Raw genomic sequence first — 72,089 nt, 5'->3', positions numbered from 1 at the left:
AGGCTTAGCTCCTAACTTTCACACAGATGGTAAAATCAGCAACAGCTCTGTCCCAGGCCCAGAGGGAAGGCATAGACAGGGCCTCCTTGAGCAGCTTCATCACAAAGCTCACATAAGTGAGCATGTAAAAAATGCATACAGGAAGGCTCACAAGAAAGTGAATACAGGCCATCCTCAAGCAGCTTTCCCCCAGGACTATTAGGTTAACATAAATGTATAGGGCCTCCTCATGTAGCTACATCCCATAGCTCATAATTATCCATATACAGACCCAGCTCCAGCTCCACCCTTTGTCTCTTAGATAAGCATATATAACCCTTCTTACAGACCTCCATCCCAGGGCTGAGGTGTGCACATATAGGGCCTTCTTAAGCAGATTGATCCCAGAGATCACTGGAGGACATATACAGGGTGTCCTCAAGCAGTTCCAATCCAGGACTCAAAGGTTACCATACACAGGGTTTTCTTGACCACATCCATCACCAGTTCTGGCCATGGGGGTATAATTGTGCATAATTATAAAGGGCCTCCTAAAGGAGCTCTGTCCCTGCGCTCAGAAGTCAGTGAATACAGTGGTTTCTTGAGCACCATCCCAGCAGGGACTATATATGGCCTCCTCTTGCCACCATTGGGCTCTTCTTCTTGTGCCTCTAAGAGTAAATACAGGGACTTCTCAGGTAGAGTAATCACAGAGATCACCAGAGGACATAAACAGGGTGTTCTCAATCAGCTCCAATCCAATACTCAGATGGTTTGAGCTCCATCTAGGACTCAAGTTTTATCCCTGGGGTTATAGGTGACCATAATTATAAAGAGCTCCTCAACAAAGCTCCATACTAGGGCTCATAGGTGAACATATACAGGGCCTCTTTATGCAGCTCCATCCCAAATCTCATAGATGGTAATATATCCAAGCTTTCTAGCACCTCTAGGAGGCATGTAAATACAAGGCCTTCTTGAGCACATTGAACCCAGAGATGACCAGAGGTCATATACAGGGTGTCTTCAAGCAGCTCCAGTCTAGGACTCAAAGGACAGTATATACAAAGGGAGTAATTATAAAGGGCCTCCTCAAGCAGCTTCAACCCAGGGTCATAGAATGGCATATATAGGACCTCCTTATGCTGCTCCATCCTAGGGTTCAATGGCATATATAAGGTCTTATCATGCAGCTCCACCCCAGGGCTAATAGGAGGGTCTATACAGGGCCTCCTCAAGCAATTCAGTCTCAGGGATCATGGGTGAGCATATACAGGGACCCTTACATTGCTCAGTTCTTAACGGCTTACCTTAAGTATCTTGGAGAAATATGGTAGATCTTCCAAAAATCCCTGAACTGGCTCACAGAGGTCTGACTTTAGCAAAATAAACAAATGCAGCATCCTATAATTAGAGTATTGGTTTATCCAATGTCTTTTTAAGCATTTGGATTTTATGACTTTGGGATAACCTCATCATGTATCTAATATTCCTTTAAAACTTCACACAGCTTTACTATATTAGTGTTAAGAGCTTGTGTGTGTGTGTGTGTGTGTGTGTGTGTGTGTGTGTGCTATATCATGAACACAAATGAAGCATTATTCTGCTGGAACTCTAAGGATCTTAAACGCTTTCACTTCCTATATCAAGTCAGCAAGATTTAATTTAATTTTACTCACAAACACACACACACACAATCTGTGCATAGGGCTGTGTGTATTTCCTGGACTCCTGTGGTGAGTACATGTGTGCGTGTTTGTTTCTGAGTTTGAAGGTCAGGATGTCCATTAGCAGTTTAATGGCCTCAGAAGCCTTTATAGCCACTTTAACTCACTCTGCCCGCAAGGCTTTCACATTATACTGACGGAGAGAAAGAGAGACAGGGAGTGTGTGTAAGAGAAAGAGTGAGTTTTAGAATGAAAAAGAATCGGGGAAGATTATGGCTCTGTCCCAAATGTTAGAATTCACATCTGGTCACTATTCTCATTAGAAAGTCAGTCCTTTTAAGAACAAGATTTTAACCAGATTTCTCGATAGATTGTATTTCACTTTATACCACAGAACTGTTGAATTCTCATTGGTCACAAGGTGTTGATTAATTATCTATAACAGCACATCTTACAGTAGGTCTCCTTACAAGGCAAATCACAGGTTTATATTAACATGCTTGTTCTAATACATTATTGTTCCTATAGTAACAACTCATTCACAAGGACTTGTACGGTAGACTTGTCAAATAAGCTAAGACTAATAATAAACAAACATTGTTATGGAGGAGATGTTTATTTAACATTTATGGAAGGAGTCTCCAGTGTCATTGCTTTGTAACAGCCAGTATGTTTTCGGACTCAGTAACAAGCTACATTACTTGTCTTATTAACATCAAGAGAAAGTGAGAGAATAAGTCTTTATAGCTACTATAACATAAGCGATAACAAGAACGATCTTGTGTTTGCTTTACGTAGAAAAGTATATAGTAAGTTAAATGTTACACTGTTAGTGTATTTTGTGTTAGAAGTCATGTATAAGAGGTCATGTTTTTTTAAGAGCCATGAGTCCTGAATAAAAATGCTTGGTCTATGTCAAAGTAACATTAAACCTTTATTGTTTAATCTTTTTTTTTTAACTGTTTTTATAGCTAAAAAAAAAAGCTGAATCATCTCATTTTCTTCCAAAATCCTTTAGTGTTAGACATCTGCACAGAAAAAAAAGGAAATGGAAAAAACTAAAGAAAATAAAAGAAAGATGTTTTTCAGAGAAAAATCCACATAAACTGCCTACTCTTGTGCTATTAATTTTCTGACAGCTCCAAGTTCATGGGTCATGCTGCAAAGTGTAACTTTGGTATAATTTTAGTTTAACAAACCTAGTCTTTGACTTCTTAGTCACTTACTAGCACATCTGAGAGAGATGTGTTGAGTTCTCATTTGTTTTGGCTCATTTTCAATGTCACAGTTGCTCTGTTCTAGCTAGCCATTGGAAAAGTCTAACAGTCTAATCGAAAGCATTTAATGTTCATGCATATAAGGTTTATAAAAATGGAGAGTCCACACACCAGTTGCCAAAATTATCTCCAAAATGAAGTTTTAATGGAATTTGTACATAATGTGCTTCAGGCTGAGGTAATGACAGAAAGAAATTACAGTACTGTGCTCTATGTGCACACACACACACATGAATCAAATGGATTTACAGCAAGGATCACTGGAATAACTGAGCTGCTTCTCACTGGGGTATTATTGTACAGATCAGGTTTTTGGAGGAGAGCCATGAAGCACATTAGCCAGCATTTACTTTAGATATTAGTCATAGAGACAAAAGAGTTATTAAAAACCAGCCGCTGAACATGATAACTCCATTCATGTTCTAAATAATCAGTCCTTAAAAACCTTTCTGAAGACAATTTCTTTAAAGAGTTGTAATGAATAAAGGCTGGAGACAGTAATGCTATTCTTATATAAAGTATTACAACACATAGGCCCCAAATAGGGCATTGTAAACAGTCCTAAATAATCAGTACATGAGACTTAGTGTGACTTGAACACTTTAAAGTCATGTATAATAGTTGCACAAACCATCAGCTAAAGTGGGCGTGGTCTATACCAGAACATAACACTCGTTTATTATAATGACAACCAACTGAGCACAATAAAACCATTCAGTCAGGAATGAAACACTTGTGGGTGTTCTGTTATAGGAAAATAATCAATGTTGGGGTGATGTGATGCAGCCTGATGCGAAGCAGAGTTACTTTTACCACCCCAAAGTTGATTATTTTCCAATAACTTGAAAGAGTTTCATTCCTGTTACATCACAGCAATTTGCCAACAGCAATTTTCAGAATATAACTTTATTCAATTCCTGAAACAGCAACAAAAAAACAAACAAACAAAAAATAAATACTCCGCCTACTGTCCATATCTGTATTCGTATTTGTTTAAAATGCATTATCTGTTCAATACAAATAGAGTATTCGTATTTGGTTACACACACACACACACACACACACACAGACACACACACCCTAAACTAAATGAACCACAACAGATACTGTTGTGCTCGGCTAAGTGTGGAAGAAATGCCTGCAGGAATTCATGTTTTTCTTCATATACAGCAGGAACACACACACACACACACACACACACACACACACATACACCAAGGAGTAACAGGCCCCTCACTGAGGAAACTCATCACCCACTGAGCTCATTTACGACAGATGCTAACAGGCTAAAGCTTCCTTTCACACAGAGAGAGAAGGAAAATGGGGTGAGCGGAAGAGAGAGAAAATGATGGGGGGATGGAAAGATGGAAAGGGGAGGTGGAAATGGAGAAAAGCCAGAGAAGGAGGGGAGAGGGGGATTGTGATTGTTGTGTTGCTTCATTAGAAAAGACTTTAATATGGACACTTTATCCAATATTGTCCTAAGTGTTATCATTTAAATAAATTGAACGCTTGAGGGGGACACCAGAGAGGGAGAAAAAAGAAAGATGGAGAGAGAGCCAGAGAGAGAGATGGAGAGAAACATCCAACACCTTTTCACTCCAACTGAGGGTTATGAAAAATGTATGGTATTGTGTGTGTGTGTGTGTGTGTGTGTGTGTGTGTGTGCGCACGTGTGCGCGTGTGTGCGTGTATGTGTGTGTGTGTGTGCATCAGCATGAGGCCATGTCCCAAATTGATGTGAGTGCTTTCCTGTAGTGAGAAGGTGATTAGGCTGCACCTGTTCACCTTTTACACTCCACTGACTTGCACACACACACACACACACACACACACACACACATAGATGAGACTTAACGACACTGACACAAATAATTAACTGGTGAAAATAACATTTTTTAAGAAAATGTTATGAAAATGATGTTTTTTTTTTATAATTTTTATTTAATAAATGCATTTATTATTAAGCTTCAAAGACATTCCAGAAAAATATCAAAGTTCTGACTTGTATACATTTATTCTGACTTTTATTTATTTTCATATATGTTTTATTGGTATGGTTATCTAAATATAGTATATTCAACCTGTAAATAATATAAGCTAAAATAAACTATACATCATAATAATAATAATAATAATAATAATAATAATAAATATTATTATTATTATTATTATTATTATTATTTCAGAACCATGATTCCTAAGACACCAATTTATTAATGTGATTCAATGTTTCTATATAAATTTGCTTTAATTTTTTTGGGCTGTGTTTGTTACTGCAGAACTTATTTTACTTGATTTAGGTAAACACATTTGTTTAAATAATTTAGATGAATTTGTAGCTTACGATAATGTGCCTGATATCAGCATCATTAATTAACACATTTAAAAATATAAAAGGCTGAGAAGCGACAGAGGTTTGAGAGTAATCTCACTCAGAAAAAAAGAATAATCTTTTTTATTAGGGTGTGTGTGTGTGAGAGAGAGAGAGAGAGAGAGAGAGTGACCATGTGTGGCCGTATTCAGATGAAAATATGAGGCTGTAAGTCAGTTTGATGCACTACAAGATGCCATATTAGTGTAGAAAATTGTCACACCACAAATTTGTAAGATCGTTACACCATTAGCCTTTGCTTAAACAATAAGACAGCTACAACACACACGGCTTAGCGGCATGGATGCATAGCAAAGAGTAATTTTATGCTGAATTAGACAAAAACCAGACACACGCACACACAAAAAAGAGTAATCTTCTGAAATGTCTCTTAGGCTTAAAAGCATTATTAATGTACGGTGCTGGAACAGTTAGAATAATTAGGTAATACTACATTAACCTGTGGGAATTATGGTAATTATGAGGTGACATCTCACCTCTGACTCGGAAATTAATCATCTCTGTAGCAGCACTACAGCTATGAAAGCTAGCAATTAGCTGAACCTTATTTTAAAACTGCTGTCTGGTTTCAGAAGGCTAAATGCTACCAGTGAAAAATCTGCACCACGCTATACTGTTTATTATAAGGTCATGACTTTAGAATAATAACGAACGTGCATTATGTAAAATCAGTTAAATATCCAGTTAAGTCCTGACATTCTACTGTTTTTTTTTTCTCTCTTGAAGTTAATAAGACAAAATGCTTCTTACAATTTGCCCGAACCAACAACGTGTCAGAAAGCGACAGCTATCTCTGACTTGTAGGAACTTTACTGCCAAAACGGTTTAAGCAAATGTGTTAATATGTGTGTTTGTTGGAGGAGAGTGTCTTTTCTTTCATGACAGAATTTATCATTGTATGGGGATCAGATGTCCCTTGATTATATGACTGTTTTAACCAGATGGAGACATTTATCCAGCCCCAAAGTATAAAAAAAAGAGGGAAAAGATCCCCATTTATTTACTGAGGTTAGGTTTGGTGTAGGCAAAGCTTTATTTAGCTACACTGATAAACAAGTCAATGAAAGTATCTCACAAAGCTTTGTATATGTGTGTGCGTGTGTTAGTGGGGGCTTGTGTAACTAAAGTTTGTACCTTAAAGGACAAAAGACAGAAGGATGAATAGAAGAGAGACATTTGATCAGCCATTTCCGCACTGTGACATTCAGAAAAGCCTTGTAATTATACACTTACACACACACTTTCTTCCGGATGCGTCTTTTCTTGTCTCACCTGTGCTTGGCATGCTTCCTGTCGGTATTGGGTCTCTCAAACAGAACCTCACACTGAATGAGCTTTAAAGGATCATTCTATGACATAATCTTAAGATCAGATATGAATGCAGGTGTGTTTGTGTGTGTATTAGGGGTATTTTTCTGAGTTGATAGAATTCCTGCTTTAGTGGAATTGTGAGAGGGTAAGTACAGCAGCCACGCCTCCATTAGTGTGACTGACAGGTCAGAGGCCGAGTGCAGAGGTCACACCTCATTTAGCATGATTTACAGGTCACACCTGCGTTAGTAGAACTAAGACGTTCCACATTTACATTTATATTTACGGCATGTAGCAGACACCCTTACCCACAGCAACTTAAAGAAGTGCTTTGTAATCTGCATCAAAAACACATCCTCATGCTAGTTCATTAGGTCAGGGACTAAGATTGTCGGTCTAAAACCTTGTTGGGGAGGCATAGAGTATGACGAGAAAACACAATTCAAGGATTTATTTATTTATTTGTTTTAGATAAATGAATTATTAGATTAACAAAGTGCTGATAGGCCACACCCCCTCTCCAGCCTTAGGCCATGCCTCCTTTCATGAGACTAACAGGACAAGTGCAGAGGCCAAGTCCTGAGGAGGTCAAGCCATAAGCCATAAATCCTTTCATAAGACTGACAGGACAAGCACAAAAATCACACCTCCTGTACTGGGACTGATGGGGGACTGATGAGGCCATGCCTCCTTTAGTGGGACTAACAGGACACGCATAAAAGGCATGCCTCTTTTAGTGGGACTGACATGAGTACAGAGGCCACACCTCCTTTTAATGAGGCTTGTAGGACAAACGGTTGCCATGCCTTATTAGTATGACTGACAGGACATGCACAGAGGTTATGCCTGCTTTAGTGGCACTGAAAAGACAGGCCACACCTTCTTTTGTGAGACACACAGGCACCATGCATGCCATGTCACTACAGGAGTATAGTGGAGTAAGTGGTCAGAAAGCTGAGAGAACATTGTTGCTAGGCAACTGTGTATGTTTAGCATAAGCTAGCTAAGCTATCTTTTATGTATGCTCGTGCCTGGGGCATGGCGATCAAAAAAATATATAAAAATGTTCAACACAAACAAGTTTGGCAGCTTTCCAGCTCACTCATCACTTTCAGCTCTGCTCCTCTCATGGCCACATTAACACACATTCAGCTCTTTCCTGGGCCAGGAGAAAGTTCTCCCAGTGACCTAGTGTGTGGAGTTTCACTTGCAGGTCCAGGATATACTAAACTTCATTTTTACTGGGTGCTTTAATTACTTTCCCCAAACCCTATGGGCTCAAAAGGGGAAAAACCTGTGGAGGTCTGAGGTACCTCTGGGACCACAAATAATAGGTCTTCCAACCAGTTATCCCAATTTCAGCTATCTTTGTGTACAAACTTAGGAATCATCATCAGATATTTAAACACCTTATTTAAGCACTCCACTTACCCGTCAGTGTGGGGGAAGGTAAACACTGGTTAGGATCACTTTAATTCCAAGCAATTCAGAAATTTTGTGTAGTATGAAGGACATGAATGTTGTGACTTGATCAGTTGGGATTTCTTTCAGGATCTCAAATCTGGAGATTACCCGAAACAGTGCCTCGACCATGCTCTTCCCTGGGATCATCCACAGTGCCGCTACTTTGGGATGTCACATTGCGTAATTCACAAGGACTAACATGAAATCGACACCAATTCTTTCGAAAGGGATCTCAGGAAGGGAGAGAGGGTGCAGTGGTACATTTGGGGAGGCTGGTGAATTCACCAGCTGATATTCGTGGCAAGATTCACATCATTCACGTACATAACATGAATGTTGCAACCAACAATTGGGTCACAGTTTCCCTTGGTAGAATGTCCAGACTCACTTTGTACAGCTTAATATTAATAATTGTATTATTAATAAAAAGTGGGGGAAGGCTAGTGCAGCCCTGTCTCCAACATTTTGACCGTCCATCACTGTGACCAGGTCGAAAGCATTTTCCAGAATTACTGGGTAGGAAAGGTGGGGACTGACCACTACCTTTACTCTATGCGTTTGGCTATTGTATGCAATTCTGAGCTGCAACAGAGGATAGGTGTGCACATCCCTGTGTATACACCTAACCTTCTCCAACCAACATCTTTCCAGAGTCATATCTGCAATCAGGCTTCAGTGGATCAGGGTCTATGTGCAGCCCAAATTCAAAGTCTAATATATCCCCCCTTGAGTACTAACCAGTACTACGTATTCCACCTCCAAGTTTGGGGAGTGAAAGTTTTGGGGGTTTCCATATGAATCAATTAGCCTGGAAGTGGGTTCTCTGCAGATCAAACAGACCAGCTTGGGCCCCAGTTTGTGCCCAACTCTCATAGTCGCCTCCCCTACTGGCACTTGTTGAGCAATGGCCTGCCCCAACATCAAGGTTGCCAGTCCAGGGTATACCATGCACTGCAGCAGTATTTTGAGATGTGACTAGGAGGTAGGCAGAATTCTAGGGGTGGTGAAAATGGCACAGGGTGTTTCAGAAAACTTACATCATTACAAAACAAAAAACTTGAGAAAAGCCTGGACACAGAGCCACAACTTACTCTTTGGCCAGCTACATATGCTGAGGTGGTACCATTAAACATATCCAGGTATGGCTTGGTATCATCAGCTCATTGGTGGTGTACCAAGAGAGGAGGAAGGGGTTATGAGCCTTTTTAGAACTGCTTGATCCACTGCATGCTCATAAGGTATTCTAGCTGACCCTTGCCTGCATTATAGGTTAAGACCACACATTAACTTATAAGCTTGGCAGCCTTCCAGCTTGCTAATCAATGTTCCGGGAAAAAGAGAGAAAGAAAACACCGCATTAATACCCTGGGAAAACAGGGCTCTAGTGTGCCATGCCAGTCATTACACCGGCAGCTCATCCCAAAAACACCACCCTCCTACTGCAAACTCATACTAAACCATGTCCTCACACTGATTGAGTCAATATCAGGTGTTGGTTGTTAGCACTGAGTGAAATAGTCTTGTATGGTGTCAGCACTTTATGTGACACATTCGTCCTTTGGCAAGTGTTTCTCGGCATCATAGTTCTTTGCAGACATGTTCAGACACATACCCGCCAATGGCACATCACACAGCTTTGAACCTATACACAATAAGCACAAAACCACAAGGACACAGTGTGTTTGTGTTACAATTGTGTGGGGGAGTTGATCTGCAATGTAGCACATTGGAGTCTGTCTTTAGTCATTGTTTCTTTCCTTTAATCATGACTTGATAGATGATAATTATAGACACACACCCTGGGAAAATATAAAAGAACAGTTATGGGGAAAATCAAATGTACTACACCCTGTATTAGCCAAGATATGTTTGGTGTCCAGTATTTATGTCTAGTTTTATGCTGGAGCTATGAGGCTAATGTAGCTAACAAGTAATAGAAGACTAGAACACTCACCCAAAATGCTTTCTGTCAGTGGATGAAAAAGCTCCTTTTTTTTTTTTTTTCTTTTTTTTTTTTTTCTTTTTTTTTAAAAGATGTGCACCAAACAACTGTAAAAAACAGTGAAGCAAAAGACCGGTTTGACTGCTACATAATAATAATAAGCGCCACTATTTTTTTTTTTTTTTTACCACCTAAAGAAATCACAGTCCTGCCTTCTTGTTTTTCATTGGCTCAAAGGACCAAGGTTCATGAATTTCACAGATCAGTGTTTATCTACAGAAAGTCAGCACAAAGTGAATGTAAACACTAGCAGAAGCAAATACACCTATTCCACAACCATTATCCATAGCAAGGGGGTGAATTGTTATGCTATTGAGATCATAAACGCTATGGCTAAAATCGTTGTATTGACACCTCTGGTAAAGGCACCAACTTTTTTTTTTCAGATTAAAGCTGTCAGGTTTTACTGACATTACTGAAGTACTGGATGTGGTCAGAGCTCCAGTACAAAACGAACGAAGCAAGCATTGAATAACAAGTCTCGGCAGAGCGACTCCTTTTGTCTAAAGGGGAAACTGCAAATTTTATTTTTCGCTGAACTGTTCCTTTAAATAAACACAACCAACAAATAGCACACGCACGTATTCCCTCTGGCCGTTGCCAGAAATGACCCTATTTTGTCAAAAGACACACAACCCCCCATCCCCCAAAAACACACCTCTTAGATGTTTTGTCCAGTTTGTGTGACAGTGACAACTGTCTGTGTTGCGCTATCTCTATCTCTATTCCTAAAAGTTCCTTGATAACACTGTCTTTCTCTCTTTCACTCTTTCACTCTCTCTCTTATACACACACACAAACACACACATACCAAATACAATGATCGCACACAAATACTAACTAGTGCTCTATCTATGCATTATTTCTCAAATAAACTCTTTTCTTGTAGGAAAAAAATGTTATATTACTGTTTATTACCTGTCTGTCTGTCTGTTTTACTCTGTTTACTCTTTTTTTAAGTTCTGTCTCTTTTTCATGATTTATATGGAGTGTGTGATTCTGTGTGCTTTAGTACAGGAGTGTGAAGCATTGACCTATTGTACTGCATGTTAATGGGGGAAGACCTGCTGTGTTAGACTGTGTTTGTGTGTGTGTGGGTGTGTGTGTGTGTGTGTGTGCGTATGTGCATGCATGCTCTGATTGAGCTGAATAGGTTGTCAACATGAGGGTCACAGGGGTTAGAGGTCACTCACACACATGGTTCAGGGGGTGATTTGGACCAAAATTAATGTGCACGTGTGCACACACACACACACACACACACACACAAAGTGAGAGTGAGAGCATTTAGTATTGATGGATAGAATGATGGATAGATAATCACAGGAATTGTGAATGAGGGATAGATGGAATCTGAACATGGCAATTCTCAGCTCCACCCTTTCTTTCACTTGTGACATCACTCTTGGGTTGACACAGTAACTGGAAGAACAGAGGCTTGTCCTTAGCTGAACTACATAACACACACACACACACACACACACACACACACACACACACACACACTCACACTTGCACAAACAGGGTGATGCCAAAGCATTCCTAAAAGTCCCTTGATAACACTGTCTTTCTCTTTTACTCTTTCTCTCTCTCTCTCTCTCTCTCACACACACACACGCACACACACGCACACTCACGCACACAAAAACACACACAGACACACACAACTGTGCAGCGGTCTATGAAGAACATACACAGTTTCCATGGACACAAACAGGGAAACAGAGAAAGGGATGAATATGATCAAAACCAGCTGCTGGCTGTTTGATACAAAACGTGTGTGTTAGTGTGTGTGTGTGTGTGTGTGTGTGTGTGTGTGTGTGTGTGTGTGTGTGTGTGTGTGTGTGTGTGTGTGTGTGTGTGTGTGTGTGTGTGTGAGAGAGAGCAAGAGTGTGGAGCCAAGTGCTGAAAGCTGCTTACTGTGCTCTTGGCTAAGCTTCCTCTGCAAACATATTAGTGTTTAAAAAGTAGAGCACAAACTTCACTCATGTTAAAGTATTAATATTTACACACACACACACACACACACATACACACACACACACACATATATACACACTCACACTGAATTATATGATTGTGTGTTGAGTGGCACAGTTAAACGGAGCAGGTGATTTTGAATATGCAGACAAGTGTGTATGTGTATGTATGTGTGTGTGTGTGTGTGTGTGTGTGTGTGTGTGTGTGTGTGTGTGTGTGTGTGTGTGAGATAAAGGTTTTTTTGCCATGAGGAAGTTATGTGCCAAGAAATAGGAAAGGAGGAGTACGTGTTACAAGGATGTAAATATTGTCAACGGATTGGAACACACACACACACACGTGCACTCAAAGATAATTTACAGTGATCATGTACTGTATATGTAAAGCCACGCCCACATTAGGAGCCACTCTATAGTCATCTGTCTACAGTATTACACAGATTTAAACTCATATAACTCCATCTCTCTGTGTCTCTCTCCCTCTGTCTCTCTCTCTCTGCCACGTGCACTTCAGTGCAGAGGAATATAATTATGGCTGCTGCCACAAAATGAGAGAGAGAGAGAGAGAGAGAGAGACATAGAGAGAAATACAAAGAAAGGGAAGGAGAGCTGTATTTGATTCAGAAATATAGTTAATAGTGTTGATTGGTTATTTCATTAATTAATCTGTTTTTTTATGTCCTCAAAAATCCAACTTTAACATGTCTTCTTCTTCTTCTTCTTCTTCTTCTTCTTGGCTATTTCTTTACTATTACCACACAAACTACATACAAACAAATGTATTTGTAAAATTGTTTGTAGGAGCATTTACACAAGTAATGTGGTATTCATGAAAGTCCAGTTAGTTCAGAAAAAAAAAAAAAGTTTGTATCCCACGAGTACTCCTGATTTTGTGGCAATCCAGAAAAAAAATCCATAAACGAAGACAAATAAAACTAGCTATTCAAAAGTAGGACAAAAGTAACAGCACCCTGTAACAGGAGGAATGAGTTAGTGTGTGTCTATGGTAGCTGATGCGCTGCAGTGGCTGAGCTGCATTACAGGAAGATTTAGCACACGTCGCTCTTAGGAGGCGCTCTTTCACCATTTAGCTGTTTTATTGTTTTCAGCTCGATGTGAGCTTGACCTTGTATGGAGTTTTGTGATCATCAATAAAAGTAACTCAGCTGTGCTTGATGGTACTTGGCTAAATTATGGGAGATTGGAATTCATCAGCATACTCACATGAATTGGAATTCATCAACATACTCACTTGCTGAACTTGGGGTTCAGGAGACCACCCCGGGTTTATGAGTAGAAACTGCTTTTTATTATTAATGTCCATATTTAGACTTTTGATGCTGAAAAACTTATCCATGCATTAGTCTTCAGATTAGATTAGATTGTAAAACTGTTTACTGATCTCCCTCACAAAAAAAAAAAAAGAAAATCAATAAAAAGCTTTTGCTTTAAAAAGTATTTACTCAAATAAGAAAAAAAGAACACCCTCATAACTGCTATCCATAAATCACTTCATTGGCTCCTTATCATCTACGGAATTGATTTTAAAGTACCTTTACTTGTTTACAAAGCTCTTAATGCAGCTGCTTCCAATACAGTTCAGACTTGCTGGATGTGTAAAGAGTGAACAGAGCTCTCAGTGAACATTACATGAAAGCAATTTGAGTTATTATGGTCCAACTGGATGAAAAATTCACCCTGACAATGTCTTCATTTAAAATAAAACTTATTTCGTTTGTGCGACTTTAGCCATCTATCTAACCATATGAATTGTTTTTATTTCACTTATCTCCTGTATAGTTGATATTCTGTAAACCTTCTTACCTGTATGTGTTGTATATGAGCTCTCTCTTGTAACATTATGCTTTGTGTTAAACATTTTAGCTGAATTTTATGTAATACATTTTATATAAATAAGATTAGTATTAGTTCCGTTATTATTATAATGCCATCCTTTGTCTGCAGGCATCTTATTGAGCTTGTTTGTTTGCACACACACACACACACACACACACACACACACACACACACACACACACACTCACACACACTCAATCACACTCAATCACACATGCACAGTGTAAATCCACTTGGCTTCCCACTATAAACAACATGCAATTCATCATACAGATAAATCCTAGGTGAATCAATGGTTGCTAGGTGCACAGGTATGTGTGGGTTTATGTGTGTGTGTGTGTGTGTGTGTGTGTGTGTGTGTGTGTGTGTGTGTGTGTGTGTGTGTGTGTGTGTTTGTGTGTGTTTGTGTGTGTGTGTGTGTTTGTGTGTGTGTGTGTGTGTGTGTGTGTGTGTGGTTAGGTTAAAAAATGGCAGAGATTTATCAAGAGGAGATATGGTCCAGTTCAGAGAGACAGGCAGAAAGAAGGAGAAACAAAAGAACCAGAATTAGGGTAGAGAGACAGAGACAGATAGATGGAATGGAAAGGACATAGTGAGGAAAAAAGAGAAAGAAAAAGACACAGGAAGAAACACAGAAAATGGAAGGGGGGGAGAGAAACAAAGAGAGATAGATATAGAAAGAGAGGCTGAAAAACGAGAACAGAGTGAGTCAGACAGAAGGAGCGGAGAGAGAAAATTCCCCATGTGCAGTTACTGAAGATATCTGCAGATCCTTTTCAGTGCAAGTATGTGTGTGAGTGTGTGAGTGAGTGTGTGTGCGCAGGGGATTGAAGTTGAGAAGGTGAATATGCTGTCACTGTGCAGTGTGTTATCGCATCAGCATCACACTCTTGTTACACACTCTCCTGTTTGTTTTTAACACACACACACACACTTTTTTTTTAATCAAACACACATCTCTGACATTTTCACCTTGTCCTAACAAGTCACACAAGCGTTTGACTCCTTTTATTATACCCTACACACACACACACACACACACACACACACAAAAAACATTTTATGAATGGTACCTTCATAAGCCCCAGATAACCCATTCACCCACTCAAAAGCATCGTATTTTGCATACCTTTTTACAAAGCAATGCTGGAGAATGTATTAAAAGGCTTAAGTCAAAACTTGTAAGGTGACACTTAGAGGCTTTATGTGACTTTGTCTCTACATGACACAGAGGGAAAAAAAAAAAAAACATCCCTGACTGATCATTATGGGGCGACAAATCAAGTACTGGATATATAAAAAAACTACATATGCTGTTAAAAATACCATTAAACAGAATTATGGCTATAAAAAGTTACACGTCTGAACCAGTGAAATTTACTAAAGGGAAGGCAAAAGAGCCCAGGTTTAGAACTAATTCTTGTGGTTGTCAAGTTTCAAAACCAACCATTAAAAGCCACTTGCATAACAACGAGCTGAAAGAACAAGAAAGAACCCCTTCCATCTCACCAAATACAGACCAGTATAAGATGTTAAAAAAAATATTTGTAAAATATAGCAGTGGATCAGTGATGGTTTGGGGCTGTTTTTTGGCTGGTAGTTCAGGGGGCCTTGTGAAGACACATGGAATCATGAATTCAGCCCAAAACCTGGCTGCATCTTCCAGGAGGTTAAGACTTGACCATAGATAGAGCTTTCGACAAGATGCAGAGCCAAACATACACTCTATGGCCAAAAGTGTTTGGACTCGTGACCATCACACCTGTATGTTCTTGTTGAATATCCCATTCCAAATTTAGTCCCTCTTTGCAGTTATAATAACCTACATTCTTCCAGGAAGGCTTTCCACTAGATTTTGGAGCATGGTTGTGGGGCTTTGGGGGGATTTCATTGGCGAGGTCAGGCAGTGATTTTGGGGAGGAGAGGCCTGGGGTTCCGTCGGTATTCCAGTTCATCTGAAAAGTGCTCAGTGGGGTTGAGGTCAGGGCTCTTTGCAGGTCACTCAAATTCTTTGGCAAATCATGTCTTCACAGCCCACGCTTTGTGCATAGGGGCATTGTCATGCTGGAACATATTTGCGCCCCTTAGTTCCAGTGAAGGGAAATTGTAATGCTACAGCATAAAAAGACATCCTATACAATTTTGTTCTTTGGGGCAACAGTTTGGGGAAGAACTGCAAATGGATTTGGTGGTCAGTTGTCCACATACTTTTGGCCACACAGTATATTGTACTTCCTAATCAACAGTCATATTTTGTAAAACAGTAATAAAATGCACAAACATAAGAAAATAAATGAGCTTAAAAGGTTCTGTATTGAGTAGTGGACCAAGGTTCCTCTACAAGTGTTACCAACCTTGTTAAACATTATGAGAAGAGAGTCAGGGCTGTCTCTAAATATTAATGTAAGAGTTTTGTAGAAAAAAACTACTTTTTTTTTTTTTTAATTTGAAAAAAACATATTTAAGTAAAATTATACAACATTCCTCTAGGGTGGGACAGTAGGTAGTGTTGCCGCTTCACATCTCCAGGCTCTCTGGTTTGATCCTGAACTTGGGTTACTGCCTGTAAGGAGTCTGATATGTTCTACCCCTATCCGCATGGGTTTCCTCTGGGTTCCCTGGTTTCCTCCCACCTCCAAAAGCATTGATGAGTGGATTGGCTATGCTGAAATGTCCCAATGTGTCTCTGTATGGTGCCCTATCACCACCTTTGGACCAGCGTTCCTGGGATTAGGCTCGGAGCCTATCTTGATCTTGATCCAACATGATCCTGATCAGAACGCTGCTATTGAAGATGTAAGAATGAATCTCCCTGATATGTATAACCTCATAAGATCACTTATAGCATGTATTACTTTTTATATATTAATTTTTTTCAAAGATTCCAATAATTCTGTGCGTATACACTGCTGTCGTCAAAGACTGAATCAAGGAGACTGAATCAAGGAGAACAAACAGCTTCAGCAGTAAAGCAAATATGTTTATTAAGCACTTTAATATACGTCAGAAAAAAATCGCCTTAATATAATACAAGAAAAAAAAGTGAAGTTTAAATGTACATGGTCAAGCTATTTACAATCTCCAATCTCACACTTCTTTCATCGAACCCCGAGGTTGAGCTATTACACAGAACAGACAGACAGACATGCACGGTGGAAGAACAGAAAAAGAAAATGAAGCAACACTGCAGGTCAACAGATGGCTTAACATTTCTGAATACTGTCCAGAATTCCTTTTCAAAGACTCTTTCTCTCTCTCTACCTTCGAATGAAAGGCTCTTGTTCAGACATCCCGAGCTTTCAACTGTCTTTGTTAGTCTTTTATTATGATTATTACTTTTTTTTTTTGCTATCACCTTTCTTTTATTCTTCAGCTCTCACTGCCAGCAGCGTAAAACGAAGCGCTACACACACTCGACTCGTATAGATTCACTCACTCACCCATTACTGTTTCAACTTTGGCATGACGAGAACACGTTTCAGATGATGCCCTGAAACCAAAATATGAATTACTCAATATTTTAACAGAGGAGACACATTTCCAGCCGCTTTGCCATGTTGTTTTTCTTCAGTTTGATGTTTCGACAAAGAGAAAATCTTTCTATTTTGTCAGCATTAGCATAATGGTACATAATTGTCAGGACAGACGAAGCCTAGTCATAGACTGAAAAATTGTTTTTAAATTGGAATTCCCACTGAAAATATAATTAAGGACAGGATTAGGCTTACTGTATTTTCCTTACTATAAGACATGTTTATTTGAGAAAATAAAATCTATAAGTTGCTGCCTTTCAGAAATCACATTTAAGGAACAATAAAAACCCGAAATTATCTTAAAGATATTCAATCAGCGTATAGTGTACAATCTTTATTTCTTTAGGTTTGCATTGTAACTATGAGGCTAATGTAGCTAAATATGCAATGTCGCTCTATCTCACCCAAATATTTTTTCATAAATATCGTCCCTAAACCTCATCCAGTTCTTCACACGGACTTTAGCGATGTGGTTTAGGTCATAGTACGACAATGAACAAAACGTAGTTATCAACAGTAACATTCTTGTTAAAGTCTCGACTCATGAGCATGTCTTTGCTCTTTCAAGTACATTTACGGGAAAAGTAAAACTGAGTAAATTTTAATGTAACAGGCATTTAAATTTTACATAATCAGGGGTGGACAAATCAGTAGCCTGGCCACTGTACCTATGGACAAGTAGGTTCAACAACCAGAGAAAGAAAAAACCTACACATTGGAGGTTTTCCTTGCCTGATGGGCTAGATAAAAATTTCCTGATCTGTCCACCCATGATGAACCAGGTGGCTCAGTCAAATAAAGTTGAATATTGGCTTCAAAACCAAACATTGGTAATTTGTGCTTGCCATGATGACTGTAAATTCACTTCATTTATTGGTTGGATTTTGTATAACACATGTTAAATGGTTGTATAGGTCACAGTACATTCTAGAGGAAAAAAAATGTCTTATAGTCTGGAAAATAGTCGGGGGACAAATTGAACAATCAGTCAATTTTTGATTACAGAAAACCATTTCGTATATAGCACCAAATTCTATTCATGTTTAAATATGACTGTAAATAATTCAACATAATAATAAATGGTTAAAAAAAAAAAAAAAAGGTCCCACAGGGACTAAATAAAAATGCGAGGCAGGGTCAAATTAACTCCGCCCCTCAGGGCACTGGTAATACTACAAAAAACATGATATAAAGTTAAAATAAGACAATGGAGGCGACAAAGTTGAAAAATAATTGTAATAGCAAATAAAAACTGCACACAGCACCATGAAATAGTATGACAACTAAAAGTGGCTTTTTTTTTTTTTTCAAAATAAATATGATTGACTACACTGAAGGGGAGTAATTTGTATCTGCCATTACTATTAAATGCATACTGACTGACTGACTGACTGACTGACAAAATTTGTAATTATAACAACAGGAATAGGAAAGAGATATGATGTGTCTTTGATATTTTCTTTCCAGAGGCGATTATTGATATTCTTGATCTTTTCCCTAGTCAGCTGATACACTGCTGTCCATTTTTTCTTGTATTATACAGGTAGAAAAGAGATGTGATAAACAAGCAAAAACACTGAACCAATTTTGTTGATTAAAAATGAAAAAATAAAAATAAAAATAATAATAATAATAATAATAATAATAAAACCAAAAAAACAAGCACCATAAAAATGAAGAAAAATAGAAAACTGAGCATAAGTGATTAGATTTTTTTTCTCATTGCAGAAAAAATAAAAAGTGCATACATGGCTAATTAAATAGCAATACATTAAATTAAAATGATGATGTGCATGAATATGAGTAGGCTGTAACATCGGTAGGCACATAGATATTCAGTTCATATTATTTGCCAAATGCTGCAATCAGGATACTTCCCTTGGGTTTCCACATTTGTTTTTTTTTTTTTGTTTGTTTTTTTTCCTCCTTCTTTTTATTCTAGCTGAGGTGTTTCATTGAGGGCTGAGTAGCAATGGTTTCTGGGAGCATATGTATACATTTCAGGAGTTAAGTGCCAATCTAGGATCAGGTCCTTTCTGATAATTTCATGTTGTGTTCAACAATATTAGGACATATAAAATCTGATTCTAGATCAAGCACTTTTCGATCTGAGAATTTTCATACATACAACCCGTGATATTTTTTTTCCCGATGAAAACAGCTGCTTTGGCACATTCTCCATAACATCTGGATGAGGGTTTCAGTTTAAGATGCCTGAAACAAAATCATTTCAGTCAGTATTCGGTTGGAAAATGTTTTCCTGGCACAACATGTACATTTTTACAAAAAAACTACATGCATAATTCTATTACAGTTATTTAAATGGCTGCATACTTGACTAAAGACCAATTACCCTGTAAATTGACAATGGCTCAGAGCCATACAGTATCCAAACACCAAATCGAAGTATTTTCTTTTAATGATGTATTTCAAATTTGCACTACATTATGCAGTGTGGACAGCACTACCATCTTAAATAAAATGGAGTACAGGTCAAGTACTTCCACTTACCAGTTATAATGGCGTCTCTTTCTTGTAGTTGAACCCAGGGTCTGATCCTTCAATCTGTAGTTTCAGAGCTTGTTTAAGGCTTAATTCAGACTCCCCTAATGGGTAGTTGTCAAGAACATCCTGCTGTCCCCTGTTGTGCACAGTTCTGGGTACTGAGACTCTCCCTAAATAGACTTGATTTCCCTGTAGGTGATAGTTAGGGTTGGTCATAATCCCATTTCTCTTCTTCTCAGCACAACTCTGCTGCTGGATATAATATGACTCCTGTGATTGGCCAGAGTCCAGAGTGTTGGAGCCTCCCAGCACAATCTTGCAATGAGGATCCTTTACTGCAAAGTTGGACACTGGCTTGTTGAGAGTAACTCTTTTATCAAATTGGGTCATCTCATATTCCAAAACCTGACCATGTGGAAGGGCATTACTGTTTTTAGATTTCTTCTTGTCTCCAGATCCTTCCTTTCTTGTGCAATAGTTTGTCCCATTCCCACTCTTTCCTCCTTTAGAGGATTTCAGACCTGGTTTCACTTGACTCCAATCAAATTCACTGGTAGGTGATCCGGGCTGTGGGCCGATGGACTTTGTGGTCGAAGAAGGGGAAACTATAGACTGCCTGCTGCGACTTCGAGGCAGAGAGTGCTGCTGGATTTGCTCTGTGAAGCTAAGTCCATGGAAACTATCTATGGGCACTGTCTGGGCTGTTGAGGTGGACGAAGTAGTCCTCAGCGATGAGTTCTTTGAGCTTTTCAGGGAATTATTGGAGAGGGAGGACTTCTGCCTGTCCACTGTGGAGTCTGGAGATTCAGAAGGGGAGCTGAAAGCATGAACAGGTCCATTAGATAAACCTCGACCTGATGGTTGAACATCTCCAGCTCCTGTGCTACCAGAACTACTGGATTTGATAGTAAGTGATTGCATCTTTCCTGTAACTGAGAGTGGGGTTTTCTGCTCCATAGTATGTATAGGTGAGGGATTGCAGCCATTCAGACTAGTGGCACCATATTTCTCTAAAAGTTTAATGATCATTGAGTGGCCTCCTTTGGCTGCCACCCTCATGGCTGTACGACCAAACTGGTCTGCATGGTTTGGATCTGCACCATGCTCAAGAAGAATGCGTACTACATCAATGTGACCTTCTTGAGCAGCAATGCCAAGTGCGGTGGCTCCCTGATTGCAAGTATGATCAACATGAGTGCCACTGTCAATCAAAAATTGGACGACTTTTGTGTGACCTTGCCACGCAGCAGATTGAAGAGCAGATCGCTTTTCATTGTCGCAAGAATTCACATCTGCATGGTAGCTGATCAGCAATCTTACCATTTCCACATGGCCTTGCCAACAGGAAACATGAAGGGCTGTCCTGCCCTCAGTATCACTCGCCTCTACATTCGCTCCGTTCTCTAAAAAATACTCAGCCATGCCTAGCTGATTCTCAAGTGCCAGTATGTATAAGGTTGGGCGGCCATCAGCGTCTTTGTAGTCTATGTCAGCTCCATGACTCAGCAAAAGCTCTACAATATCTCTGTGTCCTTCCATAGCTGCAACCCTGAGGGAGTTTCTTCCATCATACCCTCTCTGATCAATGCAGGACTTATTCTCAAGGAGGATGTGCACACAGTCATAATGTCCCTCCTGAGCAGCCAGGATCAAGGGTATACGTCCATCATTGTCCACCTCTGAGCATCGAGCACCTTGTTCAATGAGGGCATCACACACCTGTCTATGTCCCTCAAATGCTGCCATGTGTAAAGGTGTCCAACCAGCATCATCTCTGTGATTTTCATCGAGGCCTCTGTCCAGCAGAGTTCGGACCACCTCCACATTCCCTTGAGCAGATGCAATGCTGAGCACAGTCCTTCCTTCACTATCAATACTGTCCACCGCTGCACCCCAAAAAAGCAATGTATTGACAACAGAAGCATGTCCCATGGATGCTGCAGCAAGCAAAGGTGTTCGTCCATTATTGTCTGTATGGTCAACATCTGCTCCTCCTTCTAGAAGCAAATCCACTACATCCACATGCCCTTCATAGGCAGCAACCAGAAGAGGTGTCATGCAGTCTTTATCACAGTGGTCCACTTCAGCACCACGGTCAATGAGAAGACTAACCACCGAGGCGTGGCCTTTGCTAGCAGGGACACAGAGGGCTGCAACAGACAAAGCTGTTCGTCCATCAACATCCTCATGGTTTACCTCAGCACCATGGTCCAGCAGGTGCTCGACAATCTCTCTGTGTCCCATGTAGGCTGCCGCAATAAGTGCAGTCCTTCCTTCATTATCAGCCTTGTTGACTTCTGCTCCATGCTGTAAAAGGTTAAGGACAATATCCTCATGACCTCCCCATGCTGCAGCCCTCAGGGCAGTTCTGCTGTCTGCATCTGCACAATCAACCTTGGCACCTGCATAGAGGAGTGCCGAGACCACTTCAGAGTGACCACCCCAAGCTGCAGACCTTAAAGCAGTCCAGCCATCATGATCCGTGTGGTTGATGTTGGCATCGCAGCCGATCAGGCAGTTAACTACCTTGGTGTGTCCTTGTCTGGCAGCAAGTGTGAGTGGTGTCTGTCCGTGGTTGTCCTCAAGCTCCATATTGGCACCTCTGGAAATGAGCAGATTCACCACATCCAGGTTGCCACTGTACGCTGCATTAGCCAGTAGAGTTCGTCCACTGGAGTCACTTTGGTTTACTGAAGCACCATTATCAAGCAAAGTGCGGATGGAATCCTCTCGCTCCAGGGCTTGCTGAACAATGCATGAAGCATGATCATCCTCATTGCTGATGTGAGCTCCAGCTTTGACCAAAAGCTGCAAGACCTCCTGCTCTTTGGGAATGGATGTAGAAAGAGAGTCTTTTGCAGGTGTGCCATTCCACACCATCCACAGAGCTAGGTTAAAAGGTTCAATCTGCAGGTTGGAGTTGATCAAGTGAAAAGCAAACTCCTGCACCTCCAGAGGTTTGAGCTGCTTGGCTCTACACGTATAGCTCATAGCCATCATCCGGTGACCCTCAGCAGCATTGCAAAGGTATTTTTGAGTGCAGTGCTTAACATCAAGAAGCCACTCAGCAAAACTGTAGTGAAAAAGAATCTTGGTACCTCCAAGTCCATCCACAAGCAATTTGGAGAGAATGTCCATCTTTTTCTGAAACTCCTCCATGGTCAGGGTCATGTTTTTAGTCCAGACGGCATGGTACAACTCCTTCACTGTCAACGGCCTGCATGCGGCCAGAATGACATTCAGGATGGGTTGCACTTTGGCAAATTGCTTTCTGACAAAAAGTCTTTGGCAGAGCCACAGGTAAAGTCCATTTAGTGTTCCTGGGATGTCGCGGATCTCACGCAGCATGATGAAGTTATCAACCACGCCATCCAGGACACGCTCCAGGTACAAGAAGCAGCCGCTGCTCTTAATATGGAGCTGGTTCAGCATTTCTGCTGTCTCCTTGGTCAGGTGTTGCCGTAGTGCCTCTTCCTGGTCTAGCCTGTGCAAGATGTATTGCTGAACATCCTTAACAATGTAAGCTTTGCGTAGGTCATCCAAACTGATTTTGCGGAAACCTGTAAGAGAGGAGAAAGAAAGAAATTTTTAAAGAGTCTTTTTTAAGTCAGGGTAAGTATCCTCGGCACAGTTTAACACAGAACTTTCTCAATGATGCATTGTATTACACAAGATGTTCGTCTATAGGAGATAAGCATGTAAAAACTACTGGAATGATCTCTGGAATAAAACATAGTAATCATGTTTGGAAACACCCTAGCAAGTTCATTCATTCAACAGCACTGACCTATATTTTATACTGAACATCACGTTTTAACTTGAACGCACCCAATGACCCCTCTGACTAGCTGGATTATAACAGTTCCCAGATGTGTACCCATAATAGTACAACAAATTAGGGCATGTACACTCACAAACACACAAATATGTTCAAACATTACAACACTGATAAAAGCAGACCTTCCAGGGCAGACAACATGGTCATACACAGTATACAAAACACGGTTCTAGTTCATCCCTCAAGGATCAAAGGTCTATTTATATAGCAGGGATAAATGGAATTTTTCCTCTCACATAAAATAAACAGCTAAAGAGCCGTAGCATTTCCTGTAACTGAACCGTGAAACACAAAGGAGTCTGAAATGTTCTTAGAGTTACTGTACACACTAAAAATGCATTTAGGAATGAAAGCCAATCAATATAAACTCTGACGCTTATTAATCACCATTTGCAGCAACAGAATTGCCATGCTAAGGCATCTTGTTCTTGATAAGTGCAAATTCCTTTACTTTTATCTCTGGCCAGGCAAAAGGGGAGAACAGTTTCCCCGTGGAAGCACATCTCAGCATGTCTGGAAGCCCGAGGGCAATTGAGGCATTTACGCATGGATTTTATTTACTGTTCCCATGGACCTACGCTAGCTCAGACTGGGGAAAAAAAGCCATGCATGCAAACTCCTACAAAGCTGTTAGCATATTTCTCAGCCTTCATCCAGATTGTGCTGCTGGGAAAGCAATGAAAGGAATTCTTTGTTTTTAATTAATTGCGTGTGTGTGATAAAGTATCAGAATTGTTATATTCTCTGCCAAGAAGCCAGATCTTAAGCTGAGCATTTTAGCCTTAGATCTGGTTAATTGTGACCTTTAAATGTGATAAAGGGAGTACAAACTTAAAACCAAGTACCTTGACTTAAAAATCTCAAAGCTGTCATAAATACAAAAAAAGAAGCGCTATGCAAGCATGCAGTGGCAGTTGCTGATCATGAAATTGTTTGAAATTTAATATACGATGGTGCCATGTGAGTTTTGCAGAATAGCTCTTTTTCATCTCTTAATAACAGCCTTGGCAATATCTCATAACCTACTATTTAAAAAGCACAGAAAGTAAGTGAAAAAATGGCCGCTAAATTATGCATGCCATCTAATGGTCTAAGCTAGCCTTTTGCTGCCATATTACTAAATCTAAAATTCATGGAATTAAAAAATATACTACTGTTGCTGTTTTGGTTTTTTTTTGAGGAATTTTTGAAATGCTTGATAAATAGAGAAAAGGAATTTGAACATTTTCAGAAGGATGGACCATGTTTGCTCTCTTGCTAGCAGCTGTTTTTGCCATTAGTTGAGTATTTTCCATGACACGTCCCATCGGACTGCATCCATTTCCAGTCTCACTGACCTAGACCTCCACCTCAACCCGAATATACACACTCACCATTCGTGGGAGAGAGTGTCTGTATGTTTCTCTGTCTCCAGGAAGAGGAAGAGGCCTTCTAGGGGTAAGAAAAGGAGGTGATGGTTGATGGCTGACCCATATTCTTCGCTTTGGCTAGCAGGCTTGTTTGTAACAATTTCCTTGTCTGTTTGAAGATGCTGTCTGAATGTTTGGTTTGGAAGTCATCCATTAGTTTCAGGGTTCATAGAGTTTAAGGGAGGATTGCAAACTTGGTGTGGCTTTCTAGTAAATATTCAAAGCATTTGAAACAATACAGTATATATGATTAAACATAATATGAACTAGAACCAATCTGAGATACTTCTAAGGCACAGAGACACAGTATGTTATGTTCTTAGTGGGATACCATAAACCAAAGATGCTGACCTACAATTTCCACTTGAGTCATCCACCGCACTACGCTAATTCGTGGATTACAAGAGGCGTCTGAATTGCACTTAAAGTAGTCTGATGCTCGTCACATCCACACTGAACATGTCCAGCCTTTTTCCACTCTATGCTGTCAAAACTCTTAAAACCACTGAAGAATTTAATGACATTAGACAGAATAAGTCCAATTGTTTGTTATTCATCTGCTAGCAGCTTTCACAATGTGCAATTTGAGGTGATTTTTTTTTCTAGAACACGGACCTCCAAGTTATTTTAGAAAGTGCTGGTGTGTTAATGAGTGTGTTTTTTTGGTTCTTTAGAGGCGTGCCTGCCTGCAATGAAGTTTCCAAGTGAACCTTTTCATCATGAAAGTGTGGATTTCAAATAGGTTTTTATTTCTGCTACCTAGCCACCTTGATGGGCGAAGTAACAAACAGCAAACGGGTTATTTTAATCTTTTAATGCACTCCAGCCCCTACTTGCTTTTAAATCACCAAGAGCACAGAGTCTGGGAACCCTCCAGCCACATGACCTTTACAATCATGCAGATTGCCATCATATGGCAAAATAAAGCACCATTTGCAATCAGAAAACAGCACGTTGGCCCCTGAGTCACAATTGATCCGTGCTATGCGACTGAAATCCAGTTCAACTTTTTTCCGCCACACCAATCAGGTTCTCGCTTGCCATCCCACAATCCTTTGTGCATTCTTTTTAGGACTCTCAAATGAACGGGCCAGAAATACAGAATGGCAAATTTGTGTTCACTGTGCATATACCGTAATATTTTCTGTAAGGAGTCCTTTATATAGCATTTATGGAAAGACGGAAGGAGTCTCCAGTTTCAGTATTTTTTCCACCAAGAGAAAGTCTAAAGGTGTAAGATTCCATTTCCAAATGCATTTCCAGTTTCTTGGTACCAAGCTGCCTTTTCTTTGTAGCATTAACTTCAAAAGAAAATGAGTAAATGTTTAGAGTTGATAACATACATAATCGCAGGAACTAACTTGTTTCACGGATATTCCATAACATTAACTATAATGGGCTAAAAGGTATGTTTCTTTAATGAATTGCTGTGGTATTAGAAGTAAACATAAAACACTTAAAACACATGAAACCTTTGCTGTTATTGCATCTTACCAGCCCATTGCTGATTGTTTTCCTATAACAGCATGCACTGAAGTTTTTATTCCTTACATAATTAGGGTTAAGTAAGAACCTTAGTCTTAGAGCTGAGAAGTAATACAAGTTACTACCTGACTATCTAAAATGCAGTTTATCCTCATGAAAGGTGTGTTTATGAACGCATGACTGGAATCAAGTTTATTACAGCAAGAGAGCTCAACGACTCTAATACACTCTTCATACCTAGACAGCACGAACAGTGTGTTAATGACCTGATGCACTGGAAACATACTATAATGTGAAGTCCAGATGTGCACCCCACGGCCCTTGTAAAATGAAGTCCACTAAAACTGTATAAAAGCGGCTATAAAAATGGTGTGGAATGAAAGAGTTCCGTTGTGTTTGCGCACCTGAGGACGCAGCTGACTAACACGCTCAAACAGACTGAGACAGGTGAATCCAAAACAAAGTGTCTGACTCATATGGTCAGAGACAAGGAGGACAAAGCACGACTCATCCTACCATGTTCATCCTCCTCACATACTCACCATACTACTGAATCATCAAACACCACCCACCATGAGCTGACGGTGCGATACTGTAATTATACTCGAATTGCTCTGGGCTTTACATGACATCAGCTTACATGTGGTGTGGTCCATTCTGAAGAGATGAAGCCCACAGCGGGGATGTTGAAAGGGGAACACCCACAGCAGCCATCTGTAGGGTCGCTCCAAACTGAAGTGTTGAAAAGCAATTATATCAAAGGGCCCTTCTGAAGGAGAGATTATTGGAGGGACTGTATGATGGACACTTTGTGGTGTTATTACTTTAAAAAAACCACCAACAACAACAACACATGGTGGTGTTGACTGGTAAATTGGACTTTGGTGTAGGTCGAGATCAAGTACAAATCATAATAAGTTCACATTTAGTCATAATAAATCTAGTGTATACTTCTGCGTCTTCGTATCTGTGAGCATGTGTGGTTGCCCTCTGCAGGTGTTCGCGTAACATGAATGTGTGGGCTGTTGAGCAGGGTCACGTTTAATGTACAGAATGTACAGAACAAGATACACTATATGGCCAAAAGTTTGTGGACATCTAAACATCACACTCATATGTGCTTGTTGAAATTCTCATTGTAGATTTAGTCCTCCTTTGCTATTACAATAACCTCCAGTATTCTGGGAAGGATTTATGCTATATTTTGAAGTGTAGCTGTGCGGATTTGTGCTCATTCAGCCACAAGAGCATTAGTGAGGTCAGGCATGATGTTAGACAAGGATGTCTGGCATGTAGTCGGCATTACAGTTCATCCCAAAAGTGTTCAGTGGGGTTGAGGTCAGGGCTCTGTGCAGGCTGTTCAAGTTCTTCCATTCCAACCTTGGCACACCATGTCTTTATGGACCTCGCTTTGTGCACAGGTACATTGTCATGCTGGAACAGATTTGGGACCCTTAGTTCCAGTGAAGAAAAACTGTAATGCTACAGCATACAAAGACGTCCTGTACAACTATGTGTTTCAAACTTTGTGGCAACAGTTTGGGGAAGAACCACATATGGGTGTGATGGTCAGGTGTTCATATACCTTTGGCCATATAGTGTAGTCTTGTGATTACTTGTGATAGTACAGAGAATGGAAAGAAGTTGTTTACACTGTGCTTAAGGACCATATGTGGAAAATTTACCCTAAAATACACAATATGGACAGATGTTTGTGGGCACCTGACCTTTGTGAGATGTTTGTTTAAGACTTTTTTGGGAGAAGTCTCCAGTGTCAGCACTTTGGAACAGTCAGAGGTAAAGCTGTAACTTTACGTTTTCAGACACAGGTAAGTCTTCAGGGCAGAGGACTTCGCAGCTTGTTGTTTCTCAGGAACTTGAAATATTTTCAGCTTATTAAGACAGAAAAGAAGAGGCTAGCAAAGGGAATAATTATATGTACAGCTGCTATAACGTGAGTGATAACAGAACTTGTTTTGTGCATGTTTGACAAAAATGTAACTAAAAACAGATCGAAAGTTTAACTTGTCCTTCTTTAATTAATACAAAAATAGTTGGCAAATTGCTGTGTTGTAAGAATGACGAAACACTTAGGGGCATGCTGCTGTAGAAAAATAATCAACTTCAGGTTGGTAACAGTATCTCTGCTTCGTGCCAAGCCATTGTATCCCACCATATTTAATTCCTTACTCATTAAACATTCCAGATATTAGCTGATATAAATCTATACAATAGATAATACAGCTGAGCAACAACCATTTTTTAACTGAAAAAAACAACAAATTGTCCTAACAACATTACTTCTATATTGTCAAATTGTCAAAATGTTACACAAACCAATAGACCAATGGAGGTACTCACAGATAGTTATGAACAGGTTACAAAAAACAGCTCACTTTTACAGCTCACTTCTCTCTGTCTTTTACAATTAGTACAGTAACAAAATATTTCATACTTCAGCCAATATGTTTAGGCAAACTTGAATATCAATATTTAAAAATCATTTCATTTGGACTGCACTGTTGGTGTAGACCTTACTCTGAACTTAATGAAAAATCTCTTGGATCTTTTATACACACACACATACACACTGCTAGCAGCTGCTGTGCTGATTGGAATGAGAGATGGAGTTGTGTGTTCAGCCACACCTGCTGCTGTTTAGGCAAATGGATCCTGAGCTCCTGCGCTACACACAGGCACTGTTCAACCCTCGCAGTGATCAGATGACAAACTATAGACAGACGGTGTGTGTGTGTGTGTGTCTGTGTGTGTGTGTGTGTGTCAGCCATAAGGCAACACAGTCTTGGATGTCAGGGGCACATTTGGAAGCGGCAGCATCCCAAATGGACCTTGTTTTTCTCAACAAGCCATCTCAAGGCCATCAGAGCCAGAATGAAAACAGAAACACACTCTCTCTCTCTCTCTCTCTTTGTTCATCCCTCCTCCTTTCTGGCATCTGCTACACATAGATACGTGTACAGAAGAAAAAGTCAATGTCCACTAACTGCATTTTATTTTATCAGTTACCAAAATTTTGGCCAGTCGTACTGCTCTAATGAGGCTCAAATCTAAAAGCGTGTTCTGATTGGCTGAAAGCAGTATGAATGATAAATGATAACAAACAACGCTATATGCAATATCAGATGTTTGCCATTAAGAGACAACAACAGCTAACACCACATCACTGTTGAATACTTGCTTCTGATTGGTCAGAATGCGCTCATAGTAATATTAATGCGCTCGTTCTAATACCTTAGCGTTTCTATAGTAACTCACATAATCTGAGACTAATAATAACGGATGAAAAAAACGTGTCATCATTTAACAAAGAAAAACGTTTTTCCGTTAGGAGACGTTTATTTAACAGTCATGGAAGGAATCTCCAGTGTCAGCGCTTTGTAGCAGTCAGAGGTAAAGCTGTAACTTTACCTTTTCTGCCATGAGAAAGACTTCAGTACAGAGGGCTTTATTCCTTATATATCAGTTCAGTCCTCACACTGTGACCATGGCAACAATTATTATTTAAAAAAAAGATTTAGATCATTTATCTTTATCACAATGAAACCAACCACTTTAAGTATGTAGAAAATGCAAAGGTTTTTGTAGGTGATAATTTTAGATAACAAGCTGATTTCAGTCAACGGCAATCAGGTTTGAACATGTCTTTGAATAATAAAGAAAGAGAAAGACAGAAAGAGAGAGAGAGAAAGAAAGACAATCTAGTACGGTAGAAGCAGAGAAATAAAAATTGAGAGAGACTTATGAAGAGACTTTCACGATAACAAGGACAGAGAAAGAAATAGATTGAGAGAGACGGTGATGAGAAGAAAGACAGAGGGGCTGAGAGAGAGAGAGAGAGAGAGAGAAAGAGAGAGAGAGACTCATTATACTGTATTGAGATGTTTCATTTTTTTACTCTTGCTGATGCAAGCGCAGTGAAACGGGACAGATTTGCTCACATAACCACAAATTCTGTCAGAAATTCTGTTTCAGAGCAATATTTCACACATCCCTCTCCCTCTCTCTCTCTCTCACACATACATACATACAGACATCTCTTTCAATGTCATTATGTTATATTAATTCCATATTCTATATTTTCTCATATATTTATACTCATGTATTTATCCTGGTGAGTTTTATTCTAGCTGTCAATCAATCTCCTCGGGGCGGGATCTGCTACTATCATAGGGTTGTCTATGAGTAAGACCACAGTAATTCCTCTATGGTTGGTCTCAGCATATAGTGTGTGACTCATTGCCATAGAACCAATGTTAATTAGTCACGGAAGAACCATCCTTCAACTGCGGACTTACTTAGAGGCGCCTAGATAGTGAGTCGAGTTGAGCCTCCAGCTCTCAGGATGACACTATAAGCTAGCTAACATTCAGTAATATAGCTAGCTAATCTGGTATATCATTGAAAGGTGCCTCTATTGTCTTAGGTTACTCTTTATTGTTTATTCCTGGTTGCAATGGTTTCCCTGGTAGGACCTAGATTATGCAATGCCATTTTTTTTCGGGACACAGAGATGACATCCAATGGCATTGATTGGCTCAATGGTATGCAGAGGGGCTAAGAGAGAAAAAACTGAACATTACCATAAAAGCACATTTTTTTTTGTCAGATATCTTTTTTTATTTGCCATGCAATGGTAAAAAATATCCTTTTTCTTTTTTAACCAACGGTCCCTCCTACTTGCTTTCTATTGGCTCACAAGACTGAGTCTCGTGAATTCACAGGTCAAAGCAATTGTAAGTAATCGCTACAATAAGCAAATGCATGTCTTTCATGCCCCGTGTCCTTTCCCCTTCGGTGAAATCCCTTTATCTGCTGGTCAAATTACATTTGTGATTGAATGTGTCCTTTCCCCTTCGGTGAAATCCCTTTATCTGCTGGTCAAATTATATTTGTGATTGGTCTGACCCAATTATATTTGCAATTGTTCTGACCCAGGGGTTGTGTTAACCGCAATTGTCCTGTCATTTAAAGCATTTTAAAAGCGCTGATGGAAAATTCTGAAGGCCATCTGTCATGTTGATGGATACAAAATAAGACATTCAATATAGGCATGCATGGTATTCGTTTTCCATACACCATAGACATCCAGACTGTTCTGCAAAACTTGCTGCATGCGCTCATTCAGTACCAGTGGTGGAACTTTGGTGTTTTTATGAACGTGGATGCAGATGCGTATGTAGTAGCATTTCAAAACCTCAGCTGAGATAGTGAACAATTGCAGAAAATACAGCATGTAATTATTGCAGCGTCCCTAAATTCATATCGCCCATATTGCTGTCAAAATGCTATGGCTGAACCCTAAATATTGGCACCTCTGGGAATGTTCTGCTTCAAGAAATCATGTTTACAACATTTGCTCTCGCACACAAAAGTTACTGAGGTATTGTCAGTGTGTTTGCTTCTCGCTCTCTCTCTCGCTCTGTCTCTCTCTCTCTCTCTCACACACACACACACACCAAGATTGCATCATTTGAAATTTTGTCTCATGCCATAACCAGCATGTACACTTAATCTCTTCACATGAGCACAGCGAGAGACTGTAGCACATACTAATTCACGTAAACCTGGCAGTGTGTGGGATTTGCTTAGCAGTGCGAGACAAACACTTTGCTTAATCACTTGTTTTTCCACAGGTTTTGTGCATGGCTTAAACGCTAAATCCCTTTAATAAAAGCCCTTTGTGCATGCGTGTGTGTGTGTGTGCAAAATGAACCCTATTTCAGTTCAACAACTCATGTTGAAGTAGTTTTATCAGCATGACCATATGGAGTTTCAGATTTGCCAAAGTACATAAATCAGCCTGTATCATCATCGATCAAGCGTGTTGGATGCGTGTGGATAATACAGTAATCGTGTTCTCTGCTGTTTCCATTTATGTTCAAATTCAAAGGGTGTCTGGATAGCAGATTGTGCATGCTAGTGTATGTGTGAGTGTGTGTGCATGTGTGTGCCAGCAATACGTCTGCAGATTAACATACACCTGCAAATTTATTCACCTAATGTGAGAGTGCGAGGTAGCTTAAAACATCACCTTCTCCTTGACACAATGGTGTGCTTAATCTCACGCCAATACACTTTTATTCCATGCCAGTCACAACTAAAGCATATTTGATATCCTGCTATTAAGGACGGGCGCTGACATGCTCAACATAAGACCACAGGCTCGCAGTCAACGACTACTGCAGCATTACTAAGGCAACCCCTCATGTATATATTCCTGTATAAATGTATATATCATAATATCAGGGCTCCATGTTGACATTATCGTCTACTAGAAACTACTAGAAGGTCGTTTCTAGATTTGAACAATTTTCCTTGGTGGAAACTATAAAAAAAAAAAACATTCCATATAGTTCAGCTCATCTGTCTCCACAGAGCCTTTCTTAAAAATATACTCACTTTGTGTCAAATAAGTATTGAATCAAACATGACTCAACAACAAGGCAGTGTGATGTGTCCTGACATGAATCGGAGTTACCATCCGGAAGTTAAACATCTTCCAATAACAGCATCCTGAGGTGTTTTATTATTTATTACGATTTTTTTGTAAATGTTTTTAGTAATTCAAGTATGTCATATGTTTTATCCATTTATAGTTACTTTTAATGTTGTTGGTTGTCTACCAAACAGGTTACTTCCTGTTATCGCTTATGTTACAGCAGCTATAAATAGCTGTCTCTTGAATTTAATAAGACAAAATAGTGCAGCTTTACCTCTGACTGAAACTGGAGACTTCTTCCATAAATGCTAAATAAACAAAAAACTAAATAAATAATCTCCTCACAGAAAGTGTCACCATCTAAATGATTGCACGCATTTATGTGCAGCTTGTCATGTTACAGAGAAACAAAGTACTGACACTGGAGACTCCTTCCATAACAGGTTCACAATATGGCCACAAGCTTCACAAAATTATTAGTCATTATTAGGCTCGGATTATGCAGAACATTCACCATATACAGTAAGTCCCTGTGTAAGTTGTTACTATAGAAACGACCTATTAGAGCGAGCGCATTAATATAAACCTGTGACGAATTTAACATTTAACATACTTTTGTATCTTAGCAACTGTGAGGACTTTTCTCGTTTTAACAGTTAACCAGCGCTGAGAAACCTTAAAAGATCGTGTGGTTTGTGACGGTGTACACTGATCCTGTGTACCAAAGAAAAGTCATCAGACCATAACTTATTAACCTACCATACTTTTGCAGTGCATCATGGGTAATACTTAAAAAAAACATTTTAAATGAAAACAATAACCTTTTTTTCTGTGCGTGTGTGTGTGTGTGTGTGTGTGTGTGTGTGTGTCAGTACACACCCTTGTAATTTACCTGGTCATTAGGCGACTCACTTTAAATAACAGTATTTAGGCATTAGTCTTACACACAAAGCCATGTAGATATGAACATAGGCGAGCACACACACATATACACACACACACACACACACACACAGAGAATGGATGGCGTCTGTCATCACAGATCCATTACAGGGTACAAGTGCATGATGGGATATGAGGGCTGTAATATCACCTATCACACACAAACACACACACACACACAGAACCAAAAAAAAATAAATCAGTGGCCTGTCATACTGAGAAGATAGAACCGTTTTTGAAAGAGAGTAAAACTCACGGAGAAAAAAAACCCAAAAAAGACAAAGACAGAGAGGGGGAAAAAGGAATAAAAGAAAAAATAAGGAGGGATAGACAGAGGAAAAAGACCACAAAAGAAAATGACAGAATAGAGGGAAAGAGCTAAGAAAAAAGCAAAGTAAAAAAAAAAAAAAAAAAGGATGGATGGAATTGAAATAAATAAGTAAATAAATATATAGGTAAATATGGAAGAGAACAAATAAGTATATAAATAAGTAAGTACGTAATAAAAACGTAAGTAAATAAATATGAATATATGTAAGTAAATAGGTTAAAAAGTAGATAAATAAACAAGAAATTAAATTAGTAAATAAATGGAAAGAAAAAAAAGTATGTAAGAAAGTAAATAAGTAAGTACATTTTTAAATACATTTAAGTAAGTAAATAAGTAAGTATTTAAGTAAGTAAATAACTGAGTAAATAAATAGGTAAGTAAACAAATCAGAGAGTAAATAAAAAGTAAATAAGTATGTGAGTAAATGTGAAAGGAAGTAAATAATTAGGAGAGTACATAAGTAAGTAAATAATTAAGTAAGTAAGTAAGTGAGTAAGTAAGCGGCTGATTGGTCAGCTCCTGTAACGCCCAGTATGACATCATCAAATGGCAGTTGGAATTCAAATTCAAATCTTCAACACTCCTAAAGTTTTAGACATGAATCAAAAATATTTTCAGTGCAAAGAAATCCACAGAACAACACGTACTGTAATTATTCACCAAAGGATGAGGAGTAACAGTGCAGTGTTACACACACACACACACACACACACACACACACACTAATGATTTCTGACTGTGTCTGTTCAAATAGACACATGCAGTATTCTGTATGCAGAAATATATACATACATACAGTTACATATTCATATGCTCCCTCTCTATGACCCACACACACACACACACACACACACACACACACACGGTGTCAAAAGAGACACTGCAATTATGTATGAAGTGTTTGAGCTGTGGGCTGCAGTGTTATCGTAAACGCTAATTGCTGCAGGGGAACACACACACACACACACACACACACACACACACACAGATATAGAATTTATAATTGAACATGTTCAGGTGAGTGCTAATACGGTGAAATAAGTTTTCTGTGGCTGACCCCGACTAACATTAGTCTTCAGGAGCCTTGACTGATCCTGCAGATCCTGTAGCTTAGCGCACACACACACACACACACACACACACACACACACACACCCATATATTACAGGCCTGAGGCATCTGCTATGGAGACCACAGTGTGTCTGAGCCTCTTACCGTCTATTAGACTGATAACGAGGAGAAAGAAAGAGAGAGAAAAAGACCGAGAGAAAGAAACGTAGCAGGGATAGAGGGATAGAAATCCAAATGAAACCCAAAAAAACCTGTAATGCATTTTTGGTTACGGCTAAAAAAAGATGACCCTTCTTGTCAGGACGCCTTGCTCCGAAATAAAAACAGACGTTAAACGGAACGTGTAAAGAGTTATGTGTAACAGGAAACGATTAGTGTTGTTTCTTTCAGCTGTAATTCATTTCATTTGACAGCATTGCTGACTCACGAGATCGAGGTGTGTAAAAAAAAGTACGACAGTTTGGCAAGTGAGAACGGGATTCTGGGCAGCAACATAAACACTGCCGTCGATAAATAAATAATTTAAAACATTAAGGTTGATGATTTTTGCGATCTTCTTTGCATTATGCAGTACAAACACATAGTAGCACTACTACTGATGTCAGCTCTGCCTGGAATCTTAGACCTAACAGACACACACACACACACACACACACACACACACACACACACACGACATGACACATACTAAAACACATAGTGGGACTACAGCAAGTTTTAATGCACACATAAAACAGATACACAAGATTTATTTAAAGTTATACACTGTTGTTTTTGGCATAAGCAACTTATAAAACACAGACACACACACACACACACACACACACACACACAGAAACTGCACTATGTATGCATGGTCACATACTTCTTTGACAACCACATTAATTACAGCCAACACACACACACAGACAAAACTGCATGATATATGCAAGTCCATATGCCTGACAACCAAATAAATTACAGCTAAGGCATTTAATACACACACACACACACACACACATGTATTTTAGGCCAGTTTGACCTCGTTTCCTCCTCTATTCACAGTGTATAATCAACTCGTCGATTGAGCTGTGTGTGTGTATGTGTGTGTGTGTGTGTGTGCTTGGAGAATCAGTGCTAATTTGAAAGCAGATGTAACAACCCAATCAATACATACACACACACACACACACACTTACTTTAGACCAAAATTAGACTCATGAACACAACTAGGTAGAAGGGCTTTGTGCCTGTCAGTCCCAGTGAAGGAGGCGTGGTTTTGTGCCTCTCAGTCCCAGTGAAGGAGGCGTGGTTTTTGCCTGTCAGTCCCAATGAAGGGAGTTTGACCATTGTGCCTGTCAGTCCCAATGAAGGGGGCGTGGCCTTTGTGCCTGTCAGTCCCAATGAAGGGGGCGTGGCCGTTGTGCCATCAGTCCCAGGGAATGAGGCGTGGCCTTTGTGCATGTCAGTCCCAATGAAGGGGGCGTGGCCTTTGTGCCTGTCAGTCCCAATGAACAGGGCATGGCCTCTCTGCCTGCTATTTTTGTTATTTAGGAACCCAACTGTGTGATTATTGAGATGTGTGCTAGTAAGCTTACCTGTAAAAAGCTTGGTGATGTTTTTGTTCTGGCGGCGGGCGGAGCAGATGAGGAGGAGCCATGGTGGGAGGAGTTCATGATGGGAAGAGAGAAGCTCGCCGATGCTGCGTGGGTTCAAGGGGCCAGAGCTGGACTCCGTCCCGCCCCCTTTCATTCCCTCGTCTATGGAGTCGACAAGCAAAAACAGGGCCTGAGGAGGAGGAGTGCAGCTCAAAAGCGGCAACAATACGCACCTGAGAGAGAGAGAGGGAGAGAGAGAAAGAGAGATTGAGTCAGAAGCAGGAAGTTCCTAACATTCTCTGAATGTTAGCATAAATGTAAAAAACTACATAACTAGCTATTTGTGAATTTGCCTCTGGGAATAAATCTATCTATCTATCTATCTATCTATCTATCTGTCTGTCTGTCTGTCTGTGTTTAGCTATCCCAACGATAACTTCACAGTTTATTTAAAACTCATTTTAGGGAACTCTTAGCTACATTGAGCATTTCACAGCAGCTTAAGCAGCTACTTAAGTAACAATGAGTTTTCAATTCATTTTCACTTCACGTGAGTATGACAGGTATTTGGGGAACACCAGCACTAGACAGAACTTGCTTCCCAACATCTAGATTGTGTTTCTTAGCCACTGAAAAGAAAAATGGTTCTTATTAAAATATGTTTAATATCCTGAGTATCCTGAGAAAAACAGCACAGTTCCAGCACAGAGCTTTTGAGGACATCACTGGTGTATCCTTCCCAACATTTGGTTTTCGGTTCCTATCTGTGTCCCTACTTCATCACCACACCGTCTCATTACACACAGAGATGTCTCTTCTGTCCCATAAAATTATATCCAAATGTAATGCAGTTGGTTTCACAGCACTGTACCATAAAACTGGTCCCTTTCCTGTTGTTCTCGTGTGTGCTTGAGGACAGGCAATTTGAGGAAATTTGAGAGTAATTTGAAGGTAATTTTCTATAACAGCTGTAGTTCCGGCTGTAGGGCAAATGACATGTTTTGTATTAATGCGCCGGTTCTGATGCGTTATCATTTCTATAACAAGTTACACAGGGACTTTTATGGTGGATGCTTCACATAAATTCATATAATCATTGTGATGGTGAGGTTTGCTGTAGGGAGACATGTGGGGAGGTTTGCTGTATAACAATCTGAGGTAAAGCTGTAACTTTGAGTTTTCTGACACAAGAACACATGCTGTTTTTGGAAAACGATTAACTTTGGGTGGTAACAGTAGCCCCACTTCATCACACCACTCCGTCGCTGATTATTTTCATATAACAGCATGTCTCATCCTGTTCTATTCCTTACACATCCTATAATTCGGTTCACTGAGTTCGAAGGCAGACAAACCAGGAGCTCTGACTGAGGAACATGCTTAAACCTCTCTCTCTCTCTCTCTCTCTCTCTTAATCTTCCTGTCCTTGGATATATTGATGGGTGCGAGATGAGTGCTGACTCAGCAGTGCATGTGGGACAAGAAGTAATCAGTATCTCACTCTCCTTCCATCCTCAGAGGGACATCTTGAAATGGATAAGCAGACCATCAGTTAATAAAGATGTTTGGAGCACATGTAGGTGCTCTGTCCTTAAAATTTACACACTTCCACAGTGTGTGTATATGTGCGTGTGTGTGGCTTGAAATCTTTCCAATTGTACCAGCCAATCTTCAGGTGTGTGTATGTGTGTGTGCGTGTGTGTGTATGTGTGTGTGCAATTAAAATTTTTTGCCATCTTAAAATGAATTAATGAAAGAAAAGAAAATTAAAAATGAATCTGTGTTTCTTTGCCTACAGTCACGTAGTAAAAGTGATTAGGGACAAAACAGTATATCTAATACCCAAAGTGCACAGCCTGCGTATGAAAAGAAAGATAAGATAAGAAAGATATGTTTGGCAAAAAACAATACAGCTTATCACCCAAAGAACATCATATCCCACAGTGAAGCATGGTGGTGGCAGCATCATGCTATGTGGCTGCTGCTGCTCTTCAGCTGGGACTGGGGCTTTAGTCAAGATAGAGGGACTCAAATACCAATCTATTTTGGCAAAAACCTGGCAGGCCACTGTTAGAAGATGAAGAAAAAATTTATTTTTTGATAACAAGCCAGATCTCAATCCTAAATGTTTCTAATTATTTTTCACTTGAATTTTGTTGGTTGCTAAGTCACATTAAAGGTGGAAAAAAACAGGGTGTGTGTGCAATTTATATCCACTGTATATCAAGAAATAGTGCTGAAACATGTGACTTATGTCACTGTTTAATTAAAGAAAATCCAGCACCTTTTTTTTTTTTTTTTTTGCATCTTGTCATTATTCATAATCCACGTTTATCAACTCAGCCAAGTGTAAATCTTTTCATTCAGGTTTTATGGTTCACTTAGTATGGAAAAATGGATTGAGGGTGTCTAATTTTGTATTTTCTTTTAGTCTCTCTCTCTCTTTCTCACTCTCTCTCTCTCTCTCTCTCTTTCCATGTCTATCAACCCTATCTATCTTTCATTCATAAATAAACAATGTAATAACTCTGGCAACCGGGAACTTTTTTGTTTCAGTCTGTCTATGTCTCTCTCTAATCTGTCAAATAAGGTTTATCGTGACCCCCTATACCCCCCAACACACACACACACACACACACACACACACACACACACATGCACACACACACAAATGTGCTGAGTCAACTCAACCCTGAGAGAGACAAACACAGAAACACAATGAGAGTTGGTATTGTCAGCATTGTCTTGTTTACATGTTTTTGTTTGCACGTTTGCTGTGGTTCTATCACCTTATGGCTGCTACGGCAACGGTGTGAAGAAAATAGATGGTCACTGAGAATGAGAGAGAGAGAGAGAGAGATGAATGGAGAAAGATAGTGACATATAATAAAAAGTGGGATGAGAATAGGAAAGAATGAAACAGAGTGGAAGACAGCACAAAAGAGAGAGGGAGAGTTAGGGAAATAAAGGACAGAGAGAGAGAGAGAGAGAGAGAGCGAGAGAGATGGAGAAAGACGAGGTGAGACAAGTTAGGGAACTGAAGGAGGATGAGAGCGAGGAGGAAGAAAGAACGACAGAGTGAGACAGATAGAGCTTCCTCCATTCATCCCTCCTTATCCCCACAGCACATGCCTCTCTCTCTCAGTCTCTCCATTATCATTTCTCTTTTCAGCCTCTCCCTCGTTTTCTCCCTCTCCCTCACCACCAGCGCTAAATGACAGACTGCAGTGTAACGGTGAGGCTGTTCTAATGCTTGCTTGCTCTTTCTCTCTCTCGCTCTCTCATTCCTCCTACTCAGTGGAAAAAGCTTCAAAGGCATCGATTACACTTGATCCCGTTCAACTACGTGGCACTCAGAAGCAAACATGACACACACATACACACACACACACACACACACACACAGACACAGTTACTGGTTTATACACCTACCTGGGTCATCATACAAGAATATTACACAACCAATTCAGCACTGGTACTTCATGAAGATACGAGTCACTAGTCATTGTTTCCAGTGCTGAATTGGGTTAAACGTCATGCCAGGGTACCATGAACACCAAACGGAGACATTTAAGTGAAGCTAGAAATAGTACACCTCATCAATGTGTCAAATGCAATCGTCATAGAAGTATCACAAGTCAGTAATAATCACTTTTCTATTGAATAGGCAGTCTTCAACAGTGCCTGAATGATAACATTCTCATCGAGTACAATGGAAACCCCGGAAAGTTCTTTGTGGTCGGCTGCTTCGTCTCTTCACATAAAACCAAATGTCAAGTAAAAGCTCAATCAGACCTCAAAGTTTTTCTACTGTGGCTTCTCCTGTTAGTGTTAATGAGGCTTTTTTAATGTTAAGAGCAATTAGAAACATAAATGTCAACATTAACATAGCAGGCAAGTAAGCAAAATTAAACAAGTAAGCAAAACTGTCAATTTTTAGCTCTATCAAATAGGCAATAACAATATAAAACATTTTATTTATTGTTGAGACATTTTACAAGCTTGATAAACAATATTGTTTCAATTAAATGATAAGATTTTGCTTAGTAATATTGCACGTAAAAGTAATATTTCACATAAAAGATTAATCAAATTTATAGGGTCAACTAGTGATTACATGAGGGATAAAACATAACGTGTGTTGTTATAGGAAAATAATCAATGACACAGTGGTGTGATGTGCCCCGAAGTCGATTATTTTCCAATAACAGCATGTCCCAAAGTGTTTTATTGCTCTCATACCACCATAGCAATTTGAAAATGGTTTCAAATTTTTATTTATTACAGAACATCATAGATTTAATCCATTTATAGTTACGTTTAATGTTGTACAAATTCTGTGAAACAACTGTTCACTTATGTGAAAGCAGCTATAAACAGCCGTTTCCTCATCAGCCTCTCGTTTTATTTGTTAGTAAGACAAAAAAAGATGCAGCTTGTCATGTTGCCTAGAAACTGCAAAGTCTTCTGTCTTGAAGACCTTCCCGTGTCGGAAAACGCTCTGCTCTACCTCGTACTGTCGCAAAGTGCTGACGCTGGAGACTCTTTCCACAAAACTTCGCCATATCAACCCATTTTTAACCTGTTTATGCGTGTCCACTATACAAGTCCCCATGTACGTTGTTACTATAGAAACTAACATATTACAACAAGCGCAATAATATAAACCTGTGATTTATATAATAGATGGAAATTCTGTCAGAGCTGCTGTTATAGAAAATAAATCAATACGTTTTGAACAATCAGAATTGAGAGTTCAACAGTGTCTTGATACAATGGGATAAACATCATGACCGCACAATCTCCTGAGAACTTCTGTTGTTACACAGTGGGAAAAGGACAGAGGTTCTCGTCTAGTCCCGAGCTGTCCGGTGGACGAGCACTATAACGTTAATGCACACAATGGTCCTACACACATAAACAGAGACTGTCGACAGAGTATAGGGTGAAAAAATAAACAGCTCTGTTGGAACCTGCGATCGGAATGAGTTCATTCGGACTGACGAAACTCCTTGCGTGTGAACACAGACTGCTGAGGGAAGTCAACCATGATGGGCGCCATATTTGGACAGAAACACACACATTTGCTGCACAGATGCTTAGAAACCCTCTCTTCCAAGCATTAACAGCGTAAAACCTGGTAATTAGTAATATTCACATATTCAGTCATGTCAGTAAAACACAACCTAGATCTCTGTAGTGTGTGTGTGTGTGTGTGTGTGTGTGTGTGTGTGTGTGTGTGTGTGTGAGAGAGAGAGTGTGTGTGAAACAATGTGCAATGCAGTATAGTTGTGAAGCCAAACATTAACACAGCAGACTAAACACTTTAAGACAGCTCGCAAATGAACCAAAACAAAAGCCCGCCGCTGTTTTAAAAACACGGCCGAGACTTTGAACACGCGCTTGTTTGTTCGTTCGCTTCTAAGCTAACACACGCAGAAAGTGCAAATAAAACATTTAAAACCTACGTGGTGGACTTTGAAGATGCTCACAGCCGGTGTTTATAGCATCCGTCCAAACTGAGGTGTTGACAGACAGTTACTTCTAAAGGGACCGACCGGTAGACACGTTTCTCTCACTGTACGTATGAGCACTTATTAATAACGAATCATATTAATGTCAATTTAGTCGTAGTTAAAAGTGGAAAAGTGCGTCAACTGGTGTGACGTGTTGATATTAAAATGTTAGAATCATTTATAATATGTAAGCGCACTATCGTTGCACTATCGTAATACACTACAGTTATGTTTTGCTTTCTCATAATTGCAAAAAATAGCTAATTATTGTTCTAGCTAATAATGTATCCCTTTTTGCGTAATTATTAGTTGAAGGTGCAGTATTCGATTTTCTTACTAATAATATGAATAAGGGGGGGCATGTTGGCTTAGTGGTTAGAACATTTGCCTCGCACCTCCAGGGGTGGGGGTCCGAATCCTGTCTCCGCCCTTTGTGTGCAGAGATTGCATGTTCTCCCAGTACACTGTGGGTTTCCTCAGGGTACTCCGGTTTCCTCCCCCAGTCCAAAGACATGCATTGTAGGCTGATTGGCCTCTCTAAATTGTCCGTAGTGTGTGAATGGGTGTGTGAGTGTGTGTGTATGTGTGCGATTGTGCCCTGTGATGGGTTGGCACCCCGCCCAGGGTGTCCCCCGCCTTGTGCTCCAAGTCCCCTGAGATAGGGTCCAGGCTCCCTGTGACCCTGTGTAGGATAAGCGATACAGAAACTGGATGGATGGAACATGAATAAGCTGAGAAAATATGTAGAACATGATAAAAAATGATGGTTTAAGCCATGGCCTCATTGGAAAACTATCATCTGGCAGGGAACATCCCTTTGGAAAACTGCGTTACAGTCCAGAATACATATTTGTGTTTACATGGCTATACTTTCAATCATTTTATAGACAGTCCCTCACACTCCTTCACTTCGCACCCTGCTAGCATGCTAATACCACATATTATGAAGAAAAAAGGACTCGTGACCATTCTCATAAATCATTATGGGCCGGATTTTGTTTAGAGTATTATAGTTTATAGTGTTATATTTGTAGTGTCCTTGAAAGTGATGTCACGACAATCCTTGCTAATGCTAACTCTAGTTGAACCACCGCTTTGTGTTCATGGGTGGGGGAAAAGGGGAAAAAATCATTCAAATCTTACTCAGCTCCACCTATATAAGTGATACAATCTAATCTTGACAGGTTTTGAGAAATCTTACCTAATGCACCTTTAACTAATGTTTATATCTTTTTGTCACAAAACGCTCAGGTTGTTGTTAAGAGTGTTAAGAGTTTTTGTCTACGTTCCATAAGTTTTACACTGTATATTCAGCATATTTGTAAAAGTAATTCCGAAATGTACCAAAATTCAAACAATGCTCCAAACAGTGCTGGCCAGTATGAAGATATAATATATGTATATGTATCCTGATAAATTATATGTATCCTGATAAATTATTTCACAATATAATTTTCTGTGATATTGCAGGTATCTATATATATTTTATAGGTATTTATATATTTTTATCTATAAAATTTTGTACAGAATCTATAAAGCTGTAATTTATTATTATATATTTCTTATACTGATTGGAATTTATTCTTTAATTTATTTGTTTAGACTTTAAATAAAATGATTTGTGAAGTTATTTTCAGTTTTTTTTAAAAAAGAATACTATTTTGCTGGCAGTTTGTTAGCAAACCTACAGATTATATCATGAGTAATTTTGTGTAACATAGAAATGTCTTCCAAGTATTATGATATGGAATTTTTTGATATCGTCCGCCTCCAGTACCAAACTGTCTGCGTTAAGAATTCACAAACAAGTAGATAAATGCTAAACTTATTATAAGAATTTTTTTTCTTCCAAGGTCACATTTGATTTAATTCTTATTTGTCTTTTTTTTAAATTCTGAAATAAGGCAGAATATCTTGCTTGGGGAGCTTGTGATTTCCTCAGACAGCTGTAGATGTTTAAACAGAGCGAGGTGAACACTGTAGTTGTGCTCGTGTTGGGATGAACTGTACCAGCTGGCAGATGGTTTTATCAGGAGCCGTTTGGTTCAAGGACGGAGGAGCAGACAGCACGTCTACCAAATCACACACACACACACGCACTCTCAGACCAAATACCAGCAACCCCAATTACAGCAGGGTCGAAAGTTCTGAGTGCACAACCAAGAATGAGTTCAACTTCAGCCGTTATAATACACTAAGCCTACACTAAAACTGAGCCTAAAATTTGATAAGATTTCATTTTCATAGCAGGATTTATCAGGTTATATTATTTTATTCATTTTTATAAATTGTTGTAGCCTTGTATATTTCATTCAGGTGCTAACATCTTATACTGTTAACACAGCGTTAATAACTATCAAATAAAATTAAATTAAATTAAAATAATGAAGAGATACGTAAATACAGAAAAGAATAAATAAAGGAAAACTAACTACAAGAAAAAAATATATAATGCTATACTATATATAGCACAAACAAATAATACACATACCTTATTTGGAGATTTCTTCATGTTTTTATTGAGCTATTTATTTTGTATTTTATTCAGAACCACTTATTTATTAGTACATTCCTTTTTCATTTTATCGATCTGCTCCTCCGCACATATCGACCCGCTGCTCTGCGCTGATAAAAACACATATTTAAGCTATTAGTGAAGATTAATGGAGCATAAAACAGTAGAGCGTTCAGACTTTTGGACCTCTGCATGGTACATAGACGGTGTCAGATCTAATTTATGGGGGTCTAATAGAGGGGCTACGACTACCGTTTAACACATGAATTACTAACTCTGTCGCTCACACACACACACACACACACACACACACACACACACATCTCCACATCTCTACACACTCGCTCCCACACCCAATGGCTGTGTACAACACAGAATCATGAACAGATGGAGCATCCACCATTATAACCGTCTGCACCAACCAGTCACAATCAAGTGTATTATCACAATCAGTGCGCACGTGAGTCTTTACAAAGCAAACAGCAATCGTTTCTGAACTAGCTCTAAAGACATGGTCAAGCTCCTTTCCTCCTGCTTCTTTACTGACTCGAGAGAGTGAAGCTGTAGAGGGTGGAGGCAACATGAGGCATAATGAAAACATTTCCTTTCTGCCCGTTTTTCTAGCAATCACTTGTGGCTAATGTTACACTCTAACAGACATCGTTGACGTAGTGAAAGCGAGTTTAAAGTGGGGGGAATCCCCAGTTAGGAGGCTGACGTCTGCTGTATTACCACTATCTCTTATCATAACTAGACAGTACAGTGTGTTTCGAATTAGCTTCACAGCTAGCGATATCTACACTGAAATCTGCTTCTTCACCTTTTTATTCCAAATTCTGATATTATTCATTCCACTTAATACATTACTAAGATTGACAGTTCTCTCCGCCATGTTTTTTTTAAGGTGGACACATGCGCTAGTCAAAATAAGTACCACTGCATAAGTAATGCTAGGATTTTACCTCAGGAATACAAGTGCTACTTAAACTATGTAGCCTCTCTAGAACAAATATAGAATATAACACGACAACATGAATACTTAACTCCTGACCAATCAGATTCAAGAATTCAATGAGGGTATATCATATAATATTATATTAAACAACTATCAGCACAAACTAGTTATCTACTACAAGCGTAACGTGTCTCTTCCAAGGCTTTGGAACTGGACGCTCGAAGAGTGGAGCCTTTGGATTTGGACATTTTCAAGTGACCATATTTTGGCAAAGTGCCTGATGAATCAATAACTCTGTTGACCATTTACTCTACTATCCCCTCCTGTGTAAGTGTGTGTGTGTGTTAAGTGACACCAGATGCTCGGACAAAGGGGTGTGTGTGCTTTCTGTAGCACATTCCAGTCCGAGGCACTCCAGCTGACCCAGTGCTCCAAAACAAGTCATGCGAGCTCTTTGTGTGTGTGTGTGTGTGTGTGTGTGTGTGTGTGTGTGTGTGTGTGTCTGTTCAAATAGTGCAGACCAGGTCAGCTGGCATAACCTGACTCCTGATCTAAGATCAGTAGTATATATATTTAGCTGATACGTTGCTAGCTCACACATACGAAGTAGGGGTTTATTGTGTTATGAAATAAAGCGTAACATTAGCTATAACATCTATATCCTGTAGCTACAGGTCATTTGCGTTTAGCGTCTCTGTGTCCTGTCAGGCTTGAGTGGGTTGAGTTATATACTACCTGTTAACTGTTTGTCTATAACTAACTAAGCTAGCTATTGAACAGACTGAGATATAGCAAAGTTACATTCCTTTTTTTTTAACATCTCTCCATTATGATCTTATTAGCATGAATGCTAATTCAAACACTAGCCGTCCGGATACTGCTTATGAACTGTGAGACGCTGGTTAGACCTCCATCCACCTAAAAGCTTACATATACTGCCTGCATTATCTATTAGTATGTTTTTAGACCATTGGTAGCCTCATGTTTTGGATACTTTTCTGGCCACAAGCTTCAGCATCATTAAGACTGTGATCTGTTGGATCGCCGCACTGCTGGCTGCCAGTTTCTGACTGAAAGCAGACTTTTGAACACAATAAGAGTTTCAGAAGTTGACAAGACTTGGAACTGTGTGATACAAATCCCTTTTTTTAGACTTGCCTTGAGCTTATTAATTACATCATTTTAGTCTTGTTGACTTCCTTACAATTTGAAGGCAACACCTACGTCACATGGCTGCTTGCCGCATAAGAAGAGCACAGCAGGGTACAACAGGTAGTTTTATAATTATTCCTACTACTCATGCCATCCCATTCAGATCCCCACATATTTACCCCACCATCACTCAGTTGGTCACTTGCTGTACAAGAATAGGAAGGTACCATATATGACGGTATAATGAGTCGTTGGCTAACTCACTCACATTTTTCGAGTCTTCATCTTGTTGCTTCTTTTCAGGATATTTAACACAACATTTGCTGAATAATCATAGCACATGCATGTTATGTTACTCACCTTTTAAACACCTCGCTCGGGTTCCTCTCACACTCTCCAGGCTTCAGAGCGTTCTGGATGGCAGGGTCACGAATTTTCTCCTCATATTGCGGTACGAGTCCACTTCTGCAGATCTGTGTCACCAGGCCTCGTATGAAACCGCTCACACACACCGTGTCAGAATCGTCGGCACGGCAGAAATGAAATGCTAAGCAGAATTGGCTTAAACCGCGATGATTGCCGTGCTGCGAGCTCGGCCACAACAGCTCAGTGCAAAGTGCTGTTTTGCCGCTTCCTGGTCCTCCAACCAGCAAAACGCCCCATGATCCTGATTTCCCTGCACCTGATGAAGCGCCAACCCCTGAGATGGGCGGACCTTCCCTTCCTGAGCCACAGGAAGTGCCAGTTTTCTCCTGGAGGCAGTGCTGGATCTTGTGGAAAACCCACTCTCGGCAGTAGAAGCGCTTTCCCTGCAGTAAACTCGTCTGAGCCATGGTAACGGATTTATGGCTAGCTACGCACACACCAACCCATTGCGCCACACATGCGCGCTTCGAGGACGCATCGGGTTATTCAGTGATGGTGCTTCTTTAAAAAAAAAAAAGACAAAATCACATCAAAGGAATAGAAATGGCTCAAAACATGGCAGGTTCTTGCAGGTTCAGCCTACGATGCAGATTTTCCAAATTTCCCATTCGTGTAGCATGTTGAAAAAAATGTTCACATTTTTTATGTCGTTATTATTGTGTTATTGTAGGTATAGTTTATTATCCAGTTCCTGAAGGTTTCATAGTGTCCATCCCATGAGTCATTTCATTGTTGCCTTTCTCTGTGGAAAAAGAAATCAAAAAGCTTTAGCATAGACACAGAAATTGATTCAGAATGTAACAAAAGTAGCCTAAATAAGCTTTCCATTTAAGCAAGTGGTTACATTAGTCTACATCTTAATCATATATTATCCCTTCTATAATTGTGTACACGAGACGTTACTAACAACCCTTGCTAACTTCTATGCTTTTCTAACTGCTAGCTAACATGTAACATGCATGATCTATATTGGCTACCTATAGCTATATGTAATAAATGCATAATTCTCATGCCACACAAGTGGCCCCATGCAACATAACTCATTATGATAATTATAACAACTAATTAGCACTTATCAACAAAAACTGTAGCTAAATGTAATGCCAAGAATGTTTACATAATGGAAAACAAAGTGGCATGCTAGATAGTTAGCTAGCTAGCTTGTGTAGTGGTGTTTAAACGTTTGATTTCCCTCTAAAATCTGGCACACTCAAACGTATATACAGAAAAATTCACCATTCTAAAGGTTTATACTCCAGTATGATACTCTGATATACTTATTTGATGCACTAACATTACAACACATCAATTCTGTGGACACTCTGATTCACCAACTGGATCTTACATTGGATCAATACTACATACACTATAATAATACCATAGATATTTTAATACAAAAATACTGTGATGTACACCAATATTACAAGTACTTTGATACACTGAGTACATAATTGATATAATGATACTCTGATATATAGGATTGATATGACTATATTATGATACATGAAAACTACAGACACTGCTACATTAACACATTAACACTTGGTGTATCCTGACACATTGGATCAATACGTCAATACTACGCCACAATATTACTACAAATACTTGATACAATGATGCTTTGATACTACAAGTACTATTTTACACTGATACATTGATGCATACAGTGATAAACACAATGATACAATGACACATGGATACTACTGATACTTTGTGACATCAATACTTCAATGATACTCTGATATACTGATTTGATACACTAATACTACAACGCACTGATACTATGGACACTGATACATTAATACTACTAGTATCTAGAAAACTGATACTGCTGATAGTTTGATACAACAATATCACAACACATCGATATTACAGATAAATGATGATACTCTGATATACTGGTTTGATACACTAATAGTACAATATACTAATATTACGATACATCAGTACAATACTATTTCAATATGATGATATTCTGATATAATTATTTGAGAAATAATACGACGACACATCAATACTATGGATACTCTGACAGATCAACACACCAACAGTTCAACATAATGATACTCTGATCAATACTTCAATACCAGACCACACTAATATTACCGTTACTCTGCTATACACCAATACTACAAGTACTCTCATACACCGATACTCTGATACACAGACGATGACTATATTATGACACAGGGATACTACAGATACTCTGCTACATCAGCACACCAATACAATGATACTCTGATATACTGGTTTGATTCACTAGTACTACAACACACTGATACAATGGACATTCTGATGCATCAATACACCAACACTTCAACACTGACACTGGATCCATATATCAATACTACACCAAACTAATACTACAGATACTTTGATATACACCGTTACTACAAATATTCTGATACACTGATACTTCGAGACAATGAAACAATATTATGGCACATGGATAATACAGATACTCTGCTACATGAGCACAGCAATACAATGATACTCTGATCAATACTACACCACACTGACATTACTGATACTTTCATATACACCAGTACTACAAGTACTCTGATACCACGATACTTTCATACAGTGAGACAACATCATGACACATGGATACTACAGATACTCTGCTATATCAACTCAGCAATAGAATGATACTCTGGTATACTGGTTTGATTCACTAATACTACAACATTACAGCGAATACTACAATGAACCTACAGATAGTTCAACACAATGATACTCTGATACTGGATCAATACATCAATACTACATCACACTAATACTACAGATACTTCAACACTGATACTCTGATACTGGATCAATGCACTAATACTACAGATACTTCAACACAACGATACTCTGATACTGGATCAATACACTAATACTACAGATACTTCAACACGATGATACTCTGATACTGGATCAATACACTAATACTACAGATACTTCAACACGATGATACTCTGATACTGGATCATTACGTCAATACTACGCTACGCTAATATTCCAGATACTTCAACACTGATACTCTGATACTGGATCAATACACTAATACTACAGATACTTCAACACAACGATACTCTGATACTGGATCAATACACTAATACTACAGATACTTCAACACGATGATACTCTGATACTGGATCAATACACTAATACTACAGATACTTCAACACGATGATACTCTGATACTGGATCATTACGTCAATACTACGCTACGCTAATATTCCAGATACTTCAACACAATGATACTCTGATACTGGATCAATACACTAATACTACAGATACTTCAACACAACGATACTCTGATACTGGATCAATACACTAATACTACAGATACTTCAACACAACGATACTCTGATACTGGATCAATACACTAATACTACAGATACTTCAACACAATGATACTCTGATACTGGATCAATACACTAATACTACAGATACTTCAACACAATGATACTCTGATACTGGATCAATACACTAATACTACAGATACTTCAACACAATGATACTCTGATAGCCGATCAGTACATCAATACTACACCACACTAATACTACAGATACTTTGATACACACCGATACATTGATACAGTGATAAACCAGACCAAGACACCAGTACAGTAGCATGTCAGACATCGACAAACCACCCTGCTGAAAAAAACAATAGAAACCCTTGTAGAATTTATAATGGTTTTAATGGAAACTGTAATGGTCCCTGTGGGTCTCTGCTGGTAATTCGTTGGCACTTTGTCGGACCAATTATTGAATGGTAATGGTTTTAATGGTTAGCTGATGGTTTCTAATGGTATTTGTAGTGGAAACCATTAGAATGTCTGTGATGGTTTCTATTGTTTTTTTATCGCGATTCTACAAGAGAAACGATACTCTGATAATCGGAAACACTCGTGACTTTATGTAATGTGCAATCACACGTGTAATGAATATGTAATAACCTAAGTATCGTTCAAAGTCTGGTTGATTTCCTATCGATCCCACATATCGATATACTTCGATAATCGCGGCGCCTTCTCATCATCAAAATCCATTCCTATCTCGAGATTGGAGTTTACATCTATGAAGTCGGACACTGCTTGCAGTGCTGCATGTCTCATTGTTTGTTACGATAAAAATCGCATAATACTGGAGTCTAACTTCAGTCTAACATGCACCGAGCATTTTTTCCTCTCTTTTTTTATGCTCTTGCTGCAATTTTTTTCTTTCTCAGCTCAAATAACCGACGCTTTTTTCTTCTTCTTCTGCTCTCACCTCTCACTCACTCCTGTGCTTCTCCTTAAAATCCAGACCAACTGATTTAAAAATCCGATCCCGGAAAAGATATCCGTCGTTATTTGTTAGTGCAAAAAAAAAAAAAAAATAGCGACTCTTATTTTTTCATATCTCGCTTTTCGCCCCCGCTCGGTTTAGTTGCTCCGCTCTTTTCTTCCAGCGGGACACCGGAGCGCTCGCGCATACAAAACAGACACCGAGGTGGGCTGCCTGCGGTGTTGCCAGATCCTCGGTTTTAGTGCGGGCTTAACCTACTTTTAAACCTGGACTCATCATGAGCACGAGTTGCGTGTTACTGTATAAAGGTATTATATTGTGTGTCAGTGATTTGGTCTACTCATACTCACAACTATTCTTTATGACAATACAGTGTCATTAAATGTATGTGTTAATAGTAGTATGCACTGTATTCTATACAATTTGTAATTATTTGGCATGATGATGATTTTTTAAAACAGTAATGAGATTTGTGTACACCTTTCTGGATAAAAGTGTCTGCCATTTAATTTAAATTTACAAATCTAGATTTTAAAACGATACGCCTGTCTATTAGTCTATTATTTGGGCTGCCTTAAACTGGAACTAGCATACATACCTGGCAACCCTGAGTACTACGTCACTGCTGGAGCCGGAAGTAAACTCCCAAATCGGAAAATGAACAAGCTTGCTTGGATTCGAATTTGATTCACGAACCAGAAAGTTCCTGGATAAGTAAAAATTTATCGGTGTATATATATGTTTTTCCTATATATTTTTTCGTACTCTACTTTCAGAACTACATATCCATGGACAAATCAGAGACCGTCGCCACATCCGGGTATTAAGGCCATGTAAACACTCCCCCCCACCCCCAATAACTAACCAGATATACATATGTAGTTATCTAATCGCAGAAAAACTTTTTTTATTTCATCTCTTTAATGCAAAAAAATGTTGCTCAGGAACGCCGTGACTGATAAAGACGATCAACTTGATAGTTAAGCAACATTTAACACACAATAAGCTCGCCAGGCTGGAGAGTGGGATTATGGGACGTGTAGTTTTTAGCCTACTAATGCTCAATGCTATATTTAAAAGGAAAAAAATGTAGTGTAAAATATTCGAGAAGCTTCAGAAAGACGACATACTTTGTAAGTTATGGATATGATTATAATACTTTCAAAGTGAGTTGTAACCTGAGCTGACTGAGGTGAATGGGGGATTTCCGACATGAAGCAAGGGATGCTGGGATTTGGTGTTTTTCAAAATATTACAAGGGAATTACAGAATTAATTATCCAAACTTAAATAGTTTCAGATACTGGACATACATTATGGTGCATTATACAGGGGCTAAAAGCCCATTACTTTCCCAACCACTTCTATAGTGAGTAGAATATGATTTAGTATTCAGTCATACATACACTGATCAGCCATGACATTAAAACCACTGACAGGTGAAGTGAATAACACTGATTATTTTGTTACAGTGGCACTTGTCAAGGGGTGGGATACATTAGGCAGCAAGTGAACAGTCAGTTCTTGAAGTTGATGTGTTGAAAGCCGGAAAAATGGGCAAGCATAAGTATCTGAGCGCCTTTGACAAGGGCCAGATTGTGATGGCTAGACAACTGGGTCAAAGCATCTCCAAAACAGCAGGTCTTGTGTGGTGTTCCCGGTATGCAGTGGGTAGTACCTACCAAAAGTGGTCCAAGGAAGGACAACCGGTGAACCAGCGACAGGGTCATGGGTGCCCAAGGCTCATTGGTGTAATTTGTGTGGGGAGCGAAGGCAAGACCATCTGGTCCGATCCCACAGAAGAGCTACTTTAGCACAGATTGCTGAAAAAGTTAATGCTGGCTATGATAGAAAGGTGTCAGAACACACAGTGCATCACGGCTTGCTGTATATGGGGCTGTGTAGCCGCAGACTGGTCAGAGAGCCCATGCTGACCCCTGTTCACCGCCAAAAGCACCTATAATGGGCATGTGAGCATCAGAACTGGACCCCGGAGCAATGGAAGAAGGTGGCCTGATGAATCACATTTTCTTTTACATCATGTGGATGGCTGGGTCCGTGTGCGTCTCTTACCTGGGGAAGTTATGGTACCCTGGAGGTGTGAGGCGACAGTGCTAACCACTAAGCCACTGTGCCTCCTGAACATAGAAAATAATAACTATAATTATAATAAAAAATTAAAAACTAATAAGTACCCTTAAAATGATTAACAGGTTCTTTCTGGATAATTCTGAGTCACCAGCATAGATTACATATCTGTAGTCTATGTGTAACATTAATAATCCACCAGTAATTGTTTATGATATATAAGGCAAGGTAGAAAATTGTAATAATATAATATAATAATCTTGAAAAATCAATTCCGAATGACTTACTTGTTAATATGCATCTTTATTTATCTTCAGTGGTGTCCAAGGTTTATTCTATACTGAAATTCTGAGTTGATATTTTTAGTTTAAACATCGACACATTGGTCATTTACTTTGATTAATGGTTCCCTATATTACCCACAATGCTGTTCAACTAACTGCTGATAGTGGCAGCAGTGGGATTTCTCTCTCACTTCATTATGTACCTAAAGAAAAAGAAAGTGATGCGGCAGCGCTTTAGTCTTTTACTCTGTCCAGCTCTCTCACCTCCTCTTGCCATCTTGTAGATCGCTAACTAGCTGAACTAGTAACTCATCGCAATTGTATTCTGGAACTTTGACTCCAACGTTTTGCAGTCTTCACTACTTCTACGCTGGACTTCTCACTGATATGACTGCTGAACGTCGCTGAGGAACGGTGAGTGAGAAATGAATCTCTTGCTCTTTGGGTTTTTTTTTCAGAAACTAACAAAAGCTGACTGTTATCCTTTATTATTGAGATCACTGAATTTTTTTTCTCCTATTAAACACCAGTGTAACTGCATTAGATATAACATCTCACAGGAATAGCAAAGGGTGCATCTCAATCAGCTCCCTAGTTCAGTAGTCGGGGCACTGATCAGGGAGTCGGCCATTTTAAGGGCTGTCTCCATTGCAACATCCTTCCAGTGCACTGAAACTTTCGCTCCCTAAAAATCCCACAATGCAAAAACCAGAGAGCATCCATGCTCACTATGTTCCCATACTGGAAAATCTTTCGGAAGCCTCCCAGCTCAAAAACTTCGTCTACAAACATAAATAGCTCGTTATCGTTGTTGTAGCTCTCAGTTGACTACTTACGTTAGCAGTGTTTAACTGTATTTGACATTCTATATGTGGTTTGTTTGTGTCTAATGACTTTTAAGTGTTTAAGATAACAAATTTATATGACACATAATGTCAGAAAGATATCTGTCCTGCCTGTTGTTGATAAATACCAGTAGTGACGTTTTACAATGCGAGTACGTAGTCATGTTGCTGGAAATTGTGTCACGAGTGTCCCAATGTGTAGTGACCCAGGGTCCTTACCAGTGCCTGAACTCATGTACACAATATACTGATTCATGACCCAGGGAGCTAGGGAGCTGATTGAGACGCACCCAACTATAGACAGTACAGCACCAACCAACAAATTAGCACCAGAATCACTAAACACATCACAAATATTTCAATATACATATATTTGCATTATATTTAAAATACACTGCTCTGTACATTGGATTTGGTGTTCTCTCAGGGGTATCACCAATTCCATAACATTAATTAATTACACCTCCAATTCATCATTAATGGGTTTTGTTTGATAGTGTAAAATGTGATCGTAACTATATTTGAACAATTGTCCAGGACAAAAATCTACCTCATTTGCCAAAATTCTCCTTTGAACTTGAACTTATCTGCTTTGTCATTTGCTTACTTTGCCCGTTTTCAGCTGGCTCTCTCCCTGTCTTCTTTTTTTAACAGCGCTGTAAAACACCCACACAACAATTTAGACATCAAACTAAATGCCTGCCATGATTTGCACGTACCAATTCAATTTCTGCAGCGCAACGGCCATTTTAAGCTCCCCATCCTTAAACCAAACTGGAAACCCACTTGGCTGTTTCCCAGGCTATCTGACCCAATCAAGGGAATTTGGATAATTACTGCAATTTTCCCTTGTCTTTGTGGCCAGAGGAGAAGAGTTGCCAAATTTGAACACTAAAGTAGATCTCAAAGGGGGTGAAGGTTTCAATCCTACTGTGCTAATCAGCTGCCTCTGAGAAAATGGAAAACCTCCTGTGGGGTCTACTTGGCACCTACACGCCAACGTGTCTCATTATAACTTACAGACCTGTGATTTCTCTTCCATTTCAGTCAGTGAGGGGGAGATCCTGAGTGCTGTGATTATGTAAAATATCAGCTTGCTACATTTGGGGCTCGTTCTGCATGCTAAGCTCTTCATGTCCCAGCTCTGAAGATTTCTGCTTAGTCATGGTTAAGCAGTTAGGATACAGCAATATCATAAATGATTTGGCAAAATCAAATTTCAATCAGCCAAGACACATTTGGTGTCTTAAGTTTTCTTCTTTCATTTTGCCCTGAATCTATGATGCTAATATAGATAATGTAATGAAAGCTTATAGCCAACAGTCAAAAATGGTTACATGACATGATATATGATTAGTTAGGCATGCAGTTTACATAAATTTGAATAAAAAACCTGTCCATGAGGCTGGTATATACTTCTGCATGGATGTCTATTTGTGGTTTGGGGTTTATGGCTGATCTGACTATAGTTTTGGTTGCAAGCCATATCACAGGTTTATATTAATGTGCTTATTCTAATACATATTGTTTCTATTAGGGGTGTAACGATCACTAATGACCAAGTACTCTTAGTCTCTGACTTGCTGAACCAGTACGAGGATGTATTTACTGTCGGAAACTTCAAAACACTTCTGAAAGTCACTCTGGATAACGGCGTCTGCCAAAAATGCCATAAATATAAATGTACATGATTGAAATGAATCAAGACAATAATCATAAAATCAATTACTATTGATTATAATTCATTAGAAACAAATTATCATTGAAAAGGACAGACTACACTAGCCAATCATGGGCATCTGTGAGCTCATGTATGTGGAAGGGGGCAGATGGAGCTTTCCTCTGAGTGCGTTACACCGCCCCATGATGCAGCAGGAGCAGCAGTTCAAAAAGTTGCACTTGACTGGCTTCACATGATATTGGCAAGACTAAATTAGAGAGAAAATCATGGAAAAGAAAGAAAAGAAAAGAAAAGAAAAAGGACAGAGTGGAAAATAGGCAAATGAGTTGATTTGCCCATAACTCTGATACTTAAAATAGTCCTGCTCTACGTCATCATTATTCGTGATTTAATGGTAGGCCTACTCCAGATTCTGAACAAAGTTGGTCATATATCGATCAGAGGCTACTAAATCAAATTGTATCATAGTAGATTCAGTGGTGTTGTCAATTATCATATCGTTGCTTTAAGAATCGATATCGTATCCTGTGGAAGCTTGAGATTTACATCCTTAGTTTCTATAGTAAAAGGATTTTTATGCCAGATGCTCCACATAATTTAAGCATAATAATAAGCTGATTTTAAAGCTGTGTTATTTAACAAAGAAAAACATATGATATCATTGTTGATATACTGAAGCTTCCTGGAGGGAGTCATTTATTTATTCATTTATGGAAGGAGTCTCCAGTGTCAGCGCTTTGTAACAGTCACTAAGTTTTCCGAGAAACAAAAGGGGCTGGCAAATATAAAAGATTGTTTATAGCTAACATAAGTGAAAAATGTTTTGTGGACTTTCCACAACATTACATGTAACTATAAACAGACAAAATGACATTTTTTTATATATAGTATATGCAGTTCATATATAGTATATTCATATATAGTATATACATCATAAATACAGTTTCATATATATACGTGTGTGTGTGTGTGTACTGTTCAGTTATAGCATTAAAACCACTGACAGGTGAAATGAATAGCACTGATTATCTCATAGATGATTATCTACAGTGGCACCTGTCAAGCATTGGGATATATTAGGCAGCAAGTGAACAGTCAGTTCTCGAAGTTGATTTGTTGGAAGCAGGAAAAATGGACAAGTATAAGGATCTGAGCAACTTTGACAACTGGTGTATTTGGATGTTTTCTTAAAATGACTGACATTACCATGAGAGTACTAACAAAATGTAAACTGTAGTGTTTGACATGGAGCATCAGTTGTTTCTGCTTTTGTCCTCAATAGGCATTTCCACTTTACCTCCATGAAAGTTTATTCTTTTTCGGTGATCCATGTTTAACGGTAATACATTTATTATCCAGATGACAGCTTGCATGAAAGTAGGTCTGTGTGTTATATTAGCAAACAGATGGTGACCCAGTTTAGGCTGGGGATATGTATTATTAGATAATAGATGATTGCTGCTGCCTTTTTGTCCAGCTTTTCCCTGCTGGGTTTGGGGTCGAACACTATACTCTAGTGATCTTCAGAATAATAGAATAATCAAAACGCTGAACATTTTCGTGAGGATGGTACAAATGGTCACATGACCATAGCCATTTACCTGACTGCACCTTATTTAGGAAATGAGAAATCATATTTCTATAAATGAAAGTGTCTAAAAAATTACATAACTACAGACACAGCTATATTTGGTTGCTATTATTTTTAAAATGTCTGTTATTGATTTTAAGAAGGAAATATCAATGACTGCTGGAATAGCACTGTAGTTTGCTGTAAATACATAATCGGTTGTTTGTGATCCTTACTACTCATTGTTTGATGTTGATGTTGTAGTAATTGTTGAACCACAGCCAGTCAATGGGTCTGTAGGGCCCTAGGCAGGATTTTGAGAATGGGTTCCTCCAACATAAATTTAATTTAACACAATTTGTTTGTGCATACATAATAGTTAATTTAGTTATTTATTTACTTTTTTAAAATGTATTTTAATTGAACTTTTTTTTTAAATCCCATTTTCCCCCAATATTGGTCATTTGTCAATTTCCACCACCCTATCTCTAACACTGTCACATGACATGCATCTACTGGAACTGTTGCTTATGCTACGTCACAGGGTAACAGCTTAACACACTCAGAGGAAAGCACAAACTGCCCCCTTTCCCATACAAGAGCTCAAAGATGCCCAGGATTGGCTATTGTCAATTGGCTATTGTAATGCCATCCTTCCCACCCAGTGTGCACAGGCAATTTTTGAGAATTCTAGCTAGGTGAAACAAATTTTTGTAATGAAATTCTGAGAAGACTTTTTCTGTGTGAACCTCTTTCATCTACATGTTGGCTTCAGCTTCTAAAGCTTCGACTTTCATACTAATACTGCCATGAACTCCCTCGTGCTGGACATCTTGTAGGTCACTAGCTAGCCGAGCTGAATCTCTGCTGTAACTCAGTGCAACTGCATCATATAGTTTCACTGCATTCTGGAATTCTGATGTTTGTTGTCTCCAATGTTTGCTGTCCAATGTTTGCTGTCTCCAACTATTTCTATGTCAGATTTCTCATTAATATGACATTGAACATCGCTGGAAAATGGTGATTGAGAAAAGACGCTCTTGCTCTTTTGATTTTTGACACTAACAGCTAAACCTGACCGTTATCACTTATGTTTGAGATGGTTGAAATTTTATCTCCAACTGTGCTACCAATGTTTTTTTGTGACTTGTGTTAGCATACAACTGCTAACTTCTCACGGGAATAACAAAAAAATTCAGCATTAACCAACAAATTAGCACCAGATAGATGCACAATCGGTGAGACAGAGTGCATGATTTTGGCCACAAGAATCAGTCATTGATATTTTGAGATTTTTGAGATTGATGTTTATAACTGGTATAAAAATTTATACAAGAGAAGTTCTACACCAACATATTGCTTAAAACACATTTTGAATAGTTGGAAAGTTGTATGTGCTTTAACTTTATTGAGCGTCGAAACTTTATGGCTTAATATCTAAAAATCATCAATTTTCAAGGATTTAGAAATTTAGAAATTTCTCAATCAGGTTGTACATGAGTGTTGTTAAAAATCATGATTAGCATGTTACCTAGCCAATTGTTGTTAAAAGAATCATTAGCTGTGTTAACTATCCAATATTCCCTGCAAACATTAGCTAGCTAGATTGGACAAAGATTATTTAATCTCAAATATGTGAACCTTTATTTAATCGAATTAAATAACATCAATCTTGTTAGATTTAGCCAAAATGCTTAAACATATGTCTAGTCAATGGTGACTAGCCTGCTAGTTTTTGTTACTGGTTAAATGACAGATGTGGGTCTGTGTTTGGTAGGAACAGACTGGTACTGTTTTAAAAGTTATTTTCTGCAGACATAATAAATTCTGAGCAGACAATTGGGAGAATAAATCATAAAATCCTTCGTTGCTGAGGTGTCCTTGAAAATGGCAGAACGGCATCCTGAAGGCAAAATGCCACAAAAGGTAAGGATGAATAGTGCCTTCAGTCAGTCATCAAACTAAATGTCCTTTCAATGGGAATGGGAATATGAAAGCATTTTCACAGTGATGTTGCACAATTATGGCACCTTCTGGATGTTATGGGGGTTTATGAGTATTTTATTACGACAATAACAGGAGGTGAGCAAAATACAAAATAAAAACTCATGGCAGTGTTCAGACTGTCTCTGTCTGTCTGCAGACAGGAGAAGAATAAGAGAATGGAAAATGTGGCGCTTCAGTCACCCAGATGAAAGAAAGAGTGGCGGGGGAAGGGCACACACACACACACACACACACACACACACTAACAGTCTGTGTGGGTGTGTCTAAGTGTGACCTTAATACTGCTGTGTAAACACACACACAAACACACACAAACACACACAAACACACACGCTTTCAATTCACATAACTAACCCTGAGGTCAGTGTTACATTGTGTGTGTACTAGGAAGAAGCATGTTAGGACAAATCTAAAGAAAAGTAGAAAAATGTATATTTTCACCAGTATTGAGTGTGTATCTGGTCGTGTTTGGACATTCCTATGACATTTGTACAGTTTTGGACAAACTTGATCGTAATTTCATATGCAAATTTATAGTTCTGTAGTTTCATAGTTTCATAACATTATGTTAAACTATGCCAATAAACTGTAGATGAGAGTGAATCTGTTTAATTTATCAATGATGACATTATCATCATAATGTGCGCTAACTGGCCACTTTGCTAGTTAGCTCACTAGCAAGTAGTATAGCTAAAGTTAGCAAGTGACATGGCTGTTAAACTTAACATGATTTAAATGATTTGTAATAATGCATAATTATTATTTCAAATATAAAAGCAAATGCAGATTAATGCTAGTTACATTTGCAACTGTGGTCCTGTGAAACCCAGATAACTGCCACGGATAGAGAGAATCCCCTAGATACCGTTTAGTGCATGTGTGCATGCATGCCAAACCCGAAGTGAAAAATGACACTGTATTTGAAATGAATACTGCTCTCATAAACCCTATTTCCCTGGAACTTTCTTGTGAAGTTTTCTTCTGTGAGAAGTGAGAAGAAACCTTGGAGGTTGTAATGGGTTCATAGAACCACAGGTACTTCTGTGACTAGCATCATATTTCACCCTCCCTAACTGCTTGGGGCAGTGAGAATCACCTGCATGCCACAATATTATGAGGAACCAACAAAGTTTAGGGCTGCCTGGAAAGGTGCTCAGAGATGGCTGCTGCACTCATGCTCATGTAGTGTATGGTTGACATCCAGATAGCAGCATCTCAGACTTCTTGGAGCAGAAGGTCTCTAAGTAATGCCCCGGAGGAGATCCTCATAGAGTGGCATTTCACAGTAGGGGCTGCACCACCTGTAGTCCATGGTGATAGTCCACCACTCTGTGGTCCAGTCTCTGTTTATACAAGGGAACTACCCTCCCCAGTCTTTCCTCTGAGGAAGATGAACAGATGGTTTAAGGATCTGATGACGGCTGTTCAGTCTAAATAGTACAGTAGGGTGCATCCCAGACACAACAAGTGCACTCAACACTCTGCAGGTTCTCCCTCAATAGATAGATTTAGGTCATTGGAGAGTCAGTTGGCCACACACAGTGAGCTGATCACCAGAGCATGCAGCGCTCCTACTCTTTTTGCCGAAGTGATCACTAGTTTTTAGTGGCACACATTTCAGTTTGGCATCTTGCCTGTGGTCATAAGTAGGGGCCTCAAGGGACCCTATCCGAAGAGAATGATCTCACACCAGGATTCTGGGGAATCGGAGTGAATGGAGGCACCTCTCCCCTTTCAGAAAGTTGTAATAGGTTTATGAGCCCCTGAAAGATGTCATCTATGGTTTTGTAATGCGCTGCAGTGGCCACCACATAACACTGTCTGGCAGTACCTGAAGACATGTTAGGATATTGGGAAATGTGCAGAGCAACAGATCTAGTCAAAGAACAGCTTCCACCAAAGAGCATACAAGTCCTGGGTACTAGGCACTCTTGCATTGAGGAGTGGTTCCTGGACTGCTAGGTTGCAATCCTCAGTTTGTGAATGGTTCCCAGGGGCCAAACCCACAAGCACAGGTGACCTGGCTGGGGGTACTAAATCTCTCTGTCCATCTGGAATAGCAAATCTGCTTGGAGAGAAAGCCGTAAGTGGGTTCCAAGCCCCAGTGAAAGCTGCAGTGGAAACCAAAGCTTTGCCACCCATCTTGGGGCCATGAATAGTGGTAGAGCAGGAAGTTGTACAATGGATGGTGAGGCCCGGTGCATCCTATGGGGCTGTCTATCTCTACCATCCTACCTGGGCTGTCTATTTCTACCAGGGAGAACCACAATCAGCAATAAGTTGATTGGCACTGGTGAAGATGTCTACCTGCACCTTTTCCAGATCGGGTTACAACTTGTGAGTGCAGATGCCACTCTCCTGGGCATACACTGCACCAGTGTAGCATCCCAGGACCTGAGTTGCACCGAGTGAGGCTAACCGTGGCTGGGCTCACCTAACGGGCTTCCGTGCAAGGCAGAGAAAGCCATTCCACCTTGTGCCAGTGATGATCGATATATCTGGCTGTCACAACATTGTCTGCCAGTACATGGTAATGTCACAGCAATGGTAAGAAGAACCTGAGGGCCAGATAGTGGATCGCTTGATAAGATGTACATGTGGTCCAATGTGTACAAGGCAAAAAAAGAATGAGAAGAAGACTGTATGTCAGCGGTATTTATGCAGCACGTCATGATTTTGTTGGAAGGTCTGTATGTACACATGCATAAGAAAGTAGGCTATCCAGGTGAATCTCATTCTGTCTCTTTTTCCCCCCTGTCTCTACCAATTCATGTATTTCATTCTATGTCTTTATATTTCTCCTTCCTCTGTACCTTTCTTTCTTTCTTTCTTTCTTTCTTTCTTTCTTTCTTTCTGTCTGTCTATTTTTTTCTGTCTGTCTCTCTTGGTCTTCTCCAATCTCTCCCTCATCTTTGTCTCTTTCTCCTCTCTCTCTGTCTCTCTTTATCTTCCATCCTCTGTCTTTCTTTCAATATCTGTATCTTTCTGTCATTTTCCATTTCTAACTGTTGATTCTGTCACTTTTCTCTACTGCTCAGGCAAGTTCCCATAGCAACAGGAATTCTGGGAAACCTGTTTTTCACACGTTCACCTGCCAAGTCCAGGTGCAGAGAAATTCTACCCCTCTCTCTGTGTGTGTGTGTGTGTGTGTGTGTGTGTGTGTGTGTGTGTGTGTGTGTGTGTGGGAGCGAGAGGGAGAAAGACAGACAGAGAGAGAGATTTAACTGACATGCATAGGGGCAAGACATGGATCTGCAGTGACAGGCGACTATTCATACCAGACTCTCTGTGTGTATGTGTGTGTGTTTGTGTGTGTGTGTGTGAGAGAGAGAGAGAGAGAGAGAGCAAGAGAGAGAGAGTCTCTCTGGTTAGTAAAGAATAGATGAGTGGTTGGTTAGCCGTTTCAATCAGCGATATAAGATGTGATTTTCGCAGTGAAATTCCATTTTTCTTCTCTAGATTTTGTGTACATTGGGGCTAATTTATATAAGCCAGCTTTGGTGACACATCCATAAAACTTCATGAGCATTGACTGAGGAGGTGAATGTGAGGAAAAAATAAATACAAATGAGGCTGATCACTTTCTCAATCACTTATTTTACCTTTAGAGGAGAAACTAAAATTAGATAGATTAAGAAAACATTGTCTAATCACAGTAATGCCAGGTTACTGATAGGAAGCAGATTTTTTTAGCCCTGATATTCAGAATTGTGACCAACCGCCAGTGGTCCTCCATATTTAAAAAAAAAACTTCCACAGAACTCAAGTCTAGTAAAAAGAATTATGGGATTGCCTATCTCAAAAGCAAACATTCTGCCTAAAAATCCTGTCTATGAAATGCACCCTGAAATGCAGTGAAAATGATGGTAAGCTTGAAGCGTCCACTTTGGCAATTTCTAATATTGTGTGGGTTGAAAAATACCGTACTTAGTTTGCAAAGTCAAAACTTCCTTACGAAGTTCAACACCCACTCAGACAATTTCTCATTTTCCCTCTCACACCCATACATACAGACACACACCCTTGTTACATAAACAGAAGGTCATAACTCTGGTGTGGTTTCTTTTGTCTCAGTAAGAAATGAGAGAGAAGGGAGAGTGAGAGAGGTTCAGATTTTTGAGTCTGGAGTAAAATTACACACCACTTCCAAAGCGTGTGTGTGTGTGTGTGTGTGTGTGTGTGTGTGTGTGTATGTGTATATAAGCCCTCATGGCTTTTCGTAGGTGGGTTTGTAAATGTGTGGCTGCTCCTACACTTTGTAAAGATCAGAGCGAGGGAGGGTGCTTGTGTGTGTTTGTGTGCGTGCGTGTGTGTGTGTGTGTGTGTGTGTGTGTGTGTAGCAGTTTACAGTATGTGTGTTACGTAGGGTGTGAGGAGAAGAGCCTGCAGTAGTGTGTGTGTGTGTGTGCGTGTGCGTGTGCGTTAGCTAGTGTGTGAGAAGAGTGTAGTACGTATATTAGAATGGGATTTAATTTTTTAAAATCTCCTCAGACATATTTGTAAATAAAAAAATCTAAAACCAGCTTAAATAATAAATATTCACCCCCTCAGTGTACATTTGTAGCAATTACAGCTTTGAGTTGTCTCAGATGTGTCTCTATGAGCTTTTCACATTTTTATTTTGGCCTTTTCTCTCATTCCGCAATGCAAATTGTCTCCAGCTCTCCCAAATTAGATGGAGAATGTTGGTGGACTGCAATTTTTAGGTCATACCACAGATTTTCAATTGGATTTAAGTCTGGGCTTTGACCTTCTTTCCCCTTTTTTTATTCAAGCCATTCTTTTGTAGATTTTGCCCTGTGCTTTGGCTTATTGTCCTGTTGGCATGTGAATTTTCACCCTAGACACAGATTTTTGTTGATTTGACTTTGATCAACCAGACTTTGGTTGATTTGGTTCCATCCATGCTGCCAGTAATGGCAACAAGATTTCCAGTTCCTCCTGCTGGAAAGCAACACCACAGCAGGATGCTACCACCACCATGCTTGATGGTAGGAAATGGTGTTATTTGGGTATTGGACTGTATTTGGTCTGCTTTTAGACCAAATATCTCAACTTTAGTCTCATCAGACTACAAAACCTTTTCTAAAAAGCTTTCAGATTTTGTCACATAGTTTCTAGGAAACTCCACGCATGCATTTTTGTTAGCCTTTCTCAGATGTGGCTTCCTTCTGGTCACTTTCCCACAGAGTCCAGATCTGTGAAGAGCTGATGATATGTTGATGTTGATGTCTGCAAAGGTTCTCCTGTTTCAGCCTGTGAGCTCTGTAACTCCTTCAGTGTCATATCTGGACTCTTGGACACTTCTCTGACAATTGCCCTTCTTGCCCGTGCACACAGTTAATAGGATGGCCTGATTTTGGTAGCGTCTGGGTTGTGCCATATTTTTCCACTTCGTTATAATGGATTTCACAGTGTTCCTAGGAAGGTTCAAAGCTTTGCTCATCTTTTTATAACCTTTACCATTTTTTTCCTATTAACAACTTCATCTTGAAGCATCATGGCCAGTTCCTTGGTCTTAATGAAAAAAGGACTGATGTGATTTGCCATTTTAGCTATAAGACTTTCCAAAGTCAGTGATATTTATTGTGCAAGCATACATCATCATCATTATTATTATTATTATTATTATTATTATTATTATTACCTACGCATAGAGTGTTGTATAATGTAGAATGTGTAGAAACTCAATTGAATAATTAGGCTTATATTCATAGTGTATCTTCGTAGTATTGTATTAGTAAGTTAAGTACATGGTACTAAATTAATAGTATATAGTTAATACCTTTGTTTACTATTTATATGCTATATTAGTAATAGTGGTCAACAACCGGTCAGTATATTAGGAACACTTGTACACTTGCTCATTCATGCAATTATTCAGTGAGACAATCATGTGGCAGCAGCACAATGCATAAAATCATGCAGATACAGGTCAAGAGCTTCAGGTAATGTTCATGTCAATCTTCAGAATGGGGAATAATGTGTTCTCGGTGACTTTGACCCTGGCATGGTTGATAGTGACAGACTCTATATTGCCCCTAAGTGTGAATGAGTGTGCGTATGCGAATGTGTCTGTGTTTGTGTGTGTGTGTGTGTGTGTGTGTGTGTGTGTGTGTGTGCATGGTGCCCTGTGATGGCCTGGCATCCCATTAAGGGTGTATACACACCTCGCACTCAGTGTTCCTGGTATAGGATCCACTGAGACCCTGACTATGAAAAAGCAGTTACTGAAGATGTATAAATCTGTGAATTATTTTCTTAATATTATGTTAATCATATAGTAATACTACAGTATATGAATATAATATATTACTAGATACTGCATATACAGTATATCACTTGCATATATTAGTATCATAGTACACAAATATCATGCTTTAGTCAGTATTGGTAGTATATCAGTTGTACATATTAATGTTTATTAGTACATATTACTGCAACTGTTCCTATTAGAATATTATTGTTATTAAGGAAGCATATGATAGTGCACTTTAGTATACAATAGTGATACTAGTATGTTATAAATCTATATTAGTAGTAGATTATAATTTAATATTAATAATATATTATTGCAGTAATTAATTAGTAGTTACACTATTGTTTCTATATTGTTATTAGTACATTAATGTATAGTAAATAATAGTGGTGTTATTAACATATACTTGTAATATATTATCAGTAACTCTATTAAAAAATGTAAAATTATTGAAATTATACAATATGATTATATAATATACACATTTTTGTGCTAGCATTGCACTCACACCTGTTATACACACACACACACACATATGCAGTGATGAAAGGTGAGCATTCTTTCACTGTTTATGATTATGAGTTGGAAAAGTGAGCTCGACGTCCAGACACTGTTATGACTGCAGAGATTGTGATTGTATCAGACAGCTCTCTCTCAGACACATACACACACACACACACACACACACACACACACACACTTGTACACACTGCAATGCCCTATATATATTGCATTGTGTCCATATTGCAAGAGACAAATACTATTTGAGCAGTGTGTGTGTGTGTGTGCGTGTGTGTGCGTGTGTGCGTGTGTGTGTGCATGTGTGTGTGTGTGTGTGTGTGTGTTGCCAGACTAACAAATGTAGTCGGACGGTTCAGGCGAGGACAGCAGCCTTTGGAGTAATTGCATTTTCGGCTGCATTATAGTTTAAGTCATTATGCAGCTCTTCCTTTCCAAATCCCCAAAGAGACAAAAACATGGTGTGTGTCTGAGAGAGAGAGAGAGAGAGAGATTTTTCATACATAACTAAATTGTCATGTCTATAATGAACCAATTTTATATATAGGCTCTTCTGGCAAAAACTAGTGAACTGTTAAGAGCTATGGGTTTCTACATCGCTGAACATACAGATGAATCAAAGGGTTTAATTAGACTCAGGGTCATAAATAACAGTGCAGCACTAATCTAATTAAACTAATTTATGCATCAGACCATTCATGTCACTGTGCCCACACTTCCAGGAGCGATCGCTGTGCTTTGATGAGAATGACTTTTGTAAGTGCAGACACAGCGCTGTTGAATTCTCAACGCTGATTGGTCAGAAGGTGTTGATTAATTTTTTATACCAGCAGGCAAATCACAGGTTTATATTAATGTGCTCGTCATACATTATTGTTTCTATAGTCACAACTCAATCACAGTAACTTACTCTATATGATGGAATAATAATAGATAAATCAAAAACTGTGTTATTTAACAAAGAACAAATGTGTAATGATATTGTGAAGCTTTGTGAGGATTTGTTTATTTAAGATCTATGGAAGGAATCTCCAGCGTCAGCACTGTGTAACAGTCAAGAAGTTTTCTTCATAGTGGAGAGCTTTATGTCTCGTTTACTTCAAGATAGAGAAAAAAAGAAGCTGGTGAAAGAACAACTGTCAAGAAAGTATATGCGCTATAATTTAAATGATAACAGGAATTATCTTGTCTTGTGCATCACACCAACCCATCGGTGATTATTTTCCTAACACAGCACACCCCGAGTGTTTTATTCCTTACTTATTAAAAATGGCGTTTGGTCAGGGAAATCATTACCATCTCTACTTCTGTCAGCAGCTTTAGTTACTGAATCTGATGATGTTTAGGGTGAAATAGCACATGAAGTAGAAACCAAAGTAAACCATGTTAAAGTAGGTTAACCATGTTAACCAATGTGTTCCTACATTTCTAACTGAATGAAAGAACAGAGGAATAAACGAGCCTAATTAAACTAATAGAGCAATGCCGCGTTGTTATTTATTATGACCATCAGTCTATTTGCACTTTATCTGTTGTTCAGTAATGCAAGAATTCGTTATGTTTAACAGTTCACTGGTTCCTACTTAAACAGCTGTTTCTGTCAAAGATAGATAGATAGATAGATAGATAGATAGATATGAAGCCCCAGTGTCTGGTCTGTCAGCATTCTGGTGTATGGCAGCGGAGTGGAACACAGAGACCTTACCTCAGCATTACTGTCCGAGCAGCGCACACTCATCTTCATCTCTGTCAAGGAGTAAACACACACTCGCCTCTCAGCAACTGATGGCAGCACAGTTATATAGAAGTCTTTAAACACACACACACACACATGCACAAACACAAAGCTGATAGCTCCATCAATCTTCAACATTGGCTTTGGGATTAGATCTTCATTTTGTGCATTCATTGAGTTTTGATAAATTATTTCTAAGATTTGATCAAGTCAACGCTCAGTCACGCAGTAGACAGATAGACAGACAGATAGACAGACAGAGTTATATCTTTTTAGCAATTAATATTCACTAAAAGGAGTTCTTTTTGTAAGTACACAAAGTGAATGCAGCTAATATATAAATCATATATACCCAAATGGTGTATACTGTGTGCTTTTATTAGTTTATTAGTTAATGTTCACTAATTACTGAGTGGATAATTACTGAGACTGTACGCACATAGCAAATACAGATTGTTTTTCTGTTTCCCTGTTGATGGGTTTATTAATAGTGTGTGTGTGGGTGTGTGTGGAGCAGATGTGCAACATCACCTTGGTAAATACACTCCACCTACTTGTACTTCTCAACACAAGGTTATTAATATTTTGTTTGCTTTTTTTTCCCCTAATATTTTGTTAGAGCTGTGATATATGCAGTACTTAATGCATGTATAGTAGACTTTTAAAATGTACTTTTAAAAGGTTTGGTGTGTGTGTGTGTGTATGTGTGTGTGTGTGTGTGTGTGTGTGTGTGTGTGTGTGCACTCAGATTTCAGAAAACAGCACAGCAGAGTTTCATTTCCATACCAGAGGCCATTTTGTTCCATAAAGTGTGTATGTGTGTGTATGTGTGTGTGTGTGTGTGTGTGTATGTGTGCGTGTGGGTGGGTGGGTGAGTGGGTGTATCTGAACAGTACAGGAAGACTTCCATTTTCTAATGTAATTCTATACAATGATATCATTAGTTAGAACACGTGCATGGTCATTTTAGACCGTTTCTCACTATGGAATTAACCACAGTTGCCTCAATCCATATTCAGGTGGATCAGAGGAACATTTATCTGCAGCAATTAAATATTAAATATCCATTTTAAGCAGGAAATGAGAGGCAAAAGTTGATCCCAGATTTCGCCCACCCCTTTTACATTGTTCTTACTTGACAGACTCTTAACCCTCAACTGATCAGCTCTAGGATTGGATTGCATGAAACATATCTCAAACCCCAAAACATGATCATATAAACTGGAACAACAGCGTGAATGTCCAGAGACGTTCTCAGTATTTCTATTTTAAAAAATGGATACATGGTTGCTTATGTATGAACTCAGTTTGTAATGCCACGAAATAAGTTCAACTACATGGGCCTACTACATTTGATACATAAACTATTACTATTCCAAAACTTAACTACAGAACCCGTGGGATAAGCCGACTAGCTAGCTAACTTGAGTTACTTGAGAATTCTACTTGAAATTTTTTCACGTTCTCACCAGGGTCTCTGTTTTCCTCCCAAAAACATGTCGGTAGGTGGACACAAAATTTTCCTTAGGTGTAAATGAGTGTGTGAATGTATGTGTGTACGGTGCCCTGCGATGGACTGGTAAAGCTGGACAGTGACAGAAATAGATAGCAATCACAAGTTGATTACTGTACTTATAGTTCTCATACATGAACAAATCCCAAAAAAAAGTAAAGGTGGTAGTCACTCACTGTATGTTTTTTTTTGTTAATCGAATTAATTAGTGAAAAAAAGTTATATTTGTACCAGACTGACTCAATTAATGTGCTCCTTTATATGTAATTGTTACTGCCTCGACTGCTTTTAGCCAATAAGACTAAATAGGACGTATATTAGTAAAAAATGATGGAGGAATATGATGGTTCTGGAGAAAGTTATTGGTAGTAGACTCAAGACTCCTGGATCACACATAGCTACTCATTTTCCAGTGTTGTGCGTCATTCCCTCAATCTCCCTTGAATCCTGTCAGCAAAATAGCCACCAAATATCCAAAGGCAACGCTATCACATTACAGCACTAAGCATGTCTAAATATACCCTGTGTTTAAAGGCCAATGGCTTTCTGCACGTTCGCTGGCATATTTTATCAGCATCACGTAATAGGCATGCAGAATGGCCAGGCTGTGTGTCTTGAGGTCTGTAAAAAGCAGAAAGCCAAAGTTCTCCTTTTACAATTGTGGCTTTATCCACTTCATCCCTTGTGGTCTAAAAAATAGATATAAAGTCCAACTTTTCAGAGGAAAAGAGGGGAAAAAACTCAGTTAGCATAACAGAGCTAGCATCTGGGTTAGAAATGGCAGAACATCCATCACACCAACTCCTACACCGTCATGGGAGTGTCTGCCAGAGCTAACTTCCTGGAGCTAATGGATTTTATGTTTTCTTTTTCGCTAAGCTGGAGAAAAGAGCTTGTTGTTTCAGACCCGATTTGTTCCCTACTTAGCAATATTGTGTCCCATTGGCCCAGTCTGACTTTTTAGATTTCTGTCTACTCTTCATTGCAGACAATGTCTTATAATTGAGGGTACTCCTGATGTATATGTATGTGCAAGGGCTGGCCTGTCCATGAGGCTATATAAAAGTCCTTGCTAATGTTAGCTAACATGTTACAAATGTAATTGAAAAAGAACTGTGGGAAACTTTGGCATTCTCTACAGCAAACTTAATGCAACATTGATATTTTTGAACCCACTCCATACCAAAATTGTATGCACCCTCTTACGCAAAACTAAAATGTTATTTTCCTGACATCAAGCAAAGAAAATCAATAATTCAAAAATAATTTCAATTAAATTCAATATTAGAATAATCAAATAAATTCAATATTAAAAAAAAAGGATACGTCACGAAACCACTATTTAAACACAATGATCAGGAAAATATCAAGAATACCAATAATCTGTCACACACATGTGCTATTGCTGCAATGTCATGCCTTGTTTTTGTGCTTGTGTTCTGATCACAAAAATCAGGCTCATTGGTCGATATATTACACAGTGCTCCTGATTCACTAGCATAGGGAGTGATGCTGGTGAAAAAAGCCAGGAAACTAAAACACTGGACACATGCCAATCAAATATAGAAAAGTTCTTTTTTAAAAAGACTTTTAAAAATGGTTGCTGATGTTAACTAGAAACCACAACCTTGACCGGGGTTCAAACAATTTGTGAAGATGAAT

At 39.1% G+C, this 72,089-nt stretch overlaps 1 protein-coding gene across 1 annotated transcript; it reads right to left on the bottom strand.

The window, feature by feature from the left end:
* Positions 1–16,890: 16,890 nt before the first annotated feature.
* Positions 16,891–52,052, bottom strand: ankrd50 (ankyrin repeat domain 50). The gene is made up of 5 exons (XM_026916633.3): positions 51,910–52,052; positions 47,581–48,388; positions 37,083–37,315; positions 19,976–23,529; positions 16,891–19,678 (listed from the first exon to the last, which is right to left on the bottom strand). The coding sequence occupies exons 2-4, from the start codon at positions 48,051–48,053 to the stop codon at positions 19,979–19,981; spliced, it is 4,257 nt and encodes a 1,418-aa protein (XP_026772434.1). The 5' UTR covers positions 48,054–48,388; positions 51,910–52,052; the 3' UTR covers positions 16,891–19,678; positions 19,976–19,978.
* Between the last annotated feature and the right edge of the window lie 20,037 nt (positions 52,053–72,089).

This window comes from Pangasianodon hypophthalmus, chromosome 13, assembly GCF_027358585.1.
Source record: "Pangasianodon hypophthalmus isolate fPanHyp1 chromosome 13, fPanHyp1.pri, whole genome shotgun sequence".
NCBI lineage: Eukaryota > Metazoa > Chordata > Actinopteri > Siluriformes > Pangasiidae > Pangasianodon > Pangasianodon hypophthalmus.
Note: the sequence above shows the minus strand (reverse complement) of the source record. Positions and strands in the feature narration are given on the sequence as shown.

What these genes read in the sequence shown, in the direction of transcription:
- ankrd50 (XM_026916633.3), bottom strand. Translation starts at nt 48,053, where the DNA reads ATGGCTCAGACGAGTTTACTGCAGGGAAAGCGCTTCTACTGCCGAGAG. An exon ending in CCGAGCGAGGTGTTTAAAAG is followed by an intron (nt 37,316 to 47,580) that starts GTGAGTAACATA and finishes TCTCTCTCTCAG; the next exon opens with GTGCGTATTGTTGCCGCTTT. An exon ending in CATCACCAAGCTTTTTACAG is followed by an intron (nt 23,530 to 37,082) that starts GTAAGCTTACTA and finishes CCTCTCTTACAG; the next exon opens with GTTTCCGCAAAATCAGTTTG.